The sequence below is a fragment of the Drosophila elegans genome, unplaced genomic scaffold (genome assembly GCF_018152505.1).
Source record: "Drosophila elegans isolate 14027-0461.03 unplaced genomic scaffold, ASM1815250v1 contig_524, whole genome shotgun sequence".
NCBI lineage: Eukaryota > Metazoa > Arthropoda > Insecta > Diptera > Drosophilidae > Drosophila > Drosophila elegans.
The window spans coordinates 58-72,146 of NW_024545907.1; the positions used below are offsets into that span (position 1 = coordinate 58).

Consider the following 72,089-nt stretch of genomic DNA (forward strand, 5'->3'; position numbering starts at 1 on the left):
CCAACATTCCGGAAAAGCCCGAGTCCATAAAAACTCCGAAATACTATTTTTCATGGGCGGAGGTGCAAAAAGAAACAGGAGGCTTATGCACAAAAATCAATATTTGTTTTTTCTCGACTGGGTAATTGAAAAATTCCAATTCCAATCCAACATTCCGGAAAAGTCAGAGTCCACAAATACTCAAAAATAACACTTTTCAAGGAGCGTGTCCCATTCCAATCGTTCCACATACCTACAATTCCGCATACTCAAAAAAATATATTTTTGCAAGTAGCGTGTTCCATTCCAATCCAATTCCACATGCCTACAATTCCGCATTTTTTTCATCCTAACTGCCACAAATATAGTGTGGCGAGATCCACAGCTATTCGCGAGCGTTTTTTGGTCTTAGCATGCCCGGTGGAGACGATAGGAAAAAGGTATATGCTTCCCCCTTGAGCAAAACCAAGTCCACGCTCTCGTCAAAAGCTCCAAGAGCCCACCAAGCATCGTGGTGAAGCCGGCTACGCCAAAAACTCCAAGTTCATTAAGTCCAAACGCCAAACCCGCTACTTCCAGTTCAAGGGTGACTCGATCCATACAAAAAATGGCTTCAACTGCTTACGAGTTGGCTTTAAATAAGTTCATTGCGGTCTCAGATCCACAGCTATTCGCGAGCGTTTTTTGGTCTTAGCATGCCCGGTGTAGACGATAAGAAAAAGGTATCTGCTTCCCCCTTGAGCAAAACCAATTCCACGCTCTCGCCATAAGCTCCAAGAGCCCACCAAGCATCGTGGTGAAGCCGGCTACGCCAAAAACTCCAAGTTCATTAAGTCCAAACGCCAAGCCCTCTACTTCCAGTTCAAGGGTGACTCGATCCATACAAAAAATGGCTTCAACTGCTTACGAGTTGGCTTTAAATAAGTTCATTGCGGTCTCAGATCGTCTAAGCGATCTCGAAAGCAGAACCAACACTCCTGGGAACGAAACTCCAAGCGTTTCCATGCTCCAAATCCGTGGGGAGCAAGTCCGAGTGTTATGGGACAAGGTGGAAAAAGAGTTCGACGTATGCTCAGAGTGCATTACGGCAGCAGGCGAGGATGCAGCGTCCACATTGCCCATTCTCAAGTCAAAGTATAACTACGGTTATACAGTGTATGAGAGAAACGCCGCTCAGCTCACAGATATAATCCAACAGGGCACAGCTCCGCCAGCTCAAGCTCAAGCCCCTGCCCAGAACTATATCTCCTCTGGCTGTCGGTTGCCTCCGTGCGACACAGAGGTTTTCTCAAGCGATTGCCTACGCTGGCCCACTTTCCGGTACCTTTTTACAGCGATATAGAAATAATCCAAGGCTCACGCCTGTGGAAAAGCTGTTCCACTTAAACGCTAAAACGAGCGGTGACGCGCATGCCATAATCGCAAATTCCCCTCTCACCAACGATGGCTTTCGCTGAGCTTGGGATAACCTAACTGAGCGGGTCGACAACAAGCGATTGCTAGTAAATAGCCAGCTTAAAATCCTCTTCAACCTCCAGTCGATTTCGCAAGAATCTGGGGCAGCTCTAAAGGAACTGCAAACTACGATTCAAGGCTGTCTGAACGCCTTGGAACTGTCCGGAATCCTGATTACAGATTGGGACTGCATTCTTGTCTATATGTGTTCGTCAAAGCTCCACAAGCTTACACTTTCCTTATGGGAGCAGTCCTTGCACGATAAAGTCGCAATTCCAAAATGGGTTGACCTGAACACCTTTCTCACTGAGCGCCATCGAACCCTCGAGGCCATAGATGACGTGCGACCTTCTGAGTCAAGTCATTCGCAGTCCAAAGCAACGAACGCTAGCGGGTCTTTAAGCAAAATAAATTCTTATGAGACTAAGATAGTTCCGAAACCGAGACGTTGCGATCTGTGCTCAAGGGAAAGCCACCCTATACGCACTTGTCCACGTTTCCTCCAAATGACAGTAGACGAGCGGGCCGCCTATATCCGAAACATGCAATTGTGCTTGAACTGCTTTGCCCGAGGGCACCAGCTTCGGGACTGCACAAGCACCCACAGCTGCTTCACCTGCCGCAGTCGACACCATACGCTGCTGCACCGAAGCAACCCTTTTGCCAGCCCTTCAAGTCGGCCTGATGTTCCCATGTCACGACCAGCAACTTCGACAGAAGGCTCAGCCGCTTCCGATGACCAGTCGGGAGTGCAAGTCTGTTTTGCGTCAGGTGCAAGATCGGTTCTGCTGGGGACAGCCATCATAAATATTTGCCACCTGGGTTCGAATTTCCAATCTCGTGCCCTTATCGACTCAGTATCCGAAGCAACATTTGTGACAGAGCGTCTGTTCAATCTTCCAAGTCGTCCAAGCCCAAGTCTCAGGCTTAAATCAGACAGTGTCCGCTCAGTCCAAGAAGCTCTGTCATTTTACAATCAGATCTCCAAGTAGGCCCGCTCTGCAGTTAGAGACTTCAGCCTATGTCCTTCCTCAACTGGCAGGGAATCTGCCTTCCTACCCAATTCCACAAGACTTTCTTCGAAATCTTCCCGATTTACCATTGGCGGATCCGAAGTTTTATGAGAGCGCACACATAGATGTTCTGATAGGAGCCGACATTCTGCCTTCGGTTCTCTAAATGGGGCAAAAACAAACATATGTGGCTCCCTCCTTGGACAAGAAACAATTTTCGGGTGGGTGCTCACTGGGCCAGTATCCGCTTCCACCCAGAGTCAGATAGCCACCTTCTCTACGCAAATTTCCCAAGCGTACGAAAATGGCTTAGATAAAATCCTCACCAAATTCTGGGAGGTGGAGGATCTACCAATAAAGTTGGTAAGGGAATCCGATTCCGTCTGCGAAGAGAATTTCCTCCGAACGACCACGAGAGATGCGAACGGCAGATACGTCGTAACCCTACCTTTTCGCGACCCGGAACATCCAGGGTCAGGGTTAGGGTACTCCAGGTCTTTTGCGTTATCTCAATTTTTGAGAAACGAGCAACGCTTAAAAAGAGACATTCCACTAAAGATACGATACGACTCAGTGATTCAAGAATATCTGGATCTGAACCATATGAGAGAGGTCTTTCCTACCCACGATTTCGCCAGCTACTACCTTCCACATCATGCCGTACTTAAGCCTGAGAGCACTACTACAAAGCTGCGCGTAGTATTCAACGCATCCCGTCCTTCTGCGAATAGGACCAGTTTAAATGATATCCTTCATGCTGGCCCAGTCTTACAGTCCGACCTTACCATTCAAATCCTAAAGTGGCGGTATTTTCAATACGTGTTTAGCGCCGATATTGAAAAGATGTATCGGGCAGATCTGGGTAGATCCGAAGCACACGCCTTTCCAGCGGATATTGTTCCGTAATCCTGATGGGGACATCCGAGAGTTCGAGTTGAAAACAGTCACCTTTGGAGTCAATTGCGCTCCGTACCTGGCCATTCGCGTGCTTCAACAACTGGCAACTGACGTACAACACAGCCATCCTAAAGCGAGTAATGTCATTCGTCATTTTATGTATGTAGATGATATCATAGCTGGCGCCGACTCTAAAGAAGACGCTCGGCTCTCGATTCAAGAGCTACAAAGTGCCCTCAACTCCGCTGGGTTTCCATTGAGAAAATGGACGTCCAATCATAAGGATATTTTGGCTCACATTCCGAGTGACCATCTCCTGCGCTCCGATTTTCTGGAGATCGATGCCGAAAGCACGGCAAAAACGCTCGGTGTCCGTTGGAAAGCCACATCTGATGAATATTTCTTTGTTCCGCCCGAATTATCCGATGAATCGTCCCTTAAAAAACGCCAGGTTCTGTCACAAATTGCCAAATTGTTTGACCCTGCAGGGTGGCTCGCGCCCTTCGTAGTGCGTGCGAAAATCTTCATGCAGGAGATTTGGCTGCAGGACCAGGGGTGGGACGACGAACGGGAGCCAATAAAGCTTTCGTCTGTTCGCTCTTGCGAATTTGCCCTGTCTCTCGCCACCGTAGCATAAGTTAGGTTCTAAGAGAAATTATTGAAATATAATTGTTAGTGATCCATCGAACGTCATCGTAGCCACTCCTTTTCGTCGCGCTTTCGACATAGTTTCACAATATTTCGCAAATTAAAATCGTCTCGAACTACTGCGTTCACAAAGTTTTCGCGTTGTTAATACAAAATAGTATTAAATTTTCATCAATATTTGTTTTCTTTCTCGTCTGGTTAATTGAAAAATTCCAATTCCAATATTCCGAAAACGCCCGAGTCCATAAAAAAAAACTCCGATATACTATTTTTCATGGGCGGAGGTGCAAAAAGAAACAGGAGGCTTATGCACAAAATCAATGTTTGTTGTTTTCCTCGTCTGGGTAATTGAAAAATTCAAATTCCAATTCCAACATTCCGGAAAAGCCCGAGTCCATAAAAACTCCGAAATACTATTTTTCATGGGCGGAGGTGCAAAAAGAAACAGGAGGCTTATGCACAAAAATCAATATTTGTTTTTTCTCGACTGGGTAATTGAGAATTCCAATTCCAATCCAACATTCCGGAAAAGTCCGAGTCCACAAAAACTCAAAAATAACACTTTTCAAGGAGCGTGTCCCATTCCAATCGTTCCACATACCTACAATTCCGCATACTCAAAAAAATATATTTTTGCAAGTAGCGTGTTCCATTCCAATCCAATTCCACATACCTACAATTCCGCATTTTTTCATCCTAACTGCCACAAATATAGTGTGGCGAGTTCCACAGCTATTCGCGAGCGTTTTTTGGTCTTAGCATGCCCGGTGGAGACGATTAGTAAAAGGTATCTGCTTCCCCCTTGAGCAAAACCAATTCCACGCTCTCGTCAAAAGATCCAAGAGCCCACCAAGCATCGTGGTGAAGCCGGCTACGCCAAAAACTCCAAGTTCATTAAGTCCAAACGCCAAACCCGCTACTTCCAGTTCAAGGGTGACTCGATCCATACAAAAAATGGCTTCAACTGCTTACGAGTTGGCTTTAAATAAGTTCATTGCGGTCTCAGATCGTCTAAGCGATCTCGAAAGCAGAACCAACACTCCTGGGAACGAAACTCCAAGCGTTTCCATGCTCCAAATCCGTGGGGAGCAAGTCCGAGTGTTATGGGACAAGGTGGAAAAAGAGTTCGACGTATGCTCAGAGTGCATTACGGCAGCAGGCGAGGATGCAGCGTCCACATTGCCCATTCTCAAGTCAAAGTATAACTACTGTTATACAGTGTATGAGAGAAACGCCGCTCAGCTCACAGATATAATCCAACAGGGCACAGCTCCGCCAGCTCAAGCTCAAGCCCCTGCCCAGAACTATATCTCCTCTGGCTGTCGGTTGCCTCCGTGCGACACAGAGGTTTTCTCAAGCGATTGCCTACGCTGGCCCACTTTCCGGGACCTTTTTACAGCGATATATATAAATAATCCAAGGCTCACGCCTGTGGAAAAGCTGTTCCACTTAAACGCTTAAACGAGCGGTGACGCGCATGCCATAATCGCAAATTCCCCTCTCACCAACGATGGCTTTCGCTCAGCTTGGGATAACCTAACTGAGCGGGTCGACAACAAGCGATTGCTAGTAAATAGCCAGCTTAAAATCCTCTTCAACCTCCAGTCGATTTCGCAAGAATCTGGGGCAGCTCTAAAGGAACTGCAAACTACGATTCAAGGCTGTCTGAACGCCTTGGAACTGTCCTGAATCCTGATTACAGATTGGGACTGCATTCTTGTCTATATGTGTTCGTCAAAGCTCCCCAAGCTTACACTTTCCTTATGGGAGCAGTCCTTGCACGATAAAGTCGCAATTCCAAAATGGGTTGACCTGAACACCTTTCTCACTGAGCGCCATCGAACCCTCGAGGCCATAGAAGACGTGCGACCTTCTGAGTCAAGTCATTCGCAGTCCAAAGCAACGAACGCTAGCGGGTCTTTAAGCAAAATAAATTCTTATGAGACTAAGATAGTTCCGAAACCGAGACGTTGCGATCTGTGCTCAAGGGAAAGCCACCCTATACGCACTTGTCCACGTTTCCTCCAAATGACAGTAGACGAGCGGGCCGCCTATATCCGAAACATGCAATTGTGCTTGAACTGCTTTGCCCGAGGGCACCAGCTTCGGGACTGCACAAGCACCCACAGCTGCTTCACCTGCCGCAGTCGACACCATACGCTGCTGCACCGAAGCAACCCTTTTGGCAGCCCTTCAAGTCGGCCTGATATTCCCATGTCACGACCAGCAACTTCGACAGAAGGCTCAGCCGCTTCCGATGACCAGTCGGGAGTGCAAGTCTGTTTTGCGTCAGGTGCAAGATCGGTTCTGCTGGGGACAGCCATCATAAATATTTGCCACCTGGGTTCGAATTTCCAAGCTCTTGCCCTTATCGACTCAGGATCCGAAGCAACATTTGTGACAGAGCGTCTGTTCAATCTTCCAAGTCGTCCAAGCCCAAGTCTCAGGCTTAAATCAGACAGTGTCCGCTCAGTCCAAGAAGCTCTGTCATTTTACAATCAGATCTCCAAGTAGGCCCGCTCTGCAGTTAGAGACTTCAGCCTATGTCCTTCCTCAACTGGCAGGGAATCTGCCTTCCTACCCAATTCCACAAGACTTTCTTCGAAATCTTCCCGATTTACCATTGGCGGATCCGAAGTTTTATGAGAGCGCACACATAGATGTTCTGATAGGAGCCGACATTCTGCCTTCGGTTCTCTAAATGGGGCAAAAACAAACATATGTGGCTCCCTCCTTGGACAAGAAACAATTTTCGGGTGGGTGCTCACTGGGCCAGTATCCGCTTCCACCCAGAGTCAGATACCACCTTCTCTACGTAAATTTCCCAAGCGTACGACAATGGCTTAGATAAAATCCTCACCAAATTCTGGGAGGTGGAGGATCTACCAATAAAGTTGGTAAAGGAATCCGATTCCGTCTGCGAAGAGAATTTTCTCCGAACGACCACGAGAGATGCGAACGGCAGATACGTCGTAACCCTAGCTTTTCGCGACCCGGAACATCCAGGGTCAGGGTTAGGGTACTCCAGGTCTTTTGCGTTATCTCAATTTTTGAGAAACGAGCAACGCTTAAAAAGAGACATTCCACTAATGATACGATACGACTCAGTGATTCAAGAATATCTGGATCTGAACCATATGAGAGAGGTCCTTCCTACCCACGATTTCGCCAGCTACTACCTTCCACATCATGCCGTACTTAAGCCTGAGAGCACTACTACAAAGCTGCGCGTAGTATTCAACGCATCCCGTCCTTCTGCGAATAGGACCAGTTTAAATGATATCCTTCATGCTGGCCCAGTCTTACAGTCCGACCTTACCATTCAAATCCTAAAGTGGCGGTATTTTCAATACGTGTTTAGCGCCGATATTGAAAAGATGTATCGGGCAGATCTGGGTAGATCCGAAGCACACGCCATTCCAGCGGATATTGTTCCGTAATCCTGATGGGGACATCCGAGAGTTCGAGTTGAAAACAGTCACCTTTGGAGTCAATTGCGCTCCGTACCTGGCCATTCGCGTGCTTCAACAACTGGCAACTGACGTACAACACAGCCATCCTAAAGCGAGTAATGTCATTCGTCATTTTATGTATGTAGATGATATCATAGCTGGCGCCGACTCTAAAGAAGACGCTCGGCTCTCGATTCAAGAGCTACAAAGTGCCCTCAACTCCGCTGGGTTTCCATTGAGAAAATGGACGTCCAATCATAAGGATATTTTGGCTCACATTCCGAGTGACCATCTCCTGCGCTCCGATTTTCTGGAGATCGATGCCGAAAGCACGGCAAAAACGCTCGGTGTCCGTTGGAAAGCCACATCTGATGAATATTTCTTTGTTCCGCCCGAATTATCCGATGAATCGTCCCTTAAAAAACGCCAGGTTCTGTCACAAATTGCCAAATTGTTTGACCCTGCAGGGTGGCTCGGGCCCTTCGTAGTGCGTGCGAAAATCTTCATGCAGGAGATTTGGCTGCAGGACCAGGGGTGGGACGACGAACGGGAGCCAATAAAGCTTTCGTCTGTTCGCTCTTGCGAATTCGCCCCGTCTCTCGCCACCGTAGCATAAGTTAGGTTCTAAGAGAAATTATTGAAATATAATTGTTAGTGATCCATCGAACGTAGCCACTCCTTTTCGTCGCGCTTTCGACATAGTTTCACAATATTTCGCAAATTAAAATCGTCTCGAACTACTGCGTTCACAAAGTTTTCGCGTTGTTAATACAAAATAGTATTAAATTTTCATCAATATTTGTTTTTTTTTTCTCGTCTGGTTAATTGAAAAATTCCAATTCCAATATTCCGAAAACGCCCGAGTCCATAAAAAAACTCCGGAGGTGCAAAAAGAAACAGGAGGCTTATGCACAAAATCAATGTTTGTTTTTTTCCTCGTCTCGGTAATTGAAAAATTCAAATTCCAATTCCAACATTCCGGAAAAGCCCGAGTCCATAAAAACTCCGAAATACTATTTTTCATGGGCGGAGGTGAAAAAAGAAAAAGGAGGCTTATGCACAAAAATCAATATTTGTTTTTTCTCGACTGGGCAATTGAAAAATTCCAATTCCAATCCAACATTCCGGAAAAGTCCGAGTCCACAAAAACTCAAAAATAACACTTTTCAAGTAGCGTGTCCAATTCCAATCGTTCAACACCTACAATTCCGCATATTTGTTTTTTTTCTCGCCTGGTTAATTGAAAAATTCCAATTCCAATCCAACATTCCGGAAAAGTCAGAGTCCACAAAAACTCAAAACTAACACTTTTCAAGGAGCATGTCCCATTCCAATCGTTCCACATACCTACAATTCCGCATACTCCAAAAAATATATTTTTGCAAGTAGCGTGTTCCATTCCATTCCAATTCCACATACCTACAATTCCGCATTTTTCATCCTAACTGCCAAAAACATAGTGTGGCGAGATCCACAGCTATTCGCGAGCGTTTTTTGGTCTTAGCATGCCCGGTGTAGACGTTAAGAAAAATGTATCTGCTTCCCCCTTGAGCAAAACCAATTCCACGCTCTCGCCAAAAGCTCCAAGAGCCCACCAAGCATCGTGGTGAAGCCGGCTACGCCAAAAACTCCAAGTTCATTAAGTCCAAACGCCAAGCCCTCTACTTCCAGTTCAAGGGTGACTCGATCCATACAAAAAATGGCTTCAACTGCTTACGAGTTGGCTTTAAATAAGTTCATTGCGGTCTCAGATCGTCTAAGCGATCTCGAAAGCAGAACCAACACTCCTGGGAACGAAACTCCAAGCGTTTCCATGCTCCAAATCAGTGGGGAGCAAGTCCGAGTGTTATGGGACAAAGTGGAAAAAGAGTTCGACGTATGCTCAGAGTGCATTACGGCAGCAGGCGAGGATGCAGCGTCCACATTGCCCATTCTCAAGTCAAAATATAACTACTGTTATACAGTGTATGAGAGATACGCCGCTCAGCTCACAGATATAATCCAACAGGGCACAGCTCTGCCAGCTCAAGCTCAAGCCCCTGCCCAGAACTATATCTCCTCTGGCTGTCGGCTGCCTCCGTGCGACACAGAGGTTTTCTCAAGCGATTACCTACGCTGGCCCACTTTCCGGGACCTTTTTACAGCGATATATATAAATAATCCAAGGCTCACGCCTGTGGAAAAGCGGTTCCACTTAAACGCTAAAACGAGCGGTGACGCGCATGCCATAATCGCAAATTCCCCTCTCACCAACGATGGCTTTCGCTCAGCTTGGGATAACCTAATTGAGCGGGTCGACAACAAGCGATTGCTAGTAAATAGCCAGCTTAAAATCCTCTTCAACCTCCAGTCGATTTCGCAAGAATCTGGGGCAGCTCTAAAGGAACTGCAAACTACGATTAAAGGCTGTCTGAACGCCTTGGAACTGTCCGGAATCCTGATTACAGATTGGGACTGCATTCTTGTCTAATTGTGTTCGTCAAAGCTCCCCAAGCTTACACTTTCCTTATGGGAGCAGTCCTTGCACGATAAAGTCGCAATTCCAAAATGGGTTGACCTTAACACCTTTCTCACTGAGCGCCATCGAACCCTCGAGGCCAAAGATGACGTGCGACCTTCTGGGTCAAGTCATTCGCAGTCCAAAGCAACGAACGCTAGCGGGTCTTTAAGCAAAATAAATTCTTATGAGACTAAGATAGTTCCGAAACCGAGACGTTGCGATCTGTGCTCAAGGGAAAGCCACCCTATACGCACTTGTCCACGTTTCCTCCAAATGACAGTAGACGAGCGGGCCGCCTATATCCGAAACATGCAATTGTGCTTGAACTGCTTTGCCCGAGGGCACCAGCTTCGGGACTGCACAAGCACCAACAGCTGCTTCACCTGCCGCAGTCGACACCATACGCTGCTGCATCGAAGCAACCCTTTTGCTAGCCCTTCAAGTCGGCCTGATGTTCCCATGTCACGACCAGCAACTTCGACAGAAGGCTCAGCCGCTTCCGATGACCAGTCGGGAGTGCAAGTCTGTTTTGCGTCAGGTGCAAGATCGGTTCTGCTGGGGACAGCCATCATAAATATTGGCCACCTGGGTTCGAATTTCCAAGCTCGTGCCCTTATCGACTCAGGATCCGAAGCAACATTTGTGACAGAGCGTCTGTTCAATCTTCCAAGTCGTCCAAGCCCAAGGCTCTCAGGCTTAAATCAGACAGTATCCGCTCAGTCCAAGAAGCTCTGTCATTTTACAATCAGATCTCCAAGTAGGCCCGCTCTGCAGTTAGAGACGTCAGCCTATGTCCTTCCTCAACTGGCAGGGAATCTGCCTTCCTACCCAATTCCGCAAGACTTTCTTCGAAATCTTCCCGATTTACCATTGGCGGATCCGAAGTTTTATGAGAGCGCACAGATAGATGTTCTGTTAGGAGCCGACATTCTGCCTTCGGTTCTCCTAAATGGGGCAAAAACAAACATATGTGGCTCCCTCCTTGGACAAGAAACAATTTTCGGGTGGGTGCTCACTGGGCCAGTATCCGCTTCCACTCAGAGTCAGATAGCCACCTTCAGCAGCGTACGACAATGGCTTAGATAAAATCCTCACCAAATTCTGGGAGGTGGAGGATCTACCAATAAAGTTGGTAAAGGAATCCGATTCCGTCTGCGAAGAGAATTTTCTCCGAACGACCACGAGAGATGCGAACGGCAGATACGTCGTAACCCTACCTTTTCGCGACCCGGAACATCCAGGGTCAGGGTTAGGGTACTCCAGGTCTTTTGCGTTATCTCAATTTTTGAGAAACGAGCAACGCTTAAAAAGAGACATTCCACTAAAGATACGATACGACTCAGTGATTCAAGAATATCTGGATCTGAACCATATGAGAGAGGTCTTTCCTACCCACGATTTCGCCAGCTACTACCTTCCACATCATGCCGTACTTAAGCCTGAGAGCACTACTACAAAGCTGCGCGTAGTATTCAACGCATCCCGTCCTTCTGCGAATAGGACCAGTTTAAATGATATCCTTCATGCTGGCCCAGTCTTACAGTCCGACCTTACCATTCAAATCCTAAAGTGGCGGTATTTTCAATACGTGTTTAGCGCCGATATTGAAAAGATGTATCGGGCAGATCTGGGTAGATCCGAAGCACACGTCTTTCCAGCGGATATTGTTCCGTAATCCTGATGGGGACATCCGAGAGTTCGAGTTGAAAACAGTCACCTTTGGAGTCAATTGCGCTCCGTACCTGGCCATTCGCGTGCTTCAACAACTGGCAACTGACGTACAACACAGCCATCCTAAAGCGAGTAATGTCATTCGTCATTTTATGTATGTATGATATCATAGCTGGCGCCGACTCTAAAGAAGACGCTCGGCTCTCGATTCAAGAGCTACAAAGTGCCCTCAACTCCGCTGGGTTTCCATTGAGAAAATGGACGTCCAATCATAAGGATATTTTGGCTCACATTCCGAGTGACCATCTCCTGCGCTCCGATTTTCTGGAGATCGATGCCGAAAGCACGGCAAAAACGCTCGGTGTCCGTTGGAAAGCCACATCTGATGAATATTTCTTTGTTCCGCCCGAATTATCCGATGAATCGTCCCTTAAAAAACGCCAGGTTCTGTCACAAATTGCCAAATTGTTTGACCCTGCAGGGTGGCTCGCGCCCTTCGTAGTGCGTGCGAAAATCTTCATGCAGGAGATTTGGCTGCAGGACCAGGGGTGGGACGACGAACGGGCGCCAATAAAGCTTTCGTCTGTTCGCTCTTGCGAATTCGCCCCGTCTCTCGCCACCGTAGCATAAGTTAGGTTCTAAGAGAAATTATTGAAATATAATTGTTAATGATCCATCGAACGTCATCGTAGCCACTCCTTTTCGTCGCGCTTTCGACATAGTTTCACAATATTTCGCAAATTAAAATCGTCTCGAACTACTGCGTTCACAAAGTTTTCGCGTTGTTAATACAAAATAGTATTGAATTTTCATCAATATTTGTTTTTTTTCTCGTCTGGTTAATTGAAAAATTCCAATTCCAATATTCCGAAAACGCCCGAGTCCATAAAAAAACTCCGATATACTATTTTTCATGGGCGGAGGTGCAAAAAGAAACAGGAGGCTTATGCACAAAATCAAAATCGTCTGGGTAATTGAAAAATTCAAATTCCAATATTTCAACATTCCGGAAAAGCCCGAGTCCATAAAAACTACGAAATACTATTTTTCATGGGCGGAGGTGCAAAAAGGAACAGGAGGCTTATGCACAAAAATCAATATTTGTTTTTTCTCGACTGGGTAATTGAAAAATTCCAATTCCAATCCAACATTCCGGAAAAGTCCGAGTCCACAAAAACTCAAAAATAACACTTTTCAAGTAGCGTGTCCAATTCCAATCGTTCAACACCTACAATTCCGCATATTTGTTTTTTTCTCGCCTGGTTAATTGAAAAATTCCAATTCCAATCCAACATTCCGGAAAAGTCAGAGTCCACAAAAACTCAAAACTAACACTTTTCAAGGAGCATGTCCCATTCCAATCGTTCCACATACCTACAATTCCGCATACTCCAAAAATATATTTTTGCAAGTAGCGTGTTCCATTCCATTCCAATTCCACATACCTACAATTCCGCATTTTTCATCCTAACTGCCAAAAACATAGTGTGGCGAGATCCACAGCTATTCGCGAGCGTTTTTTGGTCTTAGCATGCCCGGTGTAGACGATAAGAAAAAGGTATCTGCTTCCCCCTTGAGCAAAACCAATTCCACGCTCTCGCCATAAGCTCCAAGAGCCCACCAAGCATCGTGGTGAAGCCGGCTACGCCAAAAACTCCAAGTTCATTAAGTCCAAACGCCAAGCCCTCTACTTCCAGTTCAAGGGTGACTCGATCCATACAAAAAATGGCTTCAACTGCTTACGAGTTGGCTTTAAATAAGTTCATTGCGGTCTCAGATCGTCTAAGCGATCTCGAAAGCAGAACCAACACTCCTGGGAACGAAACTCCAAGCGTTTCCATGCTCCAAATCAGTGGGGAGCAAGTCCGAGTGTTATGGGACAAAGTGGAAAAAGAGTTCGACGTATGCTCAGAGTGCATTACGGCAGCATTCTCAAGTCAAAGTATAACTACTGTTATACAGTGTATGAGAGATACGCCGCTCAGCTCACAGATATAATCCAACAGGGCACAGCTCCGCCAGCTCAAGCTCAAGCCCCTGCCCAGAACTATATCTCCTCTGGCTGTCGGCTGCCTCCGTGCGACACAGAGGTTTTCTCAAGCGATTACCGGGACCTTTTTACAGCGATATATATAAATAATCCAAGGCTCACGCCTGTGGAAAAGCGGTTCCACTTAAACGCTAAAACGAGCGGTGACGCGCATGCCATAATCGCAAATTCCCCTCTCACCAACGATGGCTTTCGCTCAGCTTGGGATAACCTAACTGAGCGGGTCGACAACAAGCGATTGCTAGTAAATAGCCAGCTTAAAATCCTCTTCAACCTCCAGTCGATTTCGCAAGAATCTGGGGCAGCTCTAAAGGAACTGCAAACTACGATTCAAGGCTGTCTGAACGCCTTGGAACTGTCCGGAATCCTGATTACAGATTGGGACTGCATTCTTATCTAAATGTGTTCGTCAAAGCTCCCCAAGCTTACACTTTCCTTATGGGAGCAGTCCTTGCACGATAAAGTCGCAATTCCAAAATGGGTTGACCTTAACACCTTTCTCACTGAGCGCCATCGAACCCTCGAGGCCAAAGATGACGTGCGACCTTCTGGGTCAAGTCATTCGCAGTCCAAAGCAACGAACGCTAGCGGGTCTTTAAGCTAAATAAATTCTTATGAGACTAAGATAGTTCCGAAACCGAGACGTTGCGATCTGTGCTCAAGGGAAAGCCACCCTATACGCACTTGTCCACGTTTCCTCCAAATGACAGTAGACGAGCGGGCCGCCTATATCCGAAACATGCAATTGTGCTTGAACTGCTTTGCCCGAGGGCACCAGCTTCGGGACTGCACAAGCACCAACAGCTGCTTCACCTGTCGCAGTCGACACCATACGCTGCTGCATCGAAGCAACCCTTTTGCCAGCCCTTCAAGTCGGCCTGATGTTCCCATGTCACGACCAGCAACTTCGACAGAAGGCTCAGCCGCTTCCGATGACCAGTCGGGAGTGCAAGTCTGTTTTGCGTCAGGTGCAAGATCGGTTCTGCTGGGGACAGCCATCATAAATATTGGCCACCTGGGTTCGAATTTCCAAGCTCGTGCCCTTATCGACTCAGGATCCGAAGCAACATTTGTGACAGAGCGTCTGTTCAATCTTCCAAGTCGTCCAAGCCCAAGTCTCAGGCTTAAATCAGACAGTATCCGCTCAGTCCAAGAAGCTCTGTCATTTTACAATCAGATCTCCAAGTAGGCCCGCTCTGCAGTTAGAGACGTCAGCCTATGTCCTTCCTCAACTAGCAGGGAATCTGCCTTCCTACCCAATTCCGCAAGACTTTCTTCGAAATCTTCCCGATTTACCATTGGCGGATCCGAAGTTTTATGAGAGCGCACAGATAGATGTTCTGTTAGGAGCCGACATTCTGCCTTCGGTTCTCCTAAATGGGGCAAAAACAAACATATGTGGCTCCCTCCTTGGACAAGAAACAATTTTCGGGTGGGTGCTCACTGGGCCAGTATCCGCTTCCACTCAGAGTCAGATAGCCACCTTCTCTACGCAAATTTCCCAAGCGTACGACAATGGCTTAGATAAAATCCTCACCAAATTCTGGGAGGTGGAGGATCTACCAATAAAGTTGGTAAAGGAATCCGATTCCGTCTGCGAAGAGAATTTTCTCCGAACGACCACGAGAGATGCGAACGGCAGATACGTCGTAACCCTACCTTTTCGCGACCCGGAACAACCAGGGTCAGGGTTAGGGTACTCCAGGTCTTTTGCGTTATCTCAATTTTTGAGAAACGAGCAACGCTTAAAAAGAGACATTCCACTAAAGATACGATACGACTCAGTGATTCAAGAATATCTGGATCTGAACCATATGAGAGAGGTCTTTCCTACCCACGATTTCGCCAGCTACTACCTTCCACATCATGCCGTACTTAAGCCTGAGAGCACTACTACAAAGCTGCGCGTAGTATTCAACGCATCCCGTCCTTCTGCGAATAGGACCAGTTTAAATGATATCCTTCATGCTGGCCCAGTCTTACAGTCCGACCTTACCATTCAAATCCTAAAGTGGCGGTATTTTCAATACGTGTTTAGCGCCGATATTGAAAAGATGTATCGGGCAGATCTGGGTAGATCCGAAGCACACGCCTTTCCAGCGGATATTGTTCCGTAATCCTGATGGGGACATCCGAGAGTTCGAGTTGAAAACAGTCACCTTTGGAGTCAATTGCGCTCCGTACCTGGCCATTCGCGTGCTTCAACAACTGGCAACTGACGTACAACACAGCCATCCTAAAGCGAGTAATGTCATTCGTCATTTTATGTATGTATGATATCATAGCTGGCGCCGACTCTAAAGAAGACGCTCGGCTCTCGATTCAAGAGCTACAAAGTGCCCTCAACTCCGCTGGGTTTCCATTGAGAAAATGGACGTCCAATCATAAGGATATTTTGGCTCACATTCCGAGTGACCATCTCCTGCTCTCCGATTTTCTGGAGATCGATGCCGAAAGCACGGCAAAAACGCTCGGTGTCCGTTGGAAAGCCACATCTGATGAATATTTCTTTGTTCCGCCCGAATTATCCGATGAATCGTCCCTTAAAAAACGCCAGGTTCTGTCACAAATTGCCAAATTGTTTGACCCTGCAGGGTGGCTCGCGCCCTTCGTAGTGCGTGCGAAAATCTTCATGCAGGAGATTTGGCTGCAGGACCAGGGGTGGGACGACGAACGGGCGCCAATAAAGCTTTCGTCTGTTCGCTCTTGCGAATTCGCCCCGTCTCTCGCCACCGTAGCATAAGTTAGGTTCTAAGAGAAATTATTGAAATATAATTGTTAATGATCCATCGAACGTCATCGTAGCCACTCCTTTTCGTCGCGCTTTCGACATAGTTTCACAATATTTCGAAAATTAAAATCGTCTCGAACTACTGCGTTCACAAAGTTTTCGCGTTGTTAATACAAAATAGTATTGAATTTTCATCAATATTTGTTTTTTTTCTCGTCTGGTTAATTGAAAAATTCCAATTCCAATATTCCGAAAACGCCCGAGTCCATAAAAAAACTCCGATATACTATTTTTCATGGGCGGAGGTGCAAAAAAGAAACAGGAGGCTTATGCACAAAATCAAAATCGTCTGGGTAATTGAAAAATTCAAATTCCAATATTTCAACATTCCGGAAAAGCCCGAGTCCATAAAAACTACGAAATACTATTTTTCATGGGCGGAGGTGCAAAAAGGAACAGGAGGCTTATGCACAAAAATCAATATTTCTTTTTTCTCGACTGGGTAATTGAAAAATTCCAATTCCAATCCAACATTCCGGAAAAGTCCGAGTCCACAAAAACTCAAAAATAACACTTTTCAAGTAGCGTGTCCAATTCCAATCGTTCAACACCTACAATTCCGCATATTTGTTTTTTTTCTCGCCTGGTTAATTGAAAAATTCCAATTCCAATCCAACATTCCGGAAAAGTCCGAGTCCACAAAAACTCAAAAATAACACTATTCAAGGAGCGTGTCCCATTCCAATCGTTCCACATACATACAATTCCGCATACTCAAAAAAATATATTTTTGCAAGTAGCGTGTTGCATTCCAATCCAATTCCACATACCTACAATTCCGCATTTTTTCATCCTAACTGCCAAAAACATAGTGTGGCGAGATCCACAGCTATTCGCGAGCGTTTTTTGGTCTTAGCATGCCCGGTGTAGACGATAAGAAAAAGGTATCTGCTTCCCCCTTGAGCAAAACCAATTCCACGCTCTCGCCATAAGCTCCAAGAGCCCACCAAGCATCGTGGTGAAGCCGGCTACGCCAAAAACTCCAAGTTCATTAAGTCCAAACGCCAAGCCCTCTACTTCCAGTTCAAGGGTGACTCGATCCATACAAAAAATGGCTTCAACTGCTTACGAGTTGGCTTTAAATAAGTTCATTGCGGTCTCAGATCGTCTAAGCGATCTCGAAAGCAGAACCAACACTCCTGGGAACGAAACTCCAAGCGTTTCCATGCTCCAAATCCGTGGGGAGCAAGTCCGAGTGTTATGGGACAAGTGGAAAAAGAGTTCGACGTATGCTCAGAGTGCATTACGGCAGCAGGCGAGGATGCAGCGTCCACATTGCCCATTCTCAAGTCAAAGTATAACTACTGTTATACAGTGTATGAGAGATACGTCGCTCAGCTCACAGATATAATCCAACAGGGCACAGCTCCGCCAGCTCAAGCTCAAGCCCCTGCCCAGAACTATATCTCCTCTGGCTGTCGGCTGCCTCCGTGCGACACAGAGGTTTTCTCAAGCGATTACCGGGACCTTTTTACAGCGATATATATAAATAATCCAAGGCTCACGCCTGTGGAAAAGCTGTTCCACTTAAACGCTAAAACGAGCGGTGACGCGCATGCCATAATCGCAAATTCCCCTCTCACCAACGATGGCTTTCGCTCAGCTTGGGATAACCTAACTGAGCGGGTCGACAACAAGCGATTGCTAGTAAATAGCCAGCTTAAAATCCTCTTCAACCTCCAGTCGATTTCGCAAGAATCTGGGGCAGCTCTAAAGGAACTGCAAACTACGATTCAAGGCTGTCTGAACGCCTTGGAACTGTCCGGAATCCTGATTACAGATTGGGACTGCATTCTTGTCTAAATGTGTTCGTCAAAGCTCCCCAAGCTTACACTTTCCTTATGGGAGCAGTCCTTGCACGATAAAGTCGCAATTCCAAAATGGGTTGACCTTAACACCTTTCTCACTGAGCGCCATCGAACCCTCGAGGCCAAAGATGACGTGCGACCTTCTGGGTCAAGTCATTCGCAGTCCAAAGCAACAAACGCTAGCGGGTCTTTAAGCTAAATAAATTCTTATGAGACTAAGATAGTTCCGAAACCGAGACGTTGCGATCTGTGCTCAAGGGAAAGCCACCCTATACGCACTTGTCCACGTTTCCTCCAAATGACAGTAGACGAGCGGGCCGCCTATATCCGAAACATGCAATTGTGCTTGAACTGCTTTGCCCGAGGGCACCAGCTTCGGGACTGCACAAGCACCAACAGCTGCTTCACCTGTCGCAGTCGACACCATACGATGCTGCATCGAAGCAACCCTTTGCCAGCCCTTCAAGTCGGCCTGATGTTCCCATGTCACGACCAGCAACTTCGACAGAAGGCTCAGCCGCTTCCGATGACCAGTCGGGAGTGCAAGTCTGTTTTGCGTCAGGTGCAAGATCGGTTCTGCTGGGGACAGCCATCATAAATATTTGCCACCTGGGTTCGAATTTCCAAGCTCGTGCCCTTATCGACTCAGGATCCGAAGCAACATTTGTGACAGAGCGTCTGTTCAATCTTCCAAGTCGTCCAAGCACAAGTCTCAGGCTTAAATCAGACAGTATCCGCTCAGTCCAAGAAGCTCTGTCATTTTACAATCAGATCTCCAAGTAGGCCCGCTCTGCAGTTAGAGACGTCAGCCTATGTCCTTCCTCAACTGGCAGGGAATCTGCCTTCCTACCCAATTCCGCAAGACTTTCTTCGAAATCTTCCCGATTTACCATTGGCGGATCCGAAGTTTTATGAGAGCGCACAGATAGATGTTCTGATAGGAGCCGACATTCTGCCTTCGGTTCTCCTAAATGGGGCAAAAAGAAACATATGTGGCTCCCTCCTTGGACAAGAAACAATTTTCGGGTGGGTGCTCACTGGGCCAGTATCCGCTTCCACCCAGAGTCAGATAGCCACCTTCTCTACGCAAATTTCCCAAGCGTACGACAATGGCTTAGATAAAATCCTCACCAAATTCTGGGAGGTGGAGGATCTACCAATAAAGTTGGTAAAGGAATCCGATTCCGTCTGCGAAGAGAATTTTCTCCGAACGACCACGAGAGATGCGAACGGCAGATACGTCGTAACCCTACCTTTTCGCGACCCGGAACATCCAGGGTCAGGGTTAGGGTACTCCAGGTCTTTTGCGTTATCTCAATTTTTGAGAAACGAGCAACGCTTAAAAAGAGACATTCCACTAAAGATACGATACGACTCAGTGATTCAAGAATATCTGGATCTGAACCATATGAGAGAGGTCTTTCCTACCCACGATTTCGCCAGCTACTACCTTCCACATCATGCCGTACTTAAGCCTGAGAGCACTACTACAAAGCTGCGCGTAGTATTCAACGCATCCCATCCTTCTGCGAATAGGACCAGTTTAAATGATATCCTTCATGCTGGCCCAGTCTTACAGTCCGACCTTACCATTCAAATCCTAAAGTGGCGGTATTTTCGATACGTGTTTAGCGCCGATATTGAAAAGATGTATCGGGCAGATCTGGGTAGATCCGAAGCACACGCCTTTCCAGCGGATATTGTTCCGTAATCCTGATGGGGACATCCGAGAGTTCGAGTTGAAAACAGTCACCTTTGGAGTCAATTGCGCTCCGTACCTGGCCATTCGCGTGCTTCAACAACTGGCAACTGACGTACAACACAGCCATCCTAAAGCGAGTAATGTCATTCGTCATTTTATGTATGTATGATATCATAGCTGGCGCCGACTCTAAAGAAGACGCTCGGCTCTCGATTCAAGAGCTACAAAGTGCCCTCAACTCCGCTGGGTTTCCATTGAGAAAATGGACGTCCAATCATAAGGATATTTTGGCTCACATTCCGAGTGACCATCTCCTGCGCTCCGATTTTCTGGAGATCGATGCCGAAAGCACGGCAAAAACGCTCGGTGTCCGTTGGAAAGCCACATCTGATGAATATTTCTTTGTTCCGCCCGAATTATCCGATGAATCGTCCCTTAAAAAACGTCAGGTTCTGTCACAAATTGCCAAATTGTTTGACCCTGCAGGGTGGCTCGCGCCCTTCGTAGTGCGTGCGAAAATCTTCATGCAGGAGATTTGGCTGCAGGACCAGGGGTGGGACGACGAACGGGAGCCAATAAAGCTTTCGTCTGTTCGCTCTTGCGAATTCGCCCCGTCTCTCGCCACCGTAGCATAAATTAGGTTCTAAGAGAAATTATTGAAATATAATTGTTAATGATCCATCGAACGTCATCGTAGCCACTCCTTTTCGTCGCGCTTTCGACATAGTTTCACAATATTTCGCAAATTAAAATCGTCTCGAACTACTGCGTTCACAAAGTTTTCGCGTTGTTAATACAAAATAGTATTAAATTTTCATCAATATTTGTTTTCTTTCTCGTCTGGTTAATTGAAAAATTCCAATTCCAATATTCCGAAAACGCCCGAGTCCATAAAAAAAACTCCGATATACTATTTTTCATGGGCGGAGGTGCAAAAAGAAACAGGAGGCTTATGCACAAAATCAATGTTTGTTTTTTTTCCTCGTCTCGGTAATTGAAAAATTCAAATTCCAATTCCAACATTCCGGAAAAGCCCGAGTCCATAAAAACTCCGAAATACTATTTTTCATGGGCGGAGGTGAAAAAAGAAAAAGGAGGCTTATGCACAAAAATCAATATTTGTTTTTTCTCGACTGGGTAATTGAAAAATTCCAATTCCAATCCAACATTCCGGAAAAGTCCGAGTCCACAAAAACTCAAAAATAACACTTTTCAAGTAGCGTGTCCAATTCCAATAGTTCAACACCTACAATTCCGCATATTTGTTTTTTTCTCGCCTGGTTAATTGAAAAATTCCAATTCCAATCCAACATTCCGGAAAAGTCCGAGTCCACAAAAACTCAAAACTAACACTATTCAAGGAGCGTGTCCCATTCCATTCGTTCCACATACCTACAATTCCGCATACTCAAAAAAATATATTTTTGCAAGTAGCGTGTTGCATTCCAATCCAATTCCACATACCTACAATTCCGCATTTTTTTCATCCTAACTGCCACAAACATAGTGTGGCGAGATCCACAGCTATTCGCGAGCGTTTTTTGGTCTTAGCATGCCCGGTGTAGACGATAAGAAAAAGGTATCTGCTTCCCCCTTGAGCAAAACCAATTCCACGCTCTCGCCAAAAGCTCCAAGAGCCCACCAAGCATCGTGGTGAAGCCGGCTACGCCAAAAACTCCAAGTTCATTAAGTCCAAACGCCAAGCCCGCTACTTCCAGTTCAAGGGTGACTCGATCCATACAAAAAATGGCTTCAACTGCTTACGAGTTGGCTTTAAATAAGTTCATTGCGGTCTCAGATCGTCTAAGCGATCTCGAAAGCAGAACCAACACTCCTGGGAACGAAACTCCAAGCGTTTCCATGCTCCAAATCCGTGGGGAGCAAGTCCGAGTGTTATGGGACAAGGTGGAAAAAGAGTTCGACGTATGCTCAGAGTGCATTACGGCAGCAGGCGAGGATGCAGCGTCCACATTGCCCATTCTCAAGTCAAAGTATAACTACTGTTATACAGTGTATGAGAGATACGCCGCTCAGCTCACAGATATAATCCAACAGGTAACAGCTCCGCCAGCTCAAGCTCAAGCCCCTGCCCAGAACTATATCTCCTCTGGCTGTCGGCTGCCTCCGTGCGACACAGAGGTTTTCTCAGGCGATTACCTACGCTGGCCCACTTTCCGGGACCTTTTTACAGCGATATATATAAATAATCCAAGGCTCACGCCTGTGGAAAAGCTGTTCCACTTAAACGCTTAAACGAGCGGTGACGCGCATGCCATAATCGCAAATTCCCCTCTCACCAACGATGGCTTTCGCTCAGCTTGGGATAACCTAACTGAGCGGGTCGACAACAAGCGATTGCTAGTAAATAGCCAGCTTAAAATCCTCTTCAACCTCCAGTCGATTTCGCAAGAATCTGGGGCAGCTCTAAAGGAACTGCAAACTACGATTCAAGGCTGTCTGAACGCCTTGGAACTGTCCGGAATCCTGATTACAGATTGGGACTGCATTCTTGTCTAAATGTGTTCGTCAAAGCTCCCCAAGCTTACACTTTCCTTATGGGAGCAGTCCTTGCACGATAAAGTCGCAATTCCAAAATGGGTTGACCTGAACACCTTTCTCACTGAGCGCCATCGAACCCTCGAGGCCATAGATGACGTGCGACCTTCTAGGTCAAGTCATTCGCAGTCCAAAGCAACGAACGCTAGCGGGTCTTTAAGCAAAATAAATTCTTATGAGACTAAGATAGTTCCGAAACCGAGACGTTGCGATCTGTGCTCAAGGGAAAGCCACCCTATACGCACTTGTCCACGTTTCCTCCAAATGACAGTAGACGAGCGGGCCGCCTATATCCGAAACATGCAATTGTGCTTGAACTGCTTTGCCCGAGGGCACCAGTTTTGGGACTGCACAAGCACCCACAGCTGCTTCACCTGCCGCAGTCGACACCATACGCTGCTGCACCGAAGCAACCCTTTTGCCAGCTCTCCAAGTCGGCCTGATGTTCCCATGTCACGACCAGCAACTTCGACAGAAGGCTCAGCCGCTTCCGATGACCAGTCGGGAGTGCAAGTCTGTTTTGCGTCAAGTGCAAGATCGGTTCTGCTGGGGACAGCCATCATAAATATTTGCCACCTGGGTTCGAATTTCCAAGCTCGTGCCCTTATCGACTCAGGATCCGAAGCAACATTTGTGACAGAGCGTCTGTTCAATCTTCCAAGTCGTCCAAGCCCAAGTCTCAGGCTTAAATCAGACAGTGTCCGCTCAGTCCAAGAAGCTCTGTCATTTTACAATCAGATCTCCAAGTAGGCCCGCTCTGCAGTTAGAGACGTCAGTCTATGTCCTTCCTCAACTGGCAGGGAATCTGCCTTCCTACCCAATTCCGCAAGACTTTCTTCGAAATCTTCCCGATTTACCATTGGCGGATCCGAAGTTTTATGAGAGCGCACAGATAGATGTTCTGATAGGAGCCGACATTCTGCCTTCGGTTCTCTAAATGGGGCAAAAACAAACATATGTGGCTCCCTCCTTGGACAAGAAACAATTTTCGGGTGGGTGCTCACTGGGCCAGTATCCGCTTCCACCCAGAGTCAGATACCACCTTCTCTACGCAAATTTCCCAAGCGTACGACAATGGCTTAGATAAAATCCTCACCAAATTCTGGGAGGTGGAGGATCTACCAATAAAGTTGGTAAAGGAATCCGATTCCGTCTGCGAAGAGAATTTTCTCCGAACGACCACGAGAGATGCGAACGGCAGATACGTCGTAACCCTACCTTTTCGCGACCCGGAACATCCAGGGTCAGGGTTAGGGTACTCCAGGTCTTTTGCGTTATCTCAATTTTTGAGAAACGAGCAACGCTTAAAAAGAGACATTCCACTAAAGATACGATACGACTCAGTGATTCAAGAATATCTGGATCTGAACCATATGAGAGAGGTCTTTCCTACCCACGATTTCGCCAGCTACTACCTTCCACATCATGCCGTACTTAAGCCTGAGAGCACTACTACAAAGCTGCGCGTAGTATTCAACGCATCCCGTCCTTCTGCGAATAGGACCAGTTTAAATGATATCCTTCATGCTGGCCCAGTCTTACAGTCCGACCTTACCATTCAAATCCTAAAGTGGCGGTATTTTCAATACGTGTTTAGCGCCGATATTGAAAAGATGTATCGGGCAGATCTGGGTAGATCCGAAGCACACGCCTTTCCAGCGGATATTGTTCCGTAATCCTGATGGGGACATCCGAGAGTTCGAGTTGAAAACAGTCACCTTTGGAGTCAATTGCGCTCCGTACCTGGCCATTCGCGTGCTTCAACAACTGGCAACTGACGTACAACACAGCCATCCTAAAGCGAGTAATGTCATTCGTCATTTTATGTATGTAGATGATATCATAGCTGGCGCCGACTCTAAAGAAGACGCTCGGCTCTCGATTCAAGAGCTACAAAGTGCCCTCAACTCCGCTGGGTTTCCGATGAATCGTCCCTTAAAAAACGCCAGGTTCTGTCACAAATTGCCAAATTGTTTGACCCTGCAGGGTGGCTCGCGCCCTTCGTAGTGCGTGCGAAAATCTTCATGCAGGAGATTTGGCTGCAGGACCAGGGGTGGGACGACGAACTTCCTAGTGATCTGTGTGTGAAATGCAGAGCTTTCTACAAAACTATTCTGCCTCGAGCATCACGGTTTTTGTGACGCGTCTCAAACGGCATACGGTGCTGCGATCTATGTACGAGTGGAAGTGGGGCATACGACTATGGTGCACCTTCTCACTGCAAAGGCGCGAGTTGCGCTGGTAAAAACGGTATCGCTTCCCAGATTAGAGCTTTGCGGGGCCTTGTTACTTGCTGAAATGGCAGCAAGTGTTCTTCCGAGTATGCCAATACTCACAACCGAACTCTTCTGCTGGACAGACTCCACCATTGTGCTCGCATGGTTAAACAAGCCAGCTTGCCAGTGGACTACTTTTGTTGACTCGATCCATACAAAAAATGGCTTCAACTGCTTACGAGTTAGCTTTAAATAAGTTCATTGCGGTCTCAGATCGTCTAAGCGATCTCGAAAGCAGAACCAACACTCCTGGGAACGAAACTCCAAGCGTTTCCATGCTCCAAATCCGTCGGGAGCAAGTCCGAGTGTTATGGGACAAGGTGGAAAAAGAGTTCGACGTATGCTCAGAGTGCATTACGGCAGCAGGCGAGGATGCAGCGTCCACATTGCCCATTCTCAAGTCAAAGTATAACTACTGTTATACAGTGTATGAGAGATACGCCGCTCAGCTCACAGATATGATCCAACAGGGCACAGCTCCGCCAGCTCAAGCTCAAGCCCCTGCCCAGAACTATATCTCCTCTGGCTGTCGGCTGCCTCCGTGCGACACAGAGGTTTTCTCAGGCGATTACCTACGCTGGCCCACTTTCCGGGACCTTTTTACAGCGATATATATAAATAATCCAAGGCTCACGCCTGTGGAAAAGCTGTTCCACTTAAACGCTTAAACGAGCGGTGACGCGCATGCCATAATCGCAAATTCCCCTCTCACCAACGATGGCTTTCGCTCAGCTTGGGATAACCTAACTGAGCGGGTCGACAACAAGCGATTGCTAGTAAATAGCCAGCTTAAAATCCTCTTCAACCTCCAGTCGATTTCGCAAGAATCTGGGGCAGCTCTAAAGGAACTGCAAACTACGATTCAAGGCTGTCTGAACGCCTTGGAACTGTCCGGAATCCTGATTACAGATTGGGACTGCATTCTTGTCAAAGCTTCCCAAGCTTACACTTTCCTTATGGGAGCAGTCCTTGCACGATAAAGTCGCAATTCCAAAATGGGTTGACCTGAACACCTTTCTCACTGAGCGCCATCGAACCCTCGAGGCCATAGATGACGTGCGACCTTCTAGGTCAAGTCACTCGCAGTCCAAAGCAACGAACGCTAGCGGGTCTTTAAGCAAAATAAATTCTTATGAGACTAAGATAGTTCCGAAACCGAGACGTTGCGATCTGTGCTCAAGGGAAAGCCACCCTATACGCACTTGTCCACGTTTCCTCCAAATGACAGTAGACGAGCGGGCCGCCTATATCCGAAACATGCAATTGTGCTTGAACTGCTTTGCCCGAGGGCACCAGCTTCGGGACTGCACAAGCACCCACAGCTGCTTCACCTGCCGCAGTCGACACCATACGCTGCTGCACCGAAGCAATCCTTTTGCCAGCTCTCCAAGTCGGCCTGATGTTCCCATGTCACGACCAGCAACTTCGACAGAAGGCTCAGCCGCTTCCGATGACCAGTCGGGAGTGCAAGTCTGTTTTGCGTCAAGTGCAAGATCGGTTCTGCTGGGGACAGCCATCATAAATATTTGCCACCTGGGTTCGAATTTCCAAGCTCGTGCCCTTATCGACTCAGGATCCGAAGCAACATTTGTGACAGAGCGTCTGTTCAATCTTCCAAGTCGTCCAAGCCCAAGTCTCAGGCTTAAATCAGACAGTGTCCGCTCAGTCCAAGAAGCTCTGTCATTTTACAATCAGATCTCCAAGTAGGCCCGCTCTGCAGTTAGAGACGTCAGTCTATGTCCTTCCTCAACTGGCAGGGAATCTGCCTTCCTACCCAATTCCGCAAGACTTTCTTCGAAATCTTCCCGATTTACCATTGGCGGATCCGAAGTTTTATGAGAGCGCACAGATAGATGTTCTGATAGGAGCCGACATTCTGCCTTCGGTTCTCTAAATGGGGCAAAAACAAACATATGTGGCTCCCTCCTTGGACAAGAAACAATTTTCGGGTGGGTGCTCACTGGGCCAGTATCCGCTTCCACCCAGAGTCAGATAGCCACCTTCTCTACGCAAATTTCCCAAGCGTACGACAATGGCTTAGATAAAATCCTCACCAAATTCTGGGAGGTGGAGGATCTACCAATAAAGTTGGTAAAGGAATCCGATTCCGTCTGCGAAGAGAATTTTCTCCGAACGACCACGAGAGATGCGAACGGCAGATACGTCGTAACCCTTCCTTTTCGCGACCCGGAACATCCAGGGTCAGGGTTAGGGTACTCCAGGTCTTTTGCGTTATCTCAATTTTTGAGAAACGAGCAACGCTTAAAAAGAGACATTCCACTAAAGATACGATACGACTCAGTGATTCAAGAATATCTCGATCTGAACCATATGAGAGAGGTCTTTCCTACCCACGATTTCGCCAGCTACTACCTTGAGAGCACTACTACAAAGCTGCGCGTAGTATTCAACGCATCCCGTCCTTCTGCGAATAGAACCAGTTTAAATGATATCCTTCATGCTGACCCAGTCTTACAGTCCGACCTTACCATTCAAATCCTAAAGTGGCGGTATTTTCAATACGTGTTTAGCGCCGATATTGAAAAGATGTATCGGGCAGATCTGGGTAGATCCGAAGCACACGGCTTTCCAGCGGATATTGTTCCGTAATCCTGATGGGGACATCCGAGAGTTCGAGTTGAAAACAGTCACCTTTGGAGTCAATTGCGCTCCGTACCTGGCCTTTCGCGTGCTTCAACAACTGGCAACTGACGTACAACACAGCCATCCTAAAGCGAGTAATGTCATTCGTCATTTTATGTATGTAGATGATATCATAGCTGGCGCCGACTCTAAAGAAGACGCTCGGCTCTCGATTCAAGAGCTACAAAGTGCACTCAACTCCGCTGGGTTTCCATTGAGAAAATGGACGTCCAATCATAAGTATATTTTGGCTCACATTCCGAGTGACCATCTCCTGCGCTCCGATTTTCTGGAGATCGATGCCGAAAGCACGGCAAAAACGCTCGGTGTCCGTTGGAAAGCCACATCTGATGAATATTTCTTTGTTCCGCCCGAATTATCCGATGAATCGTCCCTTAAAAAACGCCAGGTTCTGTCACAAATTGCCAAATTGTTTGACCCTGCAGGGTGGCTCGCGCCCTTCGTAGTGCGTGCGAAAATCTTCATGCAGGAGATTTGGCTGCAGGACCAGGGGTGGGACGACGAACTTCCAAGTGATCTGTATGTGAAATGCAAAGCTTTCTACAAAGCTATTCTGCCTCGAGCATCACGGTTTTTGTGACGCGTCTCAAACGGCATACGGTGCTGCGATCTATGTACGAGTGGAAGTGGGGCATACGACTATGGTGCACCTTCTCACTGCAAAGACGCGAGTTGCGCCGGTAAAAACGGTATCGCTTCCCAGATTAGAGCTTTGCGGGGCCTTGTTACTTGCTGAAATGGCAGCAAGTGTTCTTCCGAGTATGCCAATACTCACATCCGAACTCTTCTGCTGGACAGACTCCACCATTGTGCTCGCATGGTTAAACAAGCCAGCTTGCCAGTGGACTACTTTTGTTGCCAATAGGGTGACCAAGATTACCCAGTCTACAAAGGCCGAGAAGTGGTCGCATGTTCAATCCGAACACAATCCCGCAGACCTGGCCAGTAGAGGGGTAGCACTTCAGGAATTGGTCGACAATCCTCTTTGGTGGCATGGTCCCGCATGGTTGCAAAAGCCACCCAGCCAATGGCCAAGTCAGGGCGACAATTCCCCAGCGACCGAGCTAGAGAAACGTCCCCTTAAGTCTCGCGTCGCAACTATTCCGTCTGAAGATTTCCTTGACCGTTTTTCCAAGTTCGACAAAGCACTGCGGGTTTTCGCTTATGTCAATCGTTTCATCCAGCGATGCAAAAAACAAGCAACACCCTCTGATAAGCACCTGCTAGCGGCGGAAATTTCCGCCGCGGAACGACTACTTATTCTGAATACTCAGCGCAGAGACTTCTCCCATGATTATCACTGCTTAAGTGAAAAGCGCTCTGTGCCTTCTTCAAGTTCTATCCTGAGCATGAACCCGTTCATAGATCAACATGGTCTGATAAGAGCGTGCGGTCGCGTGACGGCCTCCGACAGTCTTCAATATGATGAACGGCACCCAGTTATCCTTCCATATAGTTGCCCACTTTCTCGCCTACTTGTCCAGTTCACTCATCGCATAACCCTCCATGGCGGCAACCAGTTAATGGTACGCCTCATTCGGTCAAGATACTGGATACCAAAACTAAAGAACTTAGTAAAGGCAATACTAAACTCCTGCAAGGTATGCGTGATCTACAAGAAAAGGCTACAAACACAGTTGATGGGCACTTTGCCGAAAAACCGTGCATCGTTCTCCCGACTATTTACGTACACGGGAATGGACTTCGCCGGCCCATTCGAAATTAAAAATTATACCGGAAGAGCGTGTCTCATAACAAAAGGATATGTGTTAGTGTTCGTTTGTTTTTCCACCAAGGCCATCCACTTAGAGCCTACCTCTGATCTCACGACCGAGAATTTTCTCGCCGCTTTCGCTCGCTTCGTTTCCCGGAGAGGGTGTCCTCGACAAGTCCAGTCTGACAACGGAAAAACCTTCGCTGGCGATGCCGCCTTGCTTTCTCGCGACTTCCTTCAGGCTGTAAAAGAGTCTGTGACAGATGCCTATGGTCATCAGCAGCTCACCTGGCAATTTATACCTCCGGGAGCCCCTCACATGGGAGGCCTATGGGAAGCTGGTGTTAAAAGCTTTAAAACACTGTTCTATAAGTCCACAGCCACTCGAAAATATACTTTCGAAGAGCTTTCGACGCTTCTGGCAAAAATTGAAGCTTGTCTAAATTCCAGGCCACTCTCCCCTATGTCCGAAGACCCTACCGAACTATTGGCCCTGACACCAGGTCATTTTCTTGTTGGAGGACCTCACCTGTCTACCGTGGAACCAGAAGTCAAAGGGGACACCAGGTCTATGATCAACCGCTGGCAGCATCTAAAGGCTCTCCATCAGCAGTTTCGTATGCGATGGAAGGAAGAATACCTTAAAGATTTTCACAAGCGCAATAAGTGGCAGGCCCCCGCGAAGAATCTTCACGTCGGCGACATGGTTGTCATAAATGACGAGAATTTGCCTTCCAACGAGTGGCGGCTCGGCAGAATTGACTCTGTCTTCCCAGGAGCCAATGGCAATGTCCGTGTAGTGGACATCCGCACGGCACGCGGGGTTGTCAAACGTCCAATAACCAAAGTCGTACTTCTGCCTGTGGAGCCTTCAAAACTTCCACAATAAATTGGCCCACATTTTTTTAGTCCCAAGAACCCCTGGACGGCAGACGTACTCGAGGTTTTAAATCCTACCGTTGCCGAGTCTGCAAGGGAGTCCATCCTTTACGGAAGTGTAGCAGGTTTCTGAAGCTGAGCGCTGAGAAGCGGCTTCGTGCAGTCTTGGTAAACCAGTATTGCTCGAACTGTCTTGCCCACGACCACTCGAAAGCTGACTGTCGCAGTGGAAAATGCAAGAAGTGCCAACGGAACCACCACACCCTGCTGCATATGCATGAGCGGTCTAATTCTGGGCAGCGTTCGCGCCGGCAAAATCCTCCAAATGGCCCGACGCCTACGTCAAGGCAGCGCTCAGCCTCCCCTACACCAGCTCCGTCGCTTTCATCGCTGCTACAACGTCACAGCGTCAACGTCCTTCCGACTGCTTCGGTGATGGTGAAGACCGGAAGCAAGACTTTCGAGACCGCGACTTTAATCGACCCTTGCACACCAGTGAGCTGCATCGACGCTTCTCGGCCCGCCGCATTTCGGTTGCCAACGACCAGTGTTGGTGACGACAAGGTGTGCAACGCGACGATTCAGTCCAAATGCGGGACGACCAAGATAAAGGTGGTGTTCAAAGTCGAGCCCAAGGTGGGCATTGGCACAGCGACTCGGACACTCAACGACGCCGTCCGTACCAAATTTAAGGGCATATAGCTCGCGGATGAGCGGTTCTATCTTCCCGCCACAATTTCTGTCATTCTTGGGGCGGACGTGTACCCCAAGGTGATCCAGTCGGGGTTCCTGATGGTCGATGAAGGACTGCCGGTCGCCCAGAAGACGGTTTTTGGGTGGATCATTTCCGGCGCCTGCCACCAACCTTAGAAGCCATCTTCTTTTGCAACGCTAGCGATTGCAAGGGGGGCGGAATGTTCAGGCCACGAAGGAGCACCCGGTATTCCCGGCTTTCCGCTCTCCCCATCTGCTCTCCGCTCTCACGCAGCTTCCCTTTTCCCCACCACGAAGTCTCCATGAAGCCTCCACTGCGCTATGAAGAGCATTAGAATAAGTTAGAATAGTCAGTTCGATTCACATAGTGAATAAAAGTGGTTGAGCCCACACCCCCACCAACGAAACACCTACGACTCGTCATTTCAACTACAGGACCTGTGCACCTTTCAGGACCCTCCAGAGGACTCGGCCAACCCCTCTACGTTCAGTAACAATTAAATATTTGCAAACTCGTAGTGACTAGCGCATTAACTTATAAGTTCCAAACTTGTAGCGTTAGTATGAAATTTTATAATAAATACAAATACAAATACAAATAAGTATATAAAATCTTAAATTAAAAACTATATCTGACATTCAAGATGACTGACGCGGATGAGCGGTTCTATCTTCCCGCCACAATTTCTGTCATTCTTGGGGCGGACGTGTACCTCAAGGTGATCCATTCGGGGTTCCTGATGGTCGACGAAGGACTGCCGGTCGCCCAGAAGACGGTTTTTGGGTGGATCATTTCCGGCGCCTGCCACCAGCCACCAACCTTAGAAGCCGTGTTCTTTTGCAACGCTAGCGATTGCAAGGGGGGCGGAATGTTCAGGCCACGAAGGAGCACCGGGTACTCCCGGCTTTCCGCTCTCCCCATCTGCTCTCCGCTCTCACGCAGCTTCCCTTTTCCCCACCACGAAGTCTCCATGAAGCCTCCACTGCGCTATGAAGAGCATTAGAATAAGTTAGAATAGTCAGTTCGATTTACATAGTGAATAAAAGTGGTTGAGCCCACACCCCCACCAACGAAACACCTACGACTCGTCATTTCAACTACAGGACCTGTGCACCTTTCAGGACCCTCCAGAGGACTCGGCCAACCCCTCTACGTTCAGTAACAATTAAATATTTGCAAACTCGTAGTGACTAGCGCATTAACTTATAAGTTCCAAACTTGTAGAGTTAGTATGAAATTTTATAATAAATACAAATACAAATACAAATAAGTATATAAAATCTTAAATTAAAAACTATATCTGACATTCAAGATGACTGACGCGAGATTTAAGAGCTCTAATAACTATTGCTGAGTTGGAAGGTCATTTCGTTGTAATCGGGTCCGGTTGGAAACCCTGACTAGGCCCCTGGCGAGCTGGTTTGGATGAGAAGTTGGTTTGTAGAATGCCATGATCTCTGTGGATGTTGCCGTTCCGACCATACCAAGGTGCCCCAGTGATAGTTCTCAGGATTTTTGATTATGCTCGCTGGATAATGTCGATGTTACTGCTGCTCGCGTTTCCCCACAATTGGGAGCCGTAATTCCAGACTGGCTTAAGCGTTAAATTGTAGAGCAGGACCTTGAAGTCCAGAGAGAGGGGGGAGCGAGCGTTTATGAGCCAATGGAGGCTATTGGATTTTAGTTTTAGATGAATTTTCTTAGCTTTGATATGTCTCCGCTATGCAAGTCTAAGTGGACGCCAAGGTACGTTACATCGTCAGCTTGTGGAAGTTGCGTGCTATTCAGAGTTAGCGGGGAACACGTTTGGCTGTTAAGAGTAATCGTTATGTGCTTACACTTATGCGCATTTATTTTTATTCGCCAGTCTGATAACCACCTCTCCACGAGATGATCAGCTAGTAGTGCTGTTGCCTGAATTGGGCATTCGGTATCGTCTGCGAATGTAGAAGTAGTTAGCCGCTCGTTCGTGGGAATATCTGCGGTGTAAAGTAAAAATAGAGTTGGACCAAGGGCGATACCTTGAGGAACTCCAGCCTCTATCGTGTAATCGTCGGATGTTGTAGTGTTGCATCTCACGGCGAAGGCTCTATTGTAAAGGTACGATTCAAGTATCCTGTGAGTGTTTTCCGGCAGTAAAGTTCTGATTTTATGCATAAGGCCATCGAGCCAGACACGGTCGAAAGCATGCGCAACGTCAAGGAATACCGCACTGCAGTATTCCTGAAACTGGAATGCAGTTCGTATTTCTGTTGTTAATCTGTTAAATTGCTCCATTGCTACATGGCTTTCTCGAAAGCTAAATTGATGTGCCGGAATAACGTTGTGTTCTTTCAGATATGGGATTATGCGCGTCAAAAGGCATTTTTCGAGCAGATTTGACAGACACGAGGGTAAACTTATCGGTCTGTATGAAGCTGGTATTGTGTGATCTTTTCCTGGCTTTGGGGTCATTATGATTACAGACTTTTTCAATTTTTATGGGAAGTAGCCAAGTCGTGTAATCTCGTTAAAGAGTTTACAAATTACTTCAACTGCACAGTTTGGGAGTTCAATTAGCATCTTAATCTTTAATCTTTTTTTTTTTTTTTTTAATTGCTCGCTGATGACTTTAGAATTTCGTTTGGTTGAAACAGAATTGGCGCCGTCTCTGCTCCAATTTGAATTGACGGCGACGGCGGTGTAGAGACTTTGGCTGCTGCTGACGAGTACAGACTACAGTGCATCGGCATAGCAGTCGATGTTCTCCTTGATGTTAAGCTGTGGAGTTAGTTCAATGTGGGAACTTACGTACTTTTTGAACCTCAGTCAGTTGGTTTGATGCGACGTCAGCCTGCAAGGGTGCTCGATTAATTCCAAACGCGAATTTGCAGATATTAGATTGCGAGGAATATTTTTTGTCACAGCAAAATCAATTAAATCAGGTAGTTTTCTAGGATCTGTAGGCCAGTATGTAGGACTGCCTGGTGAAACGTAGTCCAGTTTGTTGCATGTTTTGATGAGTGCATTATATAGTTGCCTTCCTTTGGGGGTCAGAAGGCGGGATCCCCAGTGTGTGTGCTTGGCGTTGTAACCACCTGCTGCTATGAATCGCTCTCCAAGTGAAATGTAGAAGTCCATGAATTGGTCTTCGGAGACTGTAAAGCGGGCTGGGCAGTAGACGCGGCAATGGCAAGGTTGCAGTTGCCCAACTGTAATTTTATCGATGTAACTTGCAGATAATTTTTTGCAAACCCTTGGTGAAAGTGGTGTTTGATGCGGTCTCTTATTAGGATGCCGGTTCCGCCATATGCTTTAACATCTGGATGATCGGTGCCGTAGAAAGTGTATCCCCGTATTTGAAAGTTAAATTTGCTGGTGAGATGCGTTTCTGCCAGCAACATAACGTCAATGTGGTTTTCGTTCAGAAAATGAGTTATTTCAGGTATATGCCGTGAAACACCGTTGGCGTTCCACAGAGTTATTCGAAGGCTAGGCATAATTTATTTAGACTGCTGAGCTGCAAGCATTGTAACAAGATATTTTGGATTTGCATTAGAGTTTGCAAGGTGGTTATATTTTGTTGCAAAGTTATCACCATAGTTTCCATGTTACTTTGTGGCTGTCCCATGACCTGCTGTATGTTATCAATTTTCGGTTCTATGTGAGCTGTGCCTGATCTTAGAGCACTGGCGTAGAAAATGCCGTTGGTGGTAATTGAAGGCCCAAATGATGACCTAGCTGCTGTGGTTTCCTTGGCAGTTTACACACTTTTTAGTGAGAGAATCTTCCTTGTTGGCAGGGCAGGGTACTGCAACTTGTAGATCGGGTGCACTGCGTTTTTTTTCTGCTGTTCTGCTGTCTGGCTCCATCTCGAATGGTTTTTTTAAACTGTAATATTCTCTCAACTGACTTGGAAACGCGCGAATGTCGCCGATCTCTCGAGTATATATTTTTTTTTGTTTTTTGAACACCAGTAATCGAAATTCATTAATAATCAAAACTTAACTGCGTAATGACGCTCGATCGGGAACCAAAGATAAATGACTAAGAACGCACTCACCTTTTGGCGACCGCTGTGATGAAGGGTTTCCCAATGGCGTAACAACTTATCCTATCTTAGTTCCGCGACTATTCGAACTGGTTAGCTGAAGGTTACAAAATGCTCGCAAATGAACGATTCCAGGTTATTTTTCTGAACGGCCTCCCCGTTGCCACAACCGAGCTTAAGCACTGCGCCATGTCTTAATATAAATCCAAACACAATGTTGTCGTCGACTCTGCGCTGGGTTGCACAGGCCTGATTGAGGTTCTTTCGCTGCTACAATTCTTCATTTTCTGCAACTCTATATATTCTTCGTTAAATTCCTCACTCATTGGTCTTCCTACAGTACAATACGCTCGTTTTACCTATATACACAAGATACTAATTGCACGAGGTTGGATTTCACGTATTTGATGACGTCAACTCTAACGACACTGATCTGGAGGTTGATTTACGACCGCCTGCGAGTGCTAGTGAGAGCTGTCTGCGTGTCAATAAAGGATTCTGGTGGTCGGGTAATGAGTACGCTGCGCTGCGCTGGGCAGGATCAGAAAGCCTTTTTATAGCGCATCACGTTTACTTGTCGCGAATGTAGCGGCTTCTTTTTAGAGCGCGGCGCCAGCCAGTCCCTGTTGCACACGAAAGAAGCTCCACTTGATTTGCACAGTTTTTTTCACTGTTCACACTCACTGTCCCACTCTGCTGCCCTTGAGAAATCTGATTTTGCAAAAATTCCTGTAGATTTCGTGGTAGTCGAGAACTGAAAATTTTATACTATACTATAGTTTGTATAATGAAACGCGAAACTGCAGTAGGATTCGGCGGCTTTAATTACGAAAAGAACTTATGGAGTAGCTTCGATGGAGTTCAAATTTTTTTTTTCTTTACATATGCATTTTATTTAAATAATAATAATAATTCTAAAGACAATTTTTAAATAATGCTTTTCGATCATGAAATCAGCTCCCAAACCATTTTAAAAATATTAGCAGTGCCACGCAATTCAAGATAAAATTATTCACACACCTTAAAACCACTATTACGTAAATTAAGTAAAAATAGAAGGCGACTTAGCTTAGTTTTTATGAAAATTAGTTTTAAGTACAATGTAACAATTAAATATTTGCAAATTCGTAGTGACTAGCGCATTAACTTATAAGTTCCAAACTTGCAGCGTTAGGATGAAATTTTATAATAAATACAAATACAAATACAAATAAGTATATAAAATCTTAAATTAAAAACTATATCTGACATTCAAGATGACTGACGCGAGATTTAAGAGCTCTAATAACTATTGCTGAGTTGGAAGGTCATTTCGTTGTAATCGGGTCCGGTTGGAAACCCTGACTAGGCCCCTGGCGAGCTGGTTTGGATGAGAAGTTGGTTTGGTGTGGTAAGACGCCGTTTGTTTTGATATTTCATCTTTCACAGGTAGAATGCCATGATCTCCGTGGATGTTGTCGTTCCGACCATACCAAAGTGCCCCTGTGATAGTTCTCAGGATTTTTGATTATGCTCGCTGGATAATGTCGATGTTACTGCTGCTCGCGTTTCCCCACAATTGGGAGCCGTAAGTCCAGACTGGCTTAAGCGTTGAATTGTAGAGCAGGACCTTGAAGTCCAGAGAGAGGGGGGAGCGAGCGTTTATGAGCCAATGGAGGCTATTGGATTTTAGTTTTAGATGAATTTTCTTAGCTTTGATATGTCTCCGCTATGCAAGTCTAAGTGGACGCCAAGGTACGTTACATCGTCAGCTTGTGGAAGTTGCGTGCTATTCACAGTTAGCGGGGAACACGTTTGGCTGTTAAGAGTAATCGTTATGTGCTTACACTTATGCGCATTTATTTTTATTCGCCAGTCTGATAACCACCTCTCCACGAGATGATCAGCTAGTAGTGCTGTTGCCTGAATTGGGCATTCGGTATCGTCTGCGAATGTAGAAGTAGTTAGCCGCTCGTTCGTGGGAATATCTGCGGTGTAAAGTAAAAATAGAGTTGGACCAAGGGCGATACCTTGAGGAACTCCAGCCTCTATCGTGTAATCGTCGGATGTTGTAGTGTTGCATCTCACGGCGAAGGCTCTATTGTAAAGGTACGATTCAAGTATCCTGTGAGTGTTTTCCGGCAGTAAAGTTCTGATTTTATGCATAAGGCCATCGAGCCAGACACGGTCGAAAGCATGCGCAACGTCAAGGAATACCGCACTGCAGTATTCCTGAAACTGGAAAGCAGTTCGTATTTCTGTTGTTAATCTGTTAAATTGCTCCATTGCTACATAGCTTTCTCGAAAGTCAAATTGATGTGCCGGAATAACGTTGTGCTCTTTCAGATATGGGATTATGCGCGTCAAAATGCATTTTTCGAGCAGTTTTGACAGACACGAGGGTAAACTTATCGGTCTATATGAAGCTGGTATTGTGTGATCTTTTCCTGGCTTTGGGGTCATTATGATTACAGACTTTTTCAATTTTTATGGGAAGTAGCCAAGTCGTGTAATCTCGTTAAAGAGTTTACAAATTACTTCAACTGCACAGTTTGGGAGTTCAATTAGCATCTTAATCTTTAATCTTTTTTTTTTTTTTTTAATTGCTCGCTGATGACTTTTGAATTTCGTTTGGTTGAAACAGAATTGGCGCCGTCTCTGCTCCAATTTGAATTGACGGCGACGGCGGTGTAGAGATTTTGGCTGCTGCTAACGAGTACAGACTACAGTGCATCGGCATAGCAGTCGATGTCCTTCTTGATGTTGAGCTGTGGAGTTAGTTCAATGTGGGAACTTACGTACTTTTTGAACTTCAGCCAGTTGGTTTGATGCGACGTCAGCCTGCAAGGGTGCTCGATTAATTCCAGGCTTTGAAGAAAAGCTATTAGCACTGGTGAGTGGTCCGATGATAGATCCAAACGCGAATTTGCAGATATTAGATTGCGAGGAATATTTTTTGTCACAGCAAAATCAATTAAATCAGGTAGTTTTCTAGGATCTGTAGGCCAGTATGTAGGACTGCCTGGTGAAACGTAGTCCAGTTTGTTGCATGTTTTGATGAGTGCATTATATAGTTGCCTTCCTTTGGGGGTCAGAAGGCGGGATCCCCAGTGTGTGTGCTTGGCGTTGTAACCACCTGCTGCTATGAATCGCTCTCCAAGTGAATTGTAGAAGTTGAATTGAACTGTAAAGCGGGGCAGTAGACAGCGGCAACGGCAAGGTTGCTGGTGCCCAACTGTAATTTTATCGATGTAGCTTGCAAATAATTTTTGGTTTGGTGAAAGTGGTGTTTGATGCGGTCTCTTATTAAATGCCGGTTCTGCCATGTGCTTTACAATCTGGATGATCGGTGCCATAGAACGTGTATCCCTGTATTTGAAAGTTATATTTGCTGGTGAGATGCGTTTCTGCCAGCAACATAACGTCGATGTGGTTTTCGTTCAGAAAATGACTTATTTCAGGTATATGCCGTGAAACACCGTTGGCGTTCCACAGAGTTATTCGAAGGCTAGGCATAATTTATTTAGACTGCTGAGCTGCAAGCATTTGTAACAAGATATTTTGGACTTGCATTAGAGTTTGCAAGGTGGTTATATTTTGTTGCAAAGTTATCACCATAGTTTCCATGTTACTTTGTGGCTGTCCCATGACCTGCTGTATGTTATCAATTTTCGGCTCTATGTGAGCTGTGCCTCATCTTAGAGCACTGGCGTAGAAAATGCCTTTGGTGGTAATTGAAGGCCCAAATGATGACCTGGCTGCTGTGGTTTCCTTGGCAGTTTACACACTTTCTAGTGAGAGAGTCTTCTTTGTTGGCAGGGCAGAGTACTGCAACTTGTAGATCGGGTGCACTGTGCTTTTTTTCTGCTGTTCTGCTGTCTGGCTCCATCTCGACCTTGAAAAGTGGTTGCGGCTTCTTGTTTTTGTTCATAATATTTATAACATTGTTTGCGCAAAAACCTTTTTCTTTTAAAGCCTCTATAATTTCGGAGGGGGTCACATTGGGTTCTATTCCCTTGAGCACAACTTGTAAGCCTTTGCAACTTTTAAGCTGGTACGTGTAGTAATTCTTTTTGACATCGTTTAAGTACTTCGACACTGCCCGGAAATCATCTTCTGTTTTGGTTTCAAGTTTGGTTTCGCCGAATATAATTTCCCTTTCATAAGCGGAATAACAAGAAAGTTATCTTTTCCGACAAGCTCAACTATTTTGTTGACTAGGACGTTGGAGATCTTCTCCCGAACGGTACGGTTTATTTTGGGCATATTGCCGTCAGATTTTTTTGGGGGTGTTAGCTTGCGCTTGGAAATATTAATGTAGCGATCCATGCCTGTCTGCATGGCCGAACCCGCTTGCGGAATTTACATTCACCTACCGTAGCTTTGTTTTTGCCGTTAGACCCGATTTTTGCACTTGGTTGTGTTGTTGCTTTACCCGCTGCAGAAGAAGAGAGTGGAGTCGTTATTGCATTGTTGGCGACAGGGACCGTTGTAGTTTACGTAGTAATTGCTGTTGTTGTTGCACTAGGTGGCAGAAGGTCGGTTGGAGTTTTGCATTGCTCACTCCATGGCGTTTGAGCGGTGAAAAGTAGGGCGGGAGAGCAAGTACCAGCTCTCTGGTTTTCGGCGGTCAGTAAACTTGCACTTTCCTGCACTTTCGGTTCTAGAGTATTACTCGTGAAAGAGAAATAAGCATTGTTACGGGACAAGGAGAGTTGACGTTTGTATTGCTCTCTCTGAGTTATTTCACGGGCTTCGTCTTGATGTTGATCACTAAATTTAATGTTCCAAAAATTTCTCTTAGAACCTAATTTATGCTAAGGTGGCGAGAGACGGGGCGAATTCGCAAGAGCAAACGAACGAAAGCTTTATTGGCTCCCGCTCTCGCCCTACAACAAGTAACTTCAATTTAAATAACAGCGCCAAGTGCGCAAACACCGCCCCCTCTGAAGAGACGACGTCTCTCAGCTCAAGACGGGCAACAGGGGCAGTCGGTGGACAGCTCGCCGATACTCCCCTTCCTGCGTCCTGACGTCCGCCACTCGAACCTTGCTATCGGCGCCGGCGCGCCCAGCTACCACACGCCCTATCCTCCAATGCTGGGACGGATGGTTGTCTTCGGCGACGTCGGCGATCGCTCCCACGACGATGTTGGGCTCCCCCTGGTGCCACTTGGATCGGTGCAGGAGGCCGGAGATGTATTCCCGGGACCATCGCTGCCAAAACCTGTGCCTGACAGACGACACACCTCGCCATCGTCGCAACCAGGTCAGGTGGGGCCGCTGCTGATGATGGGACCGAAAGAGGGCCGCCAATAAGCAGATGACCGGGGTCAGGACTTTGCAGACTTTACACCTGCCTCATATAGTCCGCCGAAGGGCGGTGCTTTGGGCGATATGAACGCAACCTCGAATCCTTTTTTTGATGCGAATGTTTCGATACCGCCCCCCTGCTTCTCCAGACTCCGGACTCGACACTCCCTAATGTGATGATCTGAGCCGACGAAGTTGGCAGCGTTGTCGCACCACACCTTTTCTGGAATTTCCGAATTTTACTTATATCGACCCTGAATTCGTGAAATTGGATAACTTCAACAATTTTCTCAACAGCGAAATCCAGTTCTCTTGTCGAATACTTTTTTCAAAGGTCTTCGACGAAGGCCCACCGAACCAAATGGACGTTCTAAGCTCCTCTACGTCACATCCTCGGGACACTATGTCTGCTGGGTTGACTATCGTGGAAACGTGTCTCCAAATTGCTTTCTCCGACCAATGAATCTCTGCAGCACGGTTCGAAAAAAAAACCGACAACGACGAGGGATGGGTTTTGATCCAGTGTAAAGTGATCTCGGAGTCTGTCCACAGGAATACATTCTCAATGGGACAATTTAGCAATGGCCTGACATGATAATAGAGATCTGCTAAAAGGTGAGCTGCACACAGCTCATGGCGAGGCAAAGTTTTCGTCTTGAGGAAAGCTACTTCGATTTGGCGGTCAATAAAGACACTTTCAAACCTTCAGCAGTTTGAGTACGAACGTAGATGCACGCTCCATACGCTCGCATGGAAGCGTCAGCGAAACCATTTATTTGAATCTGGAGTTGTGGATCTGTTGTTACGTCGGTGTATTAGTGCCCAGTCCAAAGGACTTGGGCCGAGGGAGTTGCGTCCTGGGTAGGCACGCTGGGTGCCTGCTCAGCTCGCCGGACGGGGTGGGTTCTTTGGAAACCACTCGCTCCCCTACATAACGAGAATAAATTTATCGTGCCTTAGGAAAAAGATAGAGATCGTCCAGTTCGTTTCGTCATTTGTCGTCGCTGCCCACAAGCTTCTCAAGTAGCTAGTTCGAGCGCTTGACCGAATTTCGATCGGCAGCGTGTGGCTGTTTTACCCTGCCCCTTCATACGTCCCGTATGCCAATGGATCGCCGCCGGCCACTGCAATGCGATCCCCTATTGTCAATGTCATCAGTCGAAAGTTACGTCATTGTTCTTGACCCGATTTTTTGCATTTGCGACAGCTCCCCCTTGTTTTAGATGTTTACCAAGAAATTATTGAGTTCTGCTTCATATTATATTATAATTTATTTAAAAGATTTTTCATTTAAAAAGGTGCACATTTAATTGACAAATAAAAGAATAAATTAAGGTGCCAAATTAATTAAATTGAGAAATATTCTACGCGGTGTGTGTTCTTAACGTGTTATAAACTGTTAAGAATGAATATATATTTAAGAATAAAATTTGGAGTTAATTCATACAAATAATAATATGAATATTACATGACTCTAAATTTAATGTATGAGGATTATATATATATCTAAATGATTAAATTGCACATAGATCTAGGTATATACGCATATGTATAAATATATATATATATATATAAAGGTTTGCTTGACAGTGAGTCGAACACAACTCACTTACCCCTTTCTATTTCCATCGACGAGAGCTCTAATTGTTGTATTCCGGGTTTGGATGCATAAATATAATTATATTAGTGCAAATTCACTTAATATTGTTACTAAAGTGTTGGATTAATTTAAATAAAAATAATTATGTTAGTTGTCATTTCTTGGGCAATTGCGCGATGTTGATCTTATTTCACAAACAGAAGAAAAAGAAGTTATTCGCTTTATTGCGATACGAATTGTGAGGAAGAGAAGAGTGAAAACGGGTCGCGACGGTTGACGGTAGCACTTCTAGCTGAGGTTTCTTCTGGTGGTTCCAATTACAAATAAAAACTTTGGTCTTTGGCTTGCATTTAATTATTTGTTTATTATTGATGGGTATTGTTGATTGCTTTGCCGAAATTGAAATAATAATAATGATGAAGTACTTGTTATTTTTGCACAGGTTGATATGCTAGTGCTGGCTCCTTTCTGGCCAATTGGCGGTGGCAGCTATGATTTTCTGCAGCTCGTGTCCGTGTTCCCGACGACTCTACACAGATCGCTTGTACATCCGGAGGAAGTTCAGAATCAACATAAGGATCGAGAGTCCAGTAATGAGGCACAAAACATTGTAGACTTTGGTTATGTCCTCCTTGTGGTCTACAATTTCGACGTTGTTCACCACGTTTGCCTTGTTGTCGGATGCCTTCGAGGTTGTAGATCCCATGATATATAAGTTATATTTCTATCGGGTTCTAAATTCGATCACTCAGATAGGTCCTCCGCGATTACTGTTTTAGCCAGTAGAGGACTTAACGCGGTTCCGCGGTCGTTTCTGTCTCGACTCCCGATTCTCAATTATCTTGGACTATGACTGCCCGATTCGCAATCATCTTGGACTGTCTCTTCGAATCTAAGGTGGGGGCTCTTTTATACCGGTGGTATTGCTTCCGGGTCGTCTAAGTGATCCCACTTAGGTACAGCATTTCCCCTTTTTCTGGCTTTCTGGATTCTGCTAGGTTTCATATTAATTGCTGCGTACATATATTGCCTGCTGTATGTTCTCATGAATTGCTTACTCTGACCAATTCGTTGTGGTTACTGTATTGGCCAATTTCGGTGTTTCTTTCTTGTTTTATTTCTTACCCCGCCCCGTAACACTGTGTGAACGAATCGCGATACCTTAATTTTCAGCAGCTGCAGAAGCGTCATTTTAAACGTCTCCCACGATGTAAGCAACTGCATCGGTAGCGACTTGTCCCAATCTAATTTTCGAAGCCACAGTTCCTGCAACAACATCTTTGCCTTTGTGACCAAAGGACACAAGACAAAATATTTCGCTTTGTCGCGCGAAGATCCAGGAAAGAGTCATCCAACCGAAATTGAAAGTAATCTTTAACCGGTAACCAAAAGGTTACCCTAACTGTTCCTTAAGCGTCTGCATTTAAACACCAAATTATATGATTGAATTTCTCAATATCGTGTAAGGTGAAGTCTTTGTCAACGAAAGTTTCGAAAATGTGCGGATTTCTCGATATTATTTCGTTTGAATTTATTTAAAACCGAAATCAGCAATGACTTTGTCAATACGGTCTTCTCTTCCAACTTTTCGCGGTATACATCTTTTGTATCTTTCACTTCTATTTGGTTTTGAAAAGGTGAAGCATTTTCAATGTGCGTATTTAGAATATCTAATCGACACTCAAGCTCAACCGGACTCACAGATAATTTAGCATCTTTTAAAGAACGATACGTTCGGTTTACATTTTTCATGCAAACATCTCGTTGGCGCTTAAGCTCTTCCATATCTTGATTGCCATTGCGTTTAATTGTGTTTATTTATTATTTTTTTTTTAGAAGAGGTGTTAAATATTTATTTTTATTTTTATTTTTTATTTGTTAAATAATTTAAAAAAAACGCGTAAGATATCGACCGCACGCAATGTACGGGGAACTAAATGCCAAGAGAAAGCAAACAAATCTAAATAGGGTTTTTTATATTTTTTAAAATTATAATTAATATTCCGCATTATACTTAAGATAGGAACATTGCCATCAACATGGAGGAAAGCAAAGGTAGTCTTTATACCCAAAGCGGGCAAAGCCTCGCACATGACGACGAAATATTTGAGGCCTATAAGTCTGACATCCGTTTTACTTAATAGTTTTGAACGACTGATTGGACTGCATATCAGGTCAGTCATGGACTCAAAACAATTGCATACTCAAAGGGCAAGTCCACCGAATCAGCTCTACACGCGGTTGTCAGCCAAATCGGAAAGTCACTCAACCACAAGGAATACACACTAGTTGCATTCCTGGAAATAGAGTGCGCTTTCAACAATGTTCTCCCTGCAGCCAAAACCGAACCCCTCACCGACCTGGGTGTTGAGTTTTAAGTCGTAAGGCTAATCCATAAATTCCTGTTGAGCAGAATGGTAACCTCCACCCTAGGAACCTCAACACAAACAAGGTTCGTGAAGAGGGGAACCCCTCAGGATGGTGTACTCTCCCCTCTACTAAGGAACATCGCAGTAAATAAGCTACTCTTTAACATGGAAGGGGGTGGATGTAAGATTGTGGCATATACGGACGACGTAGCCATTATTTTCTAAGGGAAATTCTCTCAGACACTATGCGATCTAGTGACCGCCAAACTTAAAATACTATCTGACTGGACAACAGAAAGAGGTCTAGAGGTACCCCCTCGAAAACGGAGCTGGTGTTGTTCACAAACAGATACAAGGTTTCTCAACTAAAGCCACCAACATTAAATAACTGCTCTCTCTCTGTATCAGTGATAACGCTTGATACTTGGGGTAAGTACTAGATAAGCGTCTGACATGGAGACTGAACAGCCAAGAGAACGAGAAAGGCAACAATAGCCCTCTATTCCTGCAAAAAAGCAATCAGAACGAAATGGGGCATGTCCCCGATAATCGTCAACTGGATCCACACAGCGATAGTAAAACCTATTCTACTCTACGGAGTGTCAATATGGTGGACTGCGCTAACAAAACAGACAACCACAGCAAACCTTAACAAGGTTCAACGTATTGTACATCCGGAGGAAGTTCAGAATCAACATAAGGATCGAGAGTCCAGTAATGAGGCACAAAACATTGTAGACTTTGGTTATGTCCTCCTTGTGGTCTACAATTTCGACGTTGTTCACCACGTTTGCCTTGTTGTCGGATGCCTTCGAGGTTGTAGATCCCATGATATATAAGTTATATTTCTATCGGGTTCTAAATTCGATCACTCAGATAGGTCCTCCGCGATTACTGTTTTAGCCAGTAGAGGACTTAACGCAGTTCCGCGGTCGTTTCTGTCTCGACTCCCGATTCTCAATTATCTTGGACTATGACTGCCCGATTCGCAATCATCTTCGACTGTCTCTTCGAATCTAAGGTGGGGGCTCTTTTATACCGGTGGTATTGCTTCCGGGTCGTCTAAGTGATCCCACTTAGGTACAGCATTTCCCCTTTTTCTGGCTTTCTGGATTCTGCTAGGTTTCATATTAATTGCTGCGTACATATATTGCCTGCTGTATGTTCTCATGAATTGCTTACTCTGACCAATTCGTTGTGGTTACTGTATTGGCCAATTTCGGTGTTTCTTTCTTGTTTTATTTCTTACCCCGCCCCGTAACACTGTGTGAACGAATCGCGATACCTTAATTTTCAGCAGCTGCAGAAGCGTCATTTTAAACGTCTCCCACGATGTAAGCAACTGCATCGGTAGCGACTTGTCCCAATCTAATTTTCGAAGCCACAGTTCCTGCAACAACATCTTTGCCTTTGTGACCAAAGGACACAAGACAAAATATTTCGCTTTGTCGCGCGAAGATCCAGGAAAGAGTCATCCAACCGAAATTGAAAGTAATCTTTAACCGGTAACCAAAAGGTTACCCTAACTGTTCCTTAAGCGTCTGCATTTAAACACCAAATTATATGATTGAATTTCTCAATATCGTGTAAGGTGAAGTCTTTGTCAACGAAAGTTTCGAAAATGTGCGGATTTCTCGATATTATTTCGTTTGAATTTATTTAAAACCGAAATCAGCAATGACTTTGTCAATACGGTCTTCTCTTCTAACTTTTCGCGGTATACATCTTTTGTATCTTTCACTTCTATTTGGTTTTGAAAAGGTGAAGCATTTTCAATGTGCGTATTTAGAATATCTAATCGGCACTCACAGATAATTTAGCATCTTTTAAAGAACGATATGTTCGGTTTACACTTTTCATGCAAACATCTCGTTGGAGCTTAAGCTCTTCCATATCTTGATTGCCATTGCGTTTAATTGTATTTATTTATTTTTTTTTTTTTAGAAGAGGTGTTAAATATTTATTTTTATTTTTATTTTTTATTTGTTAAATAATTTAAAAAAAATGCGTAAGATATCGAACGCACGCAATGTACGGGGAGCTAAATGCCAAGAGAAAGCAAACAAATCTAAATAGGGTTTTTTATATTTTTTAAAATTATAATTAATTTTCCGCATTATACTTAAGATAGGAACATTGCCATCAACATGGAGGAAAGCAAAGGTAGTCTTTATACCCAAAGCGGGCAAAGCCTCGCACATGACGACGAAATATTTGAGGCCTATAAGTCTGACATCCGTTTTACTTAATAGTTTTGAACGACTGATTGGACTGCATATCAGGTCAGTCATGGACTCAAAACAATTGCATACTCAAAGGGCAAGTCCACCGAATCAGCTCTACACGCGGTTGTCAGCCAAATCGGAAAGTCACTCAACCACAAGGAATACACACTAGTTGCATTCCTGGAAATAGAGTGCGCTTTCAACAATGTTCTCCCTGCAGCCAAAACCGAACCCCTCACCGACCTGGGTGTTGAGTTTTAAGTCGTAAGGCTAATTCATAAATTCCTGTTGAGCAGAATGGTAACCTCCACCCTAGGAACCTCAACACAAACAAGGTTCGTGAAGAGGGGAACCCCTCAGGATGGTGTACTCTCCCCTCTACTAAGGAACATCGCAGTAAATAAGCTACTCTTTAACATGGAAGGGGGTGGATGTAAGATTGTGGCATATACGGACGACGTAGCCATTATTTTCTAAGAGAAATTTTCTCAGACACTATGCGATCTAGTGACCGCCAAACTTAAAATACTATCTGACTGGACAACAGAAAGAGGTCTAGAGGTACCCCCTCGAAAACGGAGCTGGTGTTGTTCACAAACAGATACAAGGTTTCTCAACTAAACCCACCAACATTAAATAACTGCTCTCTCTCTGTATCAGTGATAACGCTTGATACTTGGGGTAAGTACTAGATAAGCGTCTGACATGGAGACTGAACAGCCAAGAGAACGAGAAAGGCAACAATAGCCCTCTATTTCTGCAAAAAAGCAATCAGAACGAAATGGGGCATGTCCCCGATAATCGTCAACTGGATCCACACAGCGATAGTATGGTGGACTGCGCTAACAAAACAGACAACCACAGCAAACCTTAACAAGGTTCAACGTATGCCATCCTTATGCATAAGCGCCACACCCAACGAGGCGTTAAATGCTATTCTGAACCTTCCCAGGCTGGACTTAGCCGGCATGGAGCGAGCCAAGATAGCTGCGGTTCGAATGAGGGACTTAGGGCAATGGAAACCCCAAACATGTGGTCATGCCAGGATACTCCAGCAAGACACAACGATCCCACCTAAAACGGATCTATGCGAATCAATTGAATACAGCCACACCCCCTTTGAAGCACTGCTCCCAACCAGAGAAGGCTGGGAGCAAGGTTTACCGGGCCTAATAGAGGCAGTAGGTATATACTCCGACCAACTTAACATCAGGAAATCCTTCAGACTTCCGGATCCCTGCAGTGTGTTCCAAGCGGAAGTGTATGCCATAAATGAAGCTTTGATGCTCCTAAGCGGCTATTAGGTCGATTATGGCGACCCATTGAAGCACTGCTCCCAACCAGGGAAGGCTGGGAGCAAGGTCTACCGGGCCTAATATAGGCAGTCAATTTCTACACTGACGGCTCCAAATTAAATAATCAAGTCGGAGGAGGCATATACTCCGATCAACTTAACATCAGGAAATCCTTCAGACTTCTGGATCCCCTGCAGTGTCTTCCAAGCGGAAGTGTATGCCATAATTGAAGCTTTGATGATCCTAAGCGGCTATTAGGTCGATTATCTCGACCAATACAAACTCTCAAACTGTATCAAACTGCCGCAAATCTCTACATGAGATGGCTTTGCAGTTTAAAGTATACCTTATATGGGTCCCGGGTCACCGAAACATTGCAGGCGATTGTATTGCAAATGAGTGGCCAGACACTACTGTTCCTCTCCTTCGGTATGCCGATGGCCACCTGCAAGCTTACCATTAAAAACAAATATAAAGAACTTGCGAGCCTAGCATGGACCCTGTAAGACATTGTCGAATTTCTCGCCAGACATGGCCAATTATTGATGCGTAGAGAACTTCTGAACTTGTAAAGCTAAACCGTACCATGTGCGGAATGCTAATCCGAGTGCTTACAGGCCATTGGTTGGTCGGCACACATGCAAGCAGACTGGGCGCGCCCCAAAACGATTTCTGCAAAAACTGCAGGGACGAGGAGGGGAAGGAAACGGTGGAATACCTGTTCTGTTCCTGCCCGGCCCTATGCTGAACTAAACTGTACCACTTAGGGAATCCCGTCATAAGCAGTCTATCTGAACTGGCGAATATAAGCCTAAAGCGAATAATAAAATTCATGAGAGCTATGCTAGGACGGCTGCGGTACGAGCAGTAGACAATAATATAGGGAAGGAGACACAGATCCACGCGGTATCACAATGAATCTTCGAGGTCTATGTGTGTCAATAATTTGACAGCTGCTCTTACCTTACCTAACCTAACCTAAAATAACCTAACCTAACCTAACCAACATGCAAAATTTAATTTCTTGGTTAGAATAATGGGTCAAAATACAATTAACTAAACGCCACAGATTAACCCTTAGGCTTAGCACTCTAAACCTGTTTGACCGATTCGACAATTGCACCTTCGTTTTTTAAATCCATATTCCAGTGGCAGCAGCAAAATTAAACAATTAAACTTGCAGCGCCGACGAAGAAATGGCTTGGACAACAACCAAAAGAACGGCAGAAAAGTTCCAACGACGAAATTTATTTCGGAAGATTAAAATTGTAATTTTTTTAGAACCGACATGAATAATTTGCTTGTGTGTGTTTGTTTAATATTTGTTTTAATTTTACACCGAAAAAAATTGGTAAAAAAAATAGAGAACTCTACTGCGATTACGTTGGGGTCACCAAGAAAATTTAAAACTAGTTTGTATTAACTGTTGTGTTCCCAAGAAATAAGAAGACACAATCGGGTTGTTTTCAAATATGCAAGTGATTTTTTCGGCTCCCTTCGCAGTCTTTCATACATGTTTTGAGTGTGTTAGTATTGTGCTTATAAGCTGATGCAAGAGAACAAGAGTTTTTATAGGAAGGACTGATACCAGAAAATAAATTTTAAGAAGAATTATGCATATTTTTTTGAATTTACGATACATATCAGATCTCCCCCCTAAAATGACTATTGTTAGTAGTTTTACGCGTTCTAAAATTTGTGGGCTGATAGCAGTTGACTTCTTGGTGTGGTCGAGTACTGCTTCTGATTGGAATGCTCGATCGCGTGTCTGTGGCGCTTGGAGGTTATCTTGCCGGGATGCTGCAGCTACTTCACTGGCACCAGGGGCGGCTGGAAGTGGCTGTGGTGGATTACACGGTTGCACTTATTCATGTCTAGGGCTTGACATTGTTGTTGGCAAATTTTGAAAGTCAGGCATCCACCAAAACGGGCTGTCGCTAACGTTGGAGTTGCTGTTGATGTCGTCTGAATCGGATCTTGGTTTGATCTGGTTAACGTGACGCTTGATGAAACCTGTGAATGTTCGAAGAATAAATATTACTCGGCCGAAGGACCGATCGATGACAGCTTTTATTCACTTTTCTCGCCTTGCGTAATTTTTAGCAAATACTTTTTGGTTTGGGTAATACTTTGTCGGCTGGTTCTCTTGGGTTTCAGTTCGTCTTACGAAAAGTTGACTTATGATCGTACGCACTGGACGACCATGTAGAAGTTCTGCAGGTGATTTGCCTTCTGGGTTAGGTGTAAAACGACATGAACTGAGGTATTTTGTAACCGCTGTTTTGACTGGGTCCCCATCCTTGATGTTTTTGGTGACTGAGGTTTTAAAAGTTTGTACAAAACGCTCAGCAAGTCCATTTGATGCTTGATGGAATGGGGCTATAGTAAGGTGGTTAATTCCATGCTGAGTGCAGAAATCCTTAAAATCAGCTGCTGTAAATTGCGGTCCGTTATCGCTGACTAAAGTTTTGGGATAACCTTCGATGGCAAGTATAGCTGTAAGTGCTGATATGGTGTTTGCAGTTGTGGTCGATGTTATAAACGGAAACTGAACATAAGCATCGACGCAAATTAGCCACATTGAATCAAATATGAGACCTGCAAAGTTTATGTGTATCCCTTCCCAGGCTGATTAACTTTTTGCTGGCTTTGAAATTCTTTAACTGGGGCTGGATTGCCAATCTTGCAAACGCTGCAACTCTTGGTCAATTGTGAGATATCTTCGTCGGTACCTGGCCACCAAACATGTTGTCGTGCTATTTGTTTCATGCGAACTATTCCCCAGTGACCGTCGTGAAGGTGGTCAAGAATTTTAGTTCGCAGCTTGCGAGGAATAATAATTCTATTGACGTCAGATTGAAGACATAGTAGGTTGTTGTTAATTGTTAAAGCAAATCTACGATTAAAGTATGGCATTATTTCGAGATCGTTAAGTTGTTCTGGCCATCCACTTGCTACGTAGTGATAGACCCCTTTTAAAATACTGTCGCTTTCCCTATTTTGATTTATTTCGTCTGAATTTATTGGACAGGATGTGTCAACAATGTTATCAAAATTGAAATCTGAAGTAATCGGAAGACGTGAGAGTGCGTCTGCATTTCCATGAGCTGTAGTTGAGCGATACTTTATTTCAAAATTGTAGGCCATCAAAATTATAGCCCAGCGCTGCAGTCTGTTGGAAGTCATCGCCGACAAATGCTTGCTTGGATTGAAGATTGTGACCAACGGCTTGTGATCGGTTATAAGAATGAATTTCCTGCCGTACAAGTACTGGTGAAACTTCTTTCCCCAAAAATGAGTGAAAGGGCTTCCTTCTCAATTTGGCTGTATCGAACTTAGATGCATCAGATGCATCATCTCGTTGAAATATGCTAGCTCAGTAGCATCCAGAATATGTCGATTTAAGGCTGTGAAAGCCTGCTGTCAAGGTCAAGGCCAAATGGAATGTTCCTTCTATGAAGTTGATTTATAGGTGAAGCTTACTGGGAGTAATTTGGAATGAAATTGCAGTAATAGTTCACTTTTCCCATGAACACATGTAACTGCTGAAGATTGGAGGGCGCCTGTAGCTTCTTGACGGCTTCTAGTCCCGATGAGTCCGGAAGGATGCCCTTGGCACTAACTCTTCTCCCAAGATACTCAATCTCGTCCCTTAGAAAGAAACATTTCTCTTTCTTATATTTTATGCCATTTTCCTGTAAAATGCATAAAATTTGTTCGAGTCTTGCAAGATGTTGATCTATTGTTGGAACTGAAATAATTATGTCGTCGAGATAATTTACACAACCTTCTACACCACTTAGAAGTTGCTCAAGATGACCCTGGAGTATAGCTGGGGCGCTGGCTATTGGCCATAAGGTAAACGTGTTGACGACCATAATTTCTTTTGCTGATTCGTCTAACTCCATTTGTAAATATGCGTCTTTCAGGTCAATTTTGGCAAAATACGTGCCATGGCGGATCTGGTGTAACAAAGACTCAAGTGTTGGCAGTGGATATTGCTCGATGCCCAATTGGGTATTGACACCTTGCTTGAAATCGCCGCAGATTCATAGTGCTCCACCCGGTTTGGGTGCTAGTACTATAGTAGATGCCCAGTTGCTAAATTTAATAGGTTTCCAAATACCTGCTTCTGCTGCTTTGAATTTTTCCAATTGTAGAATTTTAGAACGGAGTTCAGTTGTAGATAAATGCTTGCCTTAAAGTCTTTTATTGTTCCAATCGCCGGCTGAAATACTTTCTTGTACTTCTTACAAAGATTGGTCATTTGAGTACCCTGCTTCTCACTCACATTTGCGATTTGCTGAATTTCGAAATTGAATGTTTTAAACAAATGTAAACCGAACAGGTTGTTTGAATTTTCCACGTCTGCCATAATGATCACTACATTTGCCAGTTTTTTGCCACACTTTGCCACAGAGTGCAGTTCACCCAACAACGGAATTTGTTGTTGACGAATTGTATGTAAAATTCGATCGCACTTCTCTAGTTTCGGGCTGTTAAGTTGTTTGTATGTTTTTTAATTAAGCAACGACACAGTTGCACCAGAATCCATTTGGAAAGAAACGCTTGTATTGAACAGCTCCACATCAATCACCTTTTTTGTTTCCTTCAAACTTTACCAAACTGGAAACATTGTAAATTGTCTGCACCGATTCCGTGATTTTGTTTTGATTTTTCACTTTGTCGGTGTCTTTCTTGTCTTTGCACTGTTTGGACAGGCAAACGATAGCTATGTGTCCCATTCTAGCACAATTGTGACAGATGGCCTCGCGAAATTTACAACCGGAGCAAGATTTTAACATTATCTTGCCTCCCTTTCCATCACCATAATTGCGTTTCTGTTGGTGTTGCTTTTGTGTGTATACTGCGTTCATCTCAAGCGCTCTCTTCTCGCTCTCCTTGATCACTGCTACGGTTTTCGTGGTTGCTTCGTACGTTTCGGCAATAGAGACAATAGCTTTTGCAAAGCGGCTGTACGAATTGCGTCGAAAGTGTGGACAATTTTTTGATCGCGGTTCAAACGGGATCACCCGTCTGATTGGCAAACAAACTGACACTCACGAGCAATGCTACGTAGATCGGCGACCCATTCCTTGTGTGTTTGAGAGTCCCGCATCTGACGTTTAAAAAATTCATGCCGAGCAGCAATAATATGCCGTTTCTGCTTGAACTACTCTGATAGTTTCTCCGTTATTTGCGCATAGTTCTGTTGGTCCAAATGTTCGCTACCGAATAGATTTTTGACAAGTTTAAAGGCGTGCGTGCATACCCACGATAGAAAATACGCTTTTTTTCTTCTCCGCGGATTGCACTGAGTATGCGGCAAAGTGCTGTGCTAATTGCTGGAAATACGTTTCCCAATTTTGTTGATCCATGTTGAAATTTGGAAACGGCGGACATACGGAATGTTCCCCTGACCTGTCTACATTTTGAACGACACGGTTTTGTGTTAATATGGACTCCATCCATTGCTGTTGTTGTTGCAAAAGCTGCTGCGAGAATTGTTTCTGTTGAGCCAACAATGTTTCAAAGTTGAACTGATTGTTACCAGGCATTGTTTTTTCGTTCGATTTCTACAAGTTACGAATACCAACACGAAATACACAAAACTAAATTTTGCGACACTATTTTCTTCACTTTCCGTTCGATGTCTACGATTTAGACTACCGACACGAACTTTTTTGACTTTTTTCCTCGTCGCCAGAAAATGTTGTATTCCAAAGAAATAAGAAGACACGATCGGGTTGAGGTCAAATATGCAAGTGATTTTATTCGGCTCCCTTCTCAGCCTTTTATACATGTTTTGAGTGTGTTAGCATTGTGTGTGTATCGTACATGTTATTAGCTGATGCAAGAGAACAAAAGTTTTCATAAGAAGGGCTGATACCAGGAAATAACTTTTAAGAAGAATGATGCATATTCTTTTGAATTTACGATACATATCATTAACGAAACGCAAAACTTGTGTGACTGCAGTAGGATTCGGCGGATTTAATTGCGGAAAGAAATTGTCTAAAACTTAGCGAAATTGCGACGACGAAAGGGAGTGGTTTCCATGGAGTTCAAATGAGCACGAAATTTAGTGTTCCAATAATTAACTTAGAACATTACTTATGCTAAGGTGGCGAGAGACGGGGCTTATATGCAAAAGCGAACGAACGAAAGCTTTATTAGCTCCCGCTCTCGTCCTACAACTAGTAACTTCAATTTAAATCACAGCGCCAAACAAGTAATAAACCGATATATCCCTGCTAAGTTCTGGGATAAGGTCCCAATATGTCTGTGTACATACGTTGAAAAGGTCGGTCAGCTTCTGGTGCTTGCCTTGTATGTATTTCCGACCCTGTCGAACCATTCCTGGCCAACAAAATTGCCCACGACTTACCATCCTTCCATGAGCGGATACTACTGCATTGTGCGCGCGGTCAACAACAGAATCAATGAGCTGCACCGGAATTCATAGCTTCTAGGCCTTCACGTTGCTTTCTTATGAAATATATTTGTGTTTAGTAGACAACAACCTTTAAGCTGAACGAGAACTACGAAAGATGTGCAATCCAAAAGTAAAGACGAAAGACGAGAAGACGAAAAATGAAAATTAAAGACGAAAGACGAGAAGACGAAAAATGAAAATTAAAGACGAACGACGAGGACGAGCAAAAAGCGAGAGTTGGTTTATGCAGACGACGAGAAGACGGGGAGTTGAGTTCGAGACTTTGACGAGAGTGGTTCCAAGACGAAGACCAAGGACGTGAAGGCGAGAGAGCTTGTTCAATTTAAAATTTTGCTAAAGTGTATTTCCATTTCTAATACTTAATAATTAATCAATAAACAATAATAAACTAAAATCCCACATTTTTGGGCTCAACCGGGATACGTGGATATGTTGATAAGTGACTAGTGAAAACCTGCAAAAAAAAAAACAATGTGTGTTACAATCTGCGTAAACTTCTAAAACTTTATTTCGTCGCTGTAATTTTACTTTTTTTGAACAAACATGAGCCGTTTAAATGATTTCATAGGTGAAAATTTGCGCAGCAGCAGAAAAGAGAACATTGTTGCTTTGCACAAATACGTGTTTGAAAGAGCGGGAGATCGAAACAACCGCCAAAGACTTCGAGACTTTTCCGGATTCGATTTTGATGAGACCTCGGAAAATTATCAGGCGAAAGTAAGCTATATGCAGCAACTCCTAAGCGAACGGGATTTAGCATCGATCTGCAATGTTTTAATCATAACATACAACGTTGATGGCGTAGACGAAGATATCGATGTGTTTGAGAGCGGAAGAAGTACAAGAATCGACATGACTGATGAAGAAAGCAGAATGCAAAATGCGCGAATTTCTGCGAATAGTGCGAACCAAGAACCGAAAACTTTTTGCAAAGATCTGGCACTACCGCGTTTCGCCTTTAGCTTCCGCGATTTAGAAGACTCAATTCGTTTTTTCGACGGTACTAACTCAATATCTATTGAATCCTGGTTAACTGAGTTTGAAGAACAGGCTGAGATAATGTGCTGGAATGAGGTGCAAAAGTTAATATTCGCGAAAAAATCTTTGAAAGGAACCGCAAAACTCTTTGTAATGAGTGAGAGAGGTCTAAGCACTTGGAAAGCTCTTAAAACTTCTCTCTTAAATGAGTTTAAAACTGTAGTAAACAGCAAGCAAATACACGAACAGCTAATAAAGTAAACGCGATTAAGAAGAGTGTAGTTTCGCTTACCTGTACCGAATGAAGGAGATGGCCATTCGTGGTGAAATTAGTAATTCAGTTTTCATACGTAATCGATGGCATAGACGATCATCCAACTGACACTTGACACTTGACAACACTTCTATACGGTGCCAGAAATTTGAGTGAGTTCAAAGAGAAGTTAAAAAGTTACGTCACAAAAAACGAAAGAGAAAAAGTGTACGACCGTGAGAAACCAAAGCGTAGTGAGGAATTGTTTCACAGCAAGAAAGGTGCAACAGTGAACAAGAACTTTAAAATAAAGGTTACCTACTAAAATTGTGGTGAAAAAGGACACGTTTCGAATAATTGCAAAAACAAAGAACGAGGTACAAAATGTTATAAGTGTAACCAGTACGGACATATTTCACGCAATTGTGACCAAAATGCAAAAGCTGAGAACAGTAAGGTGAACAGGCATGGAGTGCAGTCGAAGAGCAGTTTCAGGAGCAAGGAAATTACTATTGCTAATAAAAAGTGCGTGGCTCTCTTCGACACCGGTAGCAAGTTCAGTCTTGTCCGCGAAGACTTGTATGACGAAATTCGACGTCCGAAGCTGCAATACAGTAGTGTTTCTCTAATTGGTTTCGGGAGTGAGCGCGAAGCAAGCAAAATAAATCCTATTGGACATTTCAAAGAGACCATTCAAATTGACAAGGAATCGTTCCTTTTGTAGTAATAAGAACTAAGTAAGCAACTACTCTTAATAAACCTGGCCCAAGTAGTTTTAAGTTATATAGTTAAGTTATATTTTTATGTGTGTGTAACCCTGGATATATTTTGTGTGTGCTATCCTGGTTTGTAAAAGTATCGATGTGTTTTGCATCCCTAAAAGAAGACGCACGAAGAAGAGAGCGAGGCATTCGAAAAAGCGTGGCCGGTGCGATCAAACTAAAAAGCTGAATAAAAGATAATTAAATTAAAGCAGAACAAAGAACACTATAATTCAGAAGTGGTAACTGAACCTAACCAAATTATATTGGAATAGGAAAATATCTGTTAACATGGCTTCACGCATTAATCTCGGCGAACTCAAATTAATGGAAATCAAAAGTTTCTGTGAAAAACTTGACTTGTCCACAAAGGGAAACAAAGCCGCGCTAATTGCGCAGTTACGTGCTGTACTACCGTCTGAAATTGGTCCGGAGTTGTACTACGAAAAGGTGGAGTCTACGAAAGGTGGAGGCGAAATTGGTGTTGAGATGGCAGTCGCCAATGCAGCCAACAACAACAACGAAGAACAAAGCGAGGAAGAAAATGAAGACGTTTTCGGCAACAAACTTAAACTTGTCGAGACAGTTGATCGTGGTGGCGTTCAACTTCCAGGAATCGGCGTTCAACTTCCAGGAACCGGCGTTCAACCTTCGGCTTTCAACCGAGTACTTCAACCTTCGGCGTTCAACCAAGTACTTCAACCTTAGGCGTTCAACGTAGTCCAGCTAGCAACATACTGGCCGAATCGGGTGGCAACGCTGCGGGAATGGAACAGGCGATGCAAAATTTACGTTTCGAAAATGTGGACCGTCTTTCCAAGCCAGAAATGAACTTGAACACCGTGAAAGAGCTACTCCCAGAATTCAACGGCGATGGCAACAAATGGCTGGTGGTAAAAAATGCTCGTAATGTGTTCAAAGTCAGTGATGACGTCATGCGTCCATTAATTTGCTCACGCTTAAAGGGCAAGGCAAATTTTTGGCTGTTATCTCGCCCATCACTGTTGTCTGGGAGTATCGATTTGATTCTGGCACAACTAAAAATTATTTTTGGAACCAAGGATAACGTCCTGGAAATGCGACGCAAGTTTGAAAACCGCCAGTTGCAATTCGGTGAGAAGTTTGCCAACTTCTACTTTGACAAAATTACTCTGGCAGAAGACATCGCTATGAGTGTTCACGAACTAGTGCAGTACTTGATAGATGGCATACAGAATGTACAACTTAAAAACCAAGCGAAACTACTACGTTTTGCAGTGCCTGCTGATGTATTGGAAGCCTTTCAAGATGTAGAGAAACCCAGAGCTCCGGTACATCAAAATAGGATGCAAGGAAAGTCTTCATTAAACGCTTGGCCATCTGGCTAAGGAATGCCGCAAGCCAGTACGGGCTGATGGAGCTTGCTATGCCTGTGGAGAAGTTGGACACTTAGCTAGAGAGTGTTTATTGTACAACAAGAAAGAAACTGGTAACGAATACGTAAGACAATTTAGAGTTCAATTTAAAAACACGATACATAATTCAAATAAATATTATTTCATAGTGTGCCTCATAGATTCGGGAAGCCCCGTCTCATTTCTAAAGAAGTCAGTAGTTCCCAGTAACGTAATCATTGATAAGAACAAGTTGAATACTACCTTCTTCGGAATAAACGAAAGTAAACTAAATGTAATTGGAAAAACAATTTGTCTAATTAAAAGTTGAAATAAAAACGTATCGATTGAATTACTGGTTGTAACTGATGAATCTGTAAGGTACTCAATTGTAGTGGGACGCGATTTTTTAAATCTAAGTAATTTTAAGCTCGTACAAATAGTTAACGATGCTAACCAATTATCTGTTAAGCCAGTGTGTATACATTTAGTGGAAAAGTGCGAAAGTGATTTATCAAACAAAGTAGATTTCAATGTAGAGAAACAGGTAGGTGTAGAGAAAAGAGTAGACAAATCGAACAAGCCCGAGGTAGCGAAATGTTTTGAAATTATATCAATTATTAATGTTGAGGCCGATGAAGCTATAGATGACGAAGCTGACACCAGACTAGACAATATCGTTGCGAATGAAGAAAGTTACAATGTGGATTCATTCGATAGAGACATGCTTAATATAAATGTTATTTGCGATGGCAAAGCAACTTATACAATAGGAAAGGAGGTGAGTCAAGAAACTAGAAATAAGTTTAAATGTTTGTTGTTTTATTATGTTATGTTATGTTATTAAATCAAGAGAATGAGCACTATGAAAAGTATAAGAAAAGTAACGATAGGCTACTGTTTTGTGTTCCACAGTCAATGGAAGAAAATGTTCTGTACAAATACCATGACTAAATGCGGCATGTAGGAATTGACAAAGTAACGGACCTCATAAGTAAGAGTTATTGGTTTCCAGGTATAAGAAAGAAAGTTGAGATTCACATAAAGAACTGCCTAATGTGTATAGCATTTTCTAATAAAACAGGTAAAACTGAGGTTTTTTACATCCTTCGGAATAGGTACAAGTCCGTTTGAAGTTATTCATATTGATCACTATGGTCCGATAAATAGCAAGGAAACGAATGAAATGCAATAATAATTGACGTATGTACAAAATTCACCATATTATATTCAACCAAAACAACTAGTTCCAAGGAAGCAATAGAAGCGTTACAAAACTATTTCAGATCGTACAGTAGACCTAAAAACATAATATCTGATCCAGGCAGCTGTTTTACGTCAAAGGAATTTGAGGAGTTTGTTGAACAAAACAATGTAAGGCATCTTAAAATAGCAACAGCTTCGCCACAGGCTAACGGGCAAGTAGAAAGAGTCAATAGAGATTTAGGTCCAATGATAGCAATGTTATCAGACGTAGAGAATAATCAACCATGGCACAAAGTTTTAGACAAAGTTACAATGAATAACACAAAAAACAGAAGTTTGAATCAATACCCAAGTGTAATGTTGTTTTGGGTTAGTTGTATTATATTGTTATATTGATAGTTTAAAAGAAAATTTTATCGATGATAGTCAAGAAATTTTGAACAAAGACCTAAACGAAATACGACTAAAAGCTAATATATGCCAGAAAAAAGCGCAAGGATATAACATAAACTATGATGATTCAAAACGACAAAAACCGCAACTATTTTCTGAAGGAGATTATGTTGTTGTTCGAAATTTTAACTCGCAGCAAGGCGTGTCCAGTAAGTTAATTTCCAAATTCAAAGGGCCTTATGTTGTGTCCAAGGTGTTAGATAATGATAGGTACTTTATTGAAGGCGTAGACTTTCAGCAGTCACAAGTGCCATATTCGGGTATATGGGCGGTGCATAATATGAAACCTTGGCTTAATGGAAAAGACAAAGTTGATGTTAATGATAGTCCAGATATAAAAGATAAGGAAATTGATCCTGCTGATGAAATTAGCAATACAAATAAAATTATTGTAAATAAAAACAAAAATAACAGTAAAAACATAAATATTGTAAAATAAATAAATATGGCCAAAGTAGCATTGTTAAGAAGTAAGTCAACGAGTATCGGGAGATCCTCATAGTCAGGACGGCCGAATTGTAGTAATAAGAACTATGTAAGCAACTACTCTTAATAAACATGGCCTAAGTAGTTTTAAGTTATATAGTTAAGTTATATTTTAATGTGTGTGTAACCCTGGATATATTTTGTGTGTGCTATCCTGGTTTGTAAAAGTATCGATGTGTTTTGCATCCCTAAAAGAAGACGCACGAAGAAGAGAGCGAGGCATTCGAAAAAGCGTGGCCGGTGCGATCAAACGAAAAAGCTAAATAAAAGATAATTAAATTAAAGCAGAACAAAGAAAGCAACAAATGTATAGTACTTTTAGATTTTTATGTGGTTCCAATCGGTTGCATGGATTTCAAATTGATTGTTGGTGAGGAACTTTGCTTACATGCTGAGATTATTTTCAATCGTGACGGTTTGCAAGTGCGTAAAATAATAAATCAAAAAAAACCATTTCGTAAGCGTAATGCAAATTGATATGGCTGAAAACAATAGTGAACTTAATATTAGCGAGCAAGCCAGTGCGTTCGCGAAAGCCGAAGTTCGTAAAATAGTTACCAACTACAAGCCGCTTCACACAAAAACAACTAAAATCGAGATGCGCATAGTTCTAAAGGACGAGACGCAAATTTTTGCCAGACCAAGACGATTGCCGTTTGCTGAGGCGCGCCTAGTAGAAAAGCAAGTAGAGGAATGGCTACAAAATGGAATCATCGAAGAGTCTGACTCCGAGTTCACAAGCCCCAGGATCAATAAGGTAATCGTTAAAGACCATTTTCCCCTACCTCTTATTGATGATCAACTAGACCGTCTACAAGATGAAAAGATTTTCCACACAATCGACTTGAAGAACGGATTTTTCCATGTACCTGTCTCAGAGTCAAGCGGAAAATGTACGTCCTTTGTCACTCAAAGTGGACAATATCAGTTCCTGAAGGTACCCTTTGGCCTTTCGAATTTGCCTGGCGTTTTCCAGCGTCACGTTAACGCTATTTTTCGGAAGCTGACTCGCAAAGGCATTGCTTTGCCATACATCGATGACGTCATCATACCGGCTTTGAACGAAGAAAATGCAGTACTCAATCTGAAGGAGGTTATTGAAACCTGTGCAGAGTATGGTAAAAAATGTCATTGTCTAAAAACGCGAGTACAATTCCTTGGCCATATCATTGAAAACCAAAAGATTTATCCAACACCAGAGAAGATTGAGGCTGTGTCTAAATTTAAATCTCAGTAAACTTTGAAGCAGCTGGAAAGTTTTTTGGGACTTACAGGCTATTTTCGGAAATTCATCCGAGACTATGCTATTATTTCTAAACCCCTTACAGACTTGACTAAGAACAATACCAATATGGGTCCGAAAGAAGAAATGTCCGTTAACAATCTGAAGAAGATATTGACCGCAAATCCAGTTCTGAGCATCTACAATCAGAAACTCGAGACTGAAGTACACACCGATGCTTCCATTGACGGATTTGGGGCAATTCGTTTGCAGAAATCCTTAGACGACGGCCAGATGCAAAGATTATCATTAGATATTCTAAAAGCGCAGGTGCAAGATGAACATCTCAGAGCGATACTTGATATTCCCAACGACGGAAAAGAAGCCTACAATGACTATTTTTTAAAGGGTGGCATTCTTCACAAATTAGTCAGTGACGCTGAGTTATTTGTGGTACCGAGAGACATGCAAAGGCAAATCATAACAAGAGCTCATGAGCAGGCTCATTTTGCGTGGAAGAAAGTTAAGGATCTGATCAGAACAGAGTACTTAATTCTAGGTCTTGAGGAAAAAATTCAGAAGGTCATAGATTGCTGCATTCCATGTATTCTGAGCAATCGCAAAAAAGGTAAACAAGAAGGACTACTGCACCCTCTGGGAAAAGGAGACGTTCCTCTACACACCTTTCATATCGACTTTTTAGGTCCGTTAGACTCAACCAACAAGGATTACAAGCATATCCTAGCAGTAATTAATTCCTTTTCCAAGTTCTGCTGGTTGTACCCGACTAAGTCGACTTCATCGAACGAAATAATCCAAAAACTGCGTAGCAAGAGTGCAGTATTTGGAAACCCTGCAATCATCATCTCGGATAGAGGATCCGCATTTACTTCGCAGGACTTCCTTAAATATTGCGACGAGGAAAACATTAAACCCATCAAGTCTACCACAGGACTTCCACGCGTGAATGGGCAAGTCGAGAGATTGAACGCCACTATAATTTCAGTCCTCTCGAAATTAAGCATCGATGACCCAACAAAGTGCTACAAGCACGTCAACAAAGTACAGCAGGCGATAAACTCTACATTTTCTAGATTCATCGCCGCAACGCTGTTCGAGCTTCTAGTAGGTACCAAAATGCGTACAAAGGAAGACATCAAGCTCCAAGACTTGATAAACAAGCAGGCGATTTCAGCGTTTAACGACGAGCGAAGTGATTTAAGAGTTAAAGCTAAAACGCAAATCTCGAAGGTACAAGATGATAACAGAAAATCCTATAACTTGCGTCGCAAGCAAGCTGATAAGTACGATGTTGGTAACATGGTCGCTATTAAATGGACTCAATTTGGCAGCGGCCTAAAGCTGAAACCTAAATTTTTGGGCCCGTATAAAATTGTCAAATCAAAAGGCAATAACTCCTACGATGTGCAGAAGATCGGCAATTTTGATGGTCCAATTAATTCTTCGACTTGTGCTGAGTATTTGAAGCGTTGGTCAACACCTGATGAAGACGACGATGCATTCGAGGCGAAAGCATATCAGGATGGCCGAATGTGGGGTGTGTCTGCTTTAAGGAGCAAGTATGCCATACGTTTCCCTAGACAACAAGCTTTAAGCTGAACGATAACTACGAAATATGGGCGATCCAAAAGTAAAGACGAAAGACGAAAAATGAAAATTAAAGACGAACGACGAGGATGAGCAAAAAGCGAGAGTTGGCTTTATGCAGACGACGAGAAGACGGGAAGTTGAGTTCGAGCCTTTGACGAGAGTGGTTTCAAGACGATAACCAAGGACGTGAAGACGAGAGAGCATGTTCAATTTAAATTTTGCTAAAGTGTATTTGCATTTCTAATATTAAATAATTAATCAATAAACTATAATAAACTAAAATCCCACATACATATCAACTGATCTATTATTTTCACATCCGGGTATGATTCTTGGTTGTATTAGATTTTGACTTTCAACTTAACATATTCATCTCATTGAAACCAAGGCGACGCAAGATCAATGTCAGGATCATAAGACTCTATCACTGCTATATTTAAGCGACAAAGTGTCTGGTAACACGTTCCACATGTTCTTTTCCCTTTTTATGACTTTTTGAAAATGTGTATCCTTGTAACTGCATAGCTTATCTGGCTTGTCTTCCTTTCAAATTACTCTGTCTCATGAGCCAGGCATGCTCGGTTATAACTTCGAAGTCCTGCAGTTCTTTCGATCCCTAAAATCACGCTTAAACACTCTCTTTCTGTAACGCTATAATTTTCTGTGAGGAATTGAGTTCTTTTGACATATATGCTACGGGTCTTTCTTCTCTCTTGCTATTTAGCTGCACCAATACTGCTCCAATCCCTGTATTACTTGCATCACACTGCAAAAATAATTTTTGGTGGAAATTTGGATTTATTAGAACTGGAGCTGATGTCAACGCTATTTTCAGTTGTTCAAACGCTGTCTGCGTCTCGGGTGTCGACGTAAACTTAGCTTTTCATCCCAACAAGTCAGTTATCGGTGAAGCTTATTACGAACAATTTGCTATGAACCTCCTTTGCCATCCCGCTTAACCTAAAATTCCTCGGATCCGGCCAACTCAAAATTGATTCAAATTGATTCTTGGTTGGATCCGTCGATATTCCTCCTAAACCTATGATGAATCCCAAGTATTTGATAATGGTTACTGCAAATTGAATTTTATGTATATTCAACGTTAAATTTGCTATTAGAAACCGTTCCGCTAACTTTCTTAAAGTATCAACATGCGAATTAAAGACTTCGGAAACTACACATAAATCATCCAAATATCCAAAACAATAATACTTCAAATCTGGGGGTATAACTTCGTTCATAAGTCTACACATGGTCTGCGGAGCGTTACAAAGTCCGAACGGCATTACTTTAAAATGATATAATGGCCTTCCCGGCACTGTAAATGCTGTAACGCTACGAGACGATTTTATCAAAGCTATATGCCAAAAGGCATCTTTCAGGTCTACTTTCTAAATAATACTAGCAACTGTTGGTGACTATCTTCTATGTTCTCTGTACCTTGCACTTCTCGCGAAGCTGCACTTCTTATGCCTATCAGATTGCATCGTTACCTTAAAGCAGAGATCTGTCTTTAAATAATTTGCTCTACTTGCTCAAAAATATGTCCATAGTCGACGACAGCCTGTGATGTAGAGTCACTTGATCTCACATCAGACTGGGCACGACTTGAATGACTTTCCTTATTTGGCTTTCGACCGCGTTTCTTTGGCTTATCCGGTATGTGACTCACTCCAGATGCCTGATTACGGTTTTCCCCTAAAGATCCTAAATCTTTTCCCGACGCATATTTTGTCATACTTCGGGTGATATGTTTCTTGATTGTACCTATGTTGTTTAATCCTTGCTTGTTTCTACCAGCACCTAATTCTATAGAGTCTGTACCTGAAAACAACCCTTTCTTCTGTTGCTTAGCCAACTCCACTTCGGCTGATCGCAACGTCTCCAAAAGCTTTTCCTCTTGCCCAGGTAGCTCTATTCTTCGCAGATCGCGAGGGTGAGTCAACTTTGGACAGGTCTGGCACATATAAAACTCCTCCACGTACTTTGTTATGCACGATTCATGATAAAGATGCTGGTAAGGAGTAGCTCAACCACGCTTCTTTCCTTCCCACAGTATCATTTGACAAATCGAGCAGAGTTACGCATGTTCAGAAGTGTCCTGAGTAGAATTACGTTTCTTTAAATTATCGTTACTCAACCTTATTTTAAAATCGATTCCCAATTTGTTTCTTTGCTCCTTACAGTTATTTCCGTGGTAACCTTGCTTTGCTGCAGCGCTTGCACCCCTTTAAAATCTCGTCTACGTATTATTTAAAAAAAAACTCTTCCAAACAAAACCTAATAATACACAACAATAAAAAAAAATCTGCTGATGAATTGCAACTTTACTATAAACTGTGGTCAGAGCTTCGTATTCTACAAAGGATTGCATTCCACCAATTCCTAGCGCAGATTATCTGATCTGAATATATCGATAAGCCTTTTAAAACCCGGTACTTAGTTGGATTTGGCCAACTATAACCAATTCCAGAGCTATAAATTACCTGACAGTCAAATCAGAGCTTTGATAGGTACCGCATTTATGGTTTTTGACAAACGCTCCGACAAAATTCGTGTTCCACCGTGCTTCTCTACGAACCATGTGGTTTACTTTACTTGTTTCATGTTACTTTACTTGTTGGTGTGAGGCTAATGACTAATCGACTTATCTAACCCCTATTCCAAGGAAAATTTTCCGGAAAGGTTAGATTTGTTGTATTTCTATATGCGTTTACCATTCTAGATGTTTAAGTCCTCTTTAGCTTCTTTAGCCCCACGCTGGGCGCCAATCTGTTATATACCCATCTTTGTTTCGTTTAGATGACTTGTACGGACTGACGATTTTCGGTTTGAATCTCCATTAAATTCAGCCAGCAAACACAGCCCGTGGGGGGCTCGTTGAAAATATCATTACCATCGATACTTCGGGTATAGACAAGATATAAGGAAAATGCTTGCCTTATGCTACTACTCAAAACTTTTAACATACTACACAGAAAAAATACTAGAAAGTTAGCTGGACCCATCCGGTGACTACGAAGATGTATTGATCGCACCTCAACCCACCGTACCTATAAGCCTGCGTTTTATGGTTAAAAGCTCCCAAAAGTTTTCTGGTTACCCTTTTATACTGCTGAGGAATTAATTACTTCATAATAATAACTCCATAAATCCGCATTTCCAAAACGTTATAATGTTTGTTATATTTGTCACTGCGACATACACAATACTGCATCCTTGAGGTTGCTTTTGAGTTGTTTTACCCAATGTAAGATTATTTCTTGATGAAAACTATGTATTTAAACGATAGATATTTGCGATTAACATAATTATAGTACTCTTAAAAATTATTCATGGCCATGTCTTAATATAATTCCTAACACAATGTTGTCGTCGACTCTGCGCTGGGTTGCACAGGCCTGATTGAGGTTCTTTCGCTGCTACAATTCTTCATTTTCTGCAACTCTATATATTCTTCGTTAAATTCCTCAGTCATTGGTCTTCCTACGGTACAATACGCTCGTTTTACCTATATACACAAGATACTAATTGCACGAGGTTGGATTTCACGTATTTGATGACGTCAACTCTAACGACACTGATCTGGAGGTTGATTTACGACCGCCTGCGAGTGCTAGTGAGAGCTGTCTGCGTGTCAATAAAGGATTCTGGTGGTCGGGTAATGAGTACGCTGCGCTGCGCTTTGCAGGATTAGAAAGCCTTTTTTTAGCGCATCACGTTTACTTGTCGCGAATGTAGCGGCTTCTTTTTAGAGCGCGGCGCCAGCCAGTCCCTGTTGTACACGAAAGAAGCTCCACTTGATTTTCGCAGTTTTTTTCACTGTTCACACTCGCTGTTCACACTCACTGTCCCACTCTGCTGCCCTTGAGAAATCTGATTTTGCAAAAATTCCTGTAGATTTCGTTGTAGATTTCTTCAAAGGACAAAGCAAATGATATTTAGAGAAGTGGTCGAGTAGTGAAAATGTAATACTACATAGTTTGTATTAACGAAACGCGAAACTGCAGTAGGATTCGGCGGCTTTAATTGCGAAAAGAACTTATGGAGTCGTTTCGATGGAGTTCAAATGATCACTAAATTTAATGTTCCAAAAATTTTACTTAGAACCTTATTTATGCTAAGGTGGCGAGAGACGGGGCGAATTCGCAAGAGCAAACGAACGAAAGCTTTATTGGCTCCCTCTCTCTACCTCCAACAAGTAACTTCAATTTAAATAACAGCGCCAAGTGCGCAAACACCGCCCCCTCTGAAGGGACGACGTCTCTCAGCTCAAGATGGGCAACAGGGGCAGTCGGTGGACTGCTCGCCGATACCCTCTTCCCGCGTCCTGACGTCCGCCACGCGAACCTTGCTATCGGCGCCGGCGTGCACCGCTACCACACGGCCTATCCTCCAATGCTGAAACGGATGGTTGTCTTCGGCGACGTCGGCGATCGCTCCCACGACGATGTTGGGCGTGTACCCCCATATTTGAAAGCTAAATTTGCTGGTGAGTTGCGTTTCTGCCAGCAGCATAACGTCAATGTGGTTTTCGTTCAGAAAATGAGTTATTTCAGGTATATGCCGTAAAACACCGTTGGCGTTCCACAGAGTTATTCGAAGGCTAGGCATAATTTATTTAGACTGCTGAGCTGCAAGCATTTGTAACAAGATATTTTGGATTTGCATTAGAGTTTGCAAGGTGGTTATATTTTGTTGCAAAGTTATCACCATAGTTTCCATGTTACTTTGTGGCTGTCCCATGACCTGCTGTATGTTATTCATTTTCGGCTCTATGTGAGCTGTGCCTGATCTTAGAGCACTGGCGTAGAAAATGCCGTTGGTGGTAATTGAAGGCCCAAATGATGACCTGGCTGCTGTGGTTTCCTTGGCAGTTAACACACTTTTTAGTGAGAGAGTCTTTCTTGTTGGCAGGGCAGGGTACTGCAACTTGTAGATCGGGTGCACTGCGTTTTTTTTTCTGCTGTTCTGCTGTCTGGCTCCATCTCGACCTTGAAAAGTGGTTGTGGCTTCTTGTTTTTGTTCATAATATTTAAAACATTTTTTGCGCAAAAACCGTTTTCTTTTAAAGCCTCTATAATTTCGGAGGGGGTCACATCGGGTTCTATTCCCTTGAGCACAACTTGTAAGCCTTTGCAATTTTTAAGCTGGTAAGTGTAGCAATTCTTTTTGACATCGTTTAAGTACTTCGACACTGCCCGGAAATTATCTTCTGTTTTGGTTTCAAGTTTGGTTTCGCTTATATTCCCTTTCATAAGCGGAATAACATGAAAGTTATCTTTTCCTACAAGCTCAACAATTTTGTTGACTAGGACGTTGGAGATCTTCTCCCGAACGGTACGGTTTATTTTGGGCATATTGCCGTCAGATTTTTTTGGGGGAGTTAGCTTGCGCTTGGAAATATTAATGTAGCGATCTATGCCTGTCTGCATGGCCGAACCCGCTTGCGGAATTTACATTCACCTACCGTAGCTTTGTTTTTGCCGTTTGACCCGATTTTTGCACTTGGTTGTGTTGTTGCTTTACCCGCTGCAGAAGAAGAGAGTGGAGTCCTTATTGCATTGTTGGCGACAGAGACCCTTGTAGTTGACGTAGTAGTTGCTGTTGTTATTGCACTAGGTGGCAGAAGCTCGGTTGGAGTTTTGCATTGCTTACTCCATGGCGTTTGAGCGGTGAAAAGTAGGGCGGGAGAGCAAGTACCAGCTCTCTGGTTTTCGGTGGTCAGTAAACTTGCACTTTCTTGCACTTTCGGTTCTAGAGTATTACTCGTGAAAGAGAAATAAGCATTCTTACGGGCCAAGGAGAGTCGACGTTTGTCTTGCTCTCTCTGAGTTTTTTCACGGACTTCGTCTTGATGTTGATCACTAAATTTAATTTTCGTGACAATTCGTAACGTGAAGGACGACACTTAAGATCCGAAGAACTGTGAGCTTTTAGACAGCAACAACGGGAATTTGGCTTAGTACGGGATGGGAGCATTGGTTATTGAATGAACCCCCAATGTCGAGCAACACCAATCTAATTTATTTTCCTGAATAAAAGGACTAAGCTTTTGAATGTTCGTTGCTACCAGTATATTTTTCCGAGTTTTACTTATTTCGTCCCTGAATTCGTGAAATTTGATAACTTCAACAATTTTTTCAAAAGCGAAATACAGTTCTCTTGTCGAAATACTTTTTTCAAAGGTCTTCGACGAAGGCCCACCGAACCAAATAGACGGTATAAGCTCCTCTACGTCACATCCTCTGGACACTATGTCTGCTGTGGTGACTTTCTTGGGAACGTGTCTCCAAATTGCTTTCTCCGACCAATGAATCTCTGCAACACGGTTCGAAAAAAAACCGACAACGACGATGGATGGGTTTTGATCCAGTGTAAAGTTATCTCGGAGTGTGTATACAGGAAAACATTCTCAATGGGACAATTGAGCAAGGGCCTGACACGATTATAGAGATCTGCTAAAAGGTGAGCTGCACACAGCTGAAGGCGAGGCAAAGTTTTCGTCTTGAGGATTTGATTTGGCGGTCAATAAAGTTTCTTTCAAACCTTCAGCAGTTTGAGTACGAACGTAGATGCACGCTCCATACGCTCGCATAGAAACGTCAGCGAAACTATTTATTTGAATCTGGAGTTGTGGATCTGTGTGAACGAATCGCGATACCATAATTTTCAGCAGCTGCAGAAGCGTCATTTTAAACATCTCCCACGAGCAACTGCATCGGTAGCGACTCGTACCAATCTAATTTTCGAAGCCACAGTTTCTGCGACAACATCTTTGCCTTTGTGACCAAAGGACCCAAAACAAAATATTTCGCTTTGTCGCGCGAGATCCAGGAAAGTGACATACAACCGAAATTTAAAGTAATCTTTAACCGGTAACCAAACCACGCCAAGGGTTTTAGGATAACTCTGGGCAGTTTGATAACCACTGGTAATCAGCAATGACTTTGTCAATACATCCTTCTCTTCCAACTTTTCGCGGTATACATCTTTTTTATCTTTCACTTCTATTTGCTAGTTGAATAACTCCCCACAAGTTAGAAAGCAAGCAGAGTAAGCGCATACAAGCATTGGCCTACCAGTTACCAGTTACGCGGCGAACGGAAGTAGAGAGAGAGTGGTGCCCTAAGCACCAGACAAGGACAGGGAGAGTCCGAAAGAGGCAGCAATAAAAGAGAGCAGCGAAGGGCCATGTGCAGAAGGAAGTAACGAGACGGTCCCGGACTTCGGACCCTGATATTGGTGCCGTGCGCAGAGGACGAAAGGTTGAACGGTAAAATCGTAGACTTTGGACCTGGAGGCAAGGAGACGCCGCTAACTAGCGGTAAATAGAGGCCTATATATATAACAGTCATCAAGTGTACCAGTAACCAGTGAAACAACGTGAAGGAGCAAGTAAAGCCGTGCGGAGTCATCAAAGAAACAAGATCGCGACGTCGAGACGTTCGGGACTTAGAGCTAAAGTCTTCGAATTGAAACACAGGTAGCTGAGGTCCTTACGGCTAAGGTCACACGGCTAAGTCCAGGCGCATTGGCATCCCAACCGGCGTGTCCGACAGAGTTAAACAAATAGAATCCTTCGACGAAGAACCGTGGGCTCAAAAGGAAAGTGGTCTTGAACTAGCTGCCTGCCTACAAGGACTGCATTGGCGAATTCCGGCGTACGCCTGATCGTCCTGCAGGAATTGTACAAGGTCCTGGTGCTACTAGCCCGGAAGGACGCGCGTTTGTTCAGGTAGTGTCTCGAAAGGCGTATGCGTTGAGAGCTTAGCAGTTCACCGCTAGAGTCCTAGAACGTCAGCTTACCGAATCATGAGCGCTACGCCAACAAGGAGCAGAGCCAGTCGAGACATTCGGAGGCAGAGCAAGGACAACGAGGACACCCAGGACGACGAACAACAAGCGCGGTGCGAGCATCAGATACGTCATATTCTAAAGCCTGCGGCAGAGAGGGTAGGGTGGAAGCGTTCGTCTAGAACCTGGCGTTTGACCCAGGGACTGCGTAGGCGGCTTCCGGCGTACGCCTGAACCGTCAGGTAGAAACTGAGCCGACGTCCGGTGCGACCGGCCGGGACAGAGCAAGGGACAGGAGGCTGCGGCTGCGAAAGGCGTACGCCTTGAGAGCACAGTGCCTGTTCACCCTAGTGACGGTGACGCATCCCTAAGCCCTGTTATCCCGCCGAGCCAAAGGCAACAGAAGGCATAGCGAGCGAAATCGGCGATTCGCAGCAATCACAGCCCAGTGAGACGTTCAACGTGGGAAGGAGCCGACGGCGGAGAATATTTCCCCATTGTCAATACAAAACAACGGCCGAGGTTCAAGTCGACAAATAAAAGATCTTTGTATATTTCCAAACTTTCTGTGCGTTTTCACTGATCAATAGGGCAGTCACGTTTATATAAATTTGGTGGGACGAGCACTTACATCTTCTGAGCTAGCCGCACTACAATCGTAGCGAGCGGATAAACCAAGAAAATAAGTTCGTTACATCTGGCGCTCAAAACTTGAATGTCCTGACAGTGAAATTCAGCAAATTCAAACAGAATTTCCTCAAGAAAAAGGATTTCTCAAAGGCAGCCGAACTTGGCATAATCCTGAAACCTGGCAGGTCGTAGGACTAGCTAGCCTGGGCGTGGAGAGCATGAAGGAGGCAGGAAGATCCAGGGGCACAAGTCAAGAAAGAAGACCAGAACAGCAAAGGCCCAGCTCACCAGACTATGCAAAAGTCGCAAAGCAAGTCAGAAAATGGTTTTTCAAGTTTGACGGCACGGAAAAACCGCTGGTGTTTCTGGAACAAGTAGAATGGTCAGCAAACACATACGGTTCGAACCTGAACCTCATTCCCCGAGCCATGCCAGAATTTCTGCAAGGCAAGGCTCAAAAGTGGTTTATTTCGAGCAACAAACACTGGAGGACATGAGGAGAGTTTAACGAATGTTTCCAAATCTCTTTCCTGCCGAGGGGATACTTCTCAAAGCTCGCAGATCAGGTCAAGCAAAGGAAACAGGGTTTCAGTGAGTCATTCAAGGACTATATGGTTGACATGCAGACCATAGTGAGACCACTCGCTAATCGAGCTTATAAAGAAAAACTGCACGCCTGATCTGAGGATTTCCTTAAGAACGTATAAGATAGACGATCTAGAGTCTCTAATGGTGCTGTCTTATCAGTATGAGAAACTCGAGAAAGAGCGATAAGCGTTATATAAGAAAATAAATTCTCGCGAAACAAATCAGCAGAACCACAACAAGTGAAGTGTAGAAGATGCGAAGAAGACAGAGGACACCAAGCTCCCATCGACGGACCACGTCAATGGACTCCGAACAACTATAATCACCAGAACACCCAACGCAGCACCAAGAGCCCACAGGTCACAGACGCACGTCGTGAACCCACACGAAGCTTGCAGACGGTGTGCAAGGTAGGGGTTAGAAGCGTAGAGTGCTGCCAGAGATCGGGAAAACACCAGCGATCCCAGCCGCAGAGAGGCGAGCAGGGGTCGCAAGGTGTTGTCTCTCCAAACTAACGGGCAAATTAATCGAAGAAGAGCAGCAGTAATCCGCAGCGGTAAAGATTGGCGGAACCTCACACAAAGCCACAATCGACATCCGAGCAACAGCAAGCTTTATAAGCGAGGAGCTGGCGGATATACTGGCTGCTTATGAAATTATTTCAAGGAAGAGAAGGCAAGTTAGGTTGGCAGAT

At 44.3% G+C, this 72,089-nt stretch overlaps 3 pseudogenes; all 3 read left to right on the top strand.

Moving 5' to 3' along the window:
- The first annotated feature begins 468 nt into the window (after nt 1–468).
- LOC121467715 lies at nt 469–14,065 on the top strand (annotated as a pseudogene).
- Nucleotides 14,066–14,368: 303 nt separating this feature from the next.
- Nucleotides 14,369–24,908, top strand: LOC121467707 (annotated as a pseudogene).
- Nucleotides 24,909–24,959: 51 nt separating this feature from the next.
- Nucleotides 24,960–29,608, top strand: LOC121467708 (annotated as a pseudogene).
- The last annotated feature ends 42,481 nt before the right edge of the window (nt 29,609–72,089 follow it).